Source organism: Indicator indicator, chromosome 22 (genome assembly GCF_027791375.1).
Source record: "Indicator indicator isolate 239-I01 chromosome 22, UM_Iind_1.1, whole genome shotgun sequence".
NCBI classification, from domain to species: Eukaryota; Metazoa; Chordata; class Aves; order Piciformes; family Indicatoridae; genus Indicator; species Indicator indicator.
Window position 1 is genome coordinate 78,768 of NC_072031.1, and position 62,262 is coordinate 141,029.

The 62,262-nt window shown below is 57.4% G+C and overlaps 1 protein-coding gene across 1 annotated transcript; it reads left to right on the forward strand.

Annotated features, from left to right (window-relative positions):
• Positions 1-31,614: 31,614 nt before the first annotated feature.
• On the forward strand, positions 31,615-59,338 carry NTN3 (netrin 3). The gene is made up of 6 exons (XM_054391074.1): positions 31,615-32,584; positions 45,150-45,338; positions 52,806-52,955; positions 54,319-54,372; positions 58,376-58,450; positions 59,010-59,338. The coding sequence occupies exons 1-6, from the start codon at positions 31,618-31,620 to the stop codon at positions 59,336-59,338; spliced, it is 1,764 nt and encodes a 587-aa protein (XP_054247049.1). The 5' UTR covers positions 31,615-31,617.
• Positions 59,339-62,262: the final 2,924 nt, after the last annotated feature.

Consider the following 62,262-nt stretch of genomic DNA (forward strand, 5'->3'; position numbering starts at 1 on the left):
CAAAAGAAACTGACCTCCAGCAGGGTAAAACCTCAAACTGGGCAAAGCAGATGAGAAAATACAAGATGGGTCATTGAATCATTGTCACTATCACAGTCTCACAGTACAGTAGAGGTTGGAAGGGGCCTCCAGAGATCATCAAGTCCAAATCCCTGCCAGAGCAGGATCACTTAAGGGTAGTCTGCACAGGAATGCATCCAGGTGGGTTTTGAAAGTCTCCAGAGAAGGAGACTCCACAACCTCTCTGGGCAGCCTGCTCCAGGGCTCCATCACTCTCACTGGAAAGAAGTTTCTCCTCATGTTGAGTTGAAACCTTCTGTGTTCAAGCTTGTCCCTGTTCTTCCTTGTCTTATTGCTGTGCACCACCCAAAAGAGCCTGGCCCCCTCCACTTGACACCCACCCCTCAGATATTTATACACATTGATGAGATCCCCTCTCAGTCTTCTCCAAACTAATCAGCCCCAGGGCTCTCAGTCTCTCTTCATAGATCAGATGCTCAAGACCCTACTCATCCTCCTGGCTCTCTGTTGGACTCTCTCCAGCAGGTCTCTGTCTATCTTGAACTGGGGAGACTAAAACTGGACACAGGATTGCAGGGGTGGTCTCAGCAGGACAGAGTAAAGGGGGAGCAGAACCTCCCTAGCCCTGCTGGCCACCCTTTTCTAGATCCAGGATCCCATTGGCTCTCTTGGCCACCAGGGCACATTGCTGTCCCATGCAGAACTTGCTCTCCACCAGCACTCCAAGGTCTTTCTCCATGGAGCTGCTTTCCAGCAGAGCACCCTCTAACCTGTCCTGGTGCTGTTGTTGCTCCTCCCCAGATGCAGGAGCCAGGTGACAGTAAGCCAGAGCCATGCTGTTAAATGCACCTTGTCTGGAGGTGGGGAGGCATGGAAGATGGGTGCAGAGCTCTGTGCCAGAAAGGAAGTGCCCCAGGCCCTGGATTTGCTGTTGGCAGGAAGCCTTTTCAGGCCAGACTTAGCTCAAACCCATCCCAACCATTTCATTTGCCTGTCGGTGCGATACCTCATCCAAAACCCAGCCATGAGGGAGCGTTCCAGAGGTTGCCTTCAGACAGCATCAGAGCTTTTTGATCCAGTTTGAACCCCCTCCCCCCCCAGACTCTGTGCATCCAGATGTTGGCACTGGTGTGGTTGCAGTGTCCCCAGGCACTAAGAACCACGAGGTTCTTCCAGGCTGACTGGTAGATGTGACCCAGCCAGCTCCAGGAGAATGTTTTGTCCCTCAGCAGCTCGCCTGGGTCACTGTTTTAGTTTTTTTTTCCCTCCACCAAAGAAAATCCTTTAAAATGAAGCCTTTTCTGTGCAGCATTTGAGGGCACATGATGAAAAGGATGTTCCTGCCTGGAAGCAGTGTGCTGTTAGACATCTCCAGCTATAGCTCTCCAGCCCAGAACAAAAGCCTGACCTTTTTCTTTCCACCATCTTTGAAGCTGGGAGGGTCCAGATTTCAGCCTCAGCAACAAAGGGCACATCTAAGTCTTTGATTTAAAAGGTCTGAAATGACTCTCATCATCTGCTCTGGCTGCTTGTCTCATCCAGCCAGTCTCACCTCATCCTGCCTCACCTGCAGTCAGGCACAGGCAGCTGGATCTCATCCGCACCGCCAGCCCAGCCAGCCCGCAGCCGACATCCTGGGGGCCAGATGTCCTGAGGTGGGGGCTCAAGGGGCACTATTCCCTCTTAGTGCCCTTTTCAGAGCACAGCCTTGCAGCTGCGTGGGCCTCCCTGGCTTCACCCACTCTGATTGTCCATCCCAGCCATGCAGGGGCCAGAAGAAGCCTCAAGACTGGCTTTATCCTGAAGCTGAGACAACCCCATAACGAGAGAGGAAGGCCAGCAGATGCCCTTCTTCCTCTCCCTCCATCAGCAAGATGTTGTGCAGCCAAAGACCTGAGACCAGTCCTGGCCCACTTTCTGTGGTCCCCATGTGTCACCAGTGATGCCTGGTGCCAACCCTGCTTGGCTACATGACACTGGAATAGGTCACTCAGGGAGGTGGTGGAGTCCCCATCCCTGGAGGTGTTACAGAACTGTGTGGCCTTGGCACTTGGGGACATGCTGTGATGGCCATGGTTGTTTTGGGTTGATGTTGGACTGAAGGATCTTGGAGGCCTTTTCCAACCAAAACAACTCTATGATGATTCTAAACTGGGCATGATTCTATGAATTAAAGCCATGGTGCTACCCACTGGGGCACCTGGATTGCTCTTCACCTTGATCCCAGCACCACACTGCCTGACAGCAGCTCTGGGTGGCAAACAGAGCTGGAGCTCTACCTGGCAGAGATTATTTTGGCACTTCTCACCCTGGGCTTGCAGGAGCAGGAGCAGCAGTGATGAGCTGAGGATTCTGTGGTTCCCTTTTCACCCAGGGATTGCAGGAGTAGGAGCAGCAGTCATGGACTGAGGATTCTGTGGTTCCCTTCTCACCCAGGGACTGCAGGAGTAGGAGCAGCAGTCATGGACTGAGGATTCTGTGGTTCCCTTCTCACCCAGGGCTTGCAGGAGCAGGAGCAGCAGTGATGGGCTGAGGATTCTGTGGTTCCCTTCTCACCCAGGGCTTGCAGGAGCAGGAGCAGAAGCGATGGGCTGAGGATTCTCTGGTTCCTTGACAGGGGATGCCGAGCAGCTGGCGTCCTGCTGTGTCTGTCTCACACAGTGCTTGGCACGCAGGCAGCAAAGGGCTGAGATGTGTCATGGCTAGTCTGGGGTGGGGTTACCTTGCTGTTGCCTTTCCAAGCACTTCAGCTAAGAAAAGGTGCTAAGCCACCAGCTGACAGGCAGCTGTGTCTGCCAAAGAGCAGTAGCTGGCAGTGCCTGTGGTCTCTCCTCGTATGGGGGCTGTGGAGAGCCAAACAGATGCTGCCAGCACCTCTGAGACACCGGGTGAAATACAAGCAGGCTGGTGGTATCTGTCCTCTCAAGATCTGCCCTGTGCAGGTAAGCATGGCTGGGCAGAGGTGAGGGATGTCAGTGACACCAGCAAACAGCTTGGCTGCTGCTCAGTGTGCTCTGGAATCACACTTCAGCATCACAGCCTTCAGTCAGCCAACTAAGAGCTGCAGCCAGGACTGTGCAGGCACCTTCCCAGGACTCCCTGGGCTCCTCATAAGGCTGTCCCTAGGGTGGGTCTTTGCCCATGACTTTGTTTAGTGTCCCCAGTCCTTTCCTATGGGAGGAACTCCTGGAAGTGTGTATTCCCATGCCTCAGGACTGCTCCCTGGAGCATGTGCATGCCAAGAACCAGTGGAGAAAAGCAGAAGGTCTCATCTCTTGCTGTAGGGGTAAAAGCTGCTTCCTTCTCATGGCAGTGTCCAGCTGTGGGACCTGCAGCTCTCCCACACCTCCTGGTTAGGGGTAGAGTTGTGGGGCCATGAGGACCTCTTTGCTTTCAGATGCACACACAAGGGGAGATGTCTCAGAATCATAGAATGTTAGGGGTTGGAAGGGACCTCGAAAGCTCATCCTGTCCAACCCCCCTGCCAGAGCAGGAGCACCTATACCAGGTCACACAGGAACACATCCAGGTGGGTTTTGAATATCTCCAGAGAGGGAGACTCCACAACCCCCCCTGGCCAGCCTTTTCCAGGGTTCTGTCACCCTCACAGTGAAAAATTTTCTCCTCCTGTTTCCGTGGAACCTCCTATGCCTCAGCTTTCACCACTGTCCCTTGTGCTGGCATTGGGCATCACCACAGCAGAGCCTGGCTCCAGCCTCTTGGCACTCACCCTGCACATCTTTATCAAGAGGAATGAGGTCACCCCTGAGTCTCCTTTTCTCCAAGCTACAGAGCCCTCAGCTCCCTCAGCCTCCCCTCACAAGGGAGATGTTCCACTCCCCTTGCTCCTGTCTGTGCTGGTTCTGCTTTCGGTCACCCCTAAGAGGAGACCATCAGCTGAGCCCGTTGGGGGAGTTTGAATCCAAAGCTTGATCCCAGGCTACGACTCTCCCAGGTCTGAGCTGCTTTGGAGACATCTGCCTCCCAGGGCTGAGCAGAGGTTCCCAGGCCTGCTCAGAAAGCAGCAAAGCGTGGCTGCCTGCTTGGCACCACGGCTTGGACGGGAATCCTCTTGTTTTTCACCAGCAGGCTGCTCGAGCGGTCAGCACATACCACGAGCAACAGTCAGAGCAGCAATAAATAGCCTGCCCAGAGCAGAAGGAGACAACCTGTTCAGACTGGACCACTTCTGCCTGGCAGGGTGACTCCTGCTCTGCACCCAGGTGTCGTGCGTGCCGGGCGAGGAAGCCTCTGCGCCGGCCCAGACCGCACTGAGGGAGTCCTCCAAGAGCAGCCATGGGGGCTGCTGCTGGCTGCACGTCAGGAGGACCTGGTAGGCAGCCATGGGGGTTGCCTTAGTTCCACTTGGGGATGTTTTGCTCCTGTTTCCAAAGCTGTGCCAGATGCCATCGCTGCGGACTGGCTGGGGACTGCGCCTCCAGGGCTGCATTCCATTTGGGAATCACATCCAAACGGACTCCTGTGTCCCAATGGAAGTCCCAGCCTTGCTCATTCTCCAGAGGCTTTCTTGGTGCCCCCAGCACAAGAAGAACATGGAACTGCTGGAAAGGAGCCAGAGGAGGCCATGAAGATGATCAGATGGGTGAAGAACCTCCCCTGTGGGGACAGGCTGAGAGAGTTGGGGCTGTTCAGCCTGGAGAAGACAAGACTCCAGGAAGACCTCAGAGCAGCCTTCCAGTACCTGAAAAAGCTCCAGGAGAGCTAGGGAGGGACTTTGGACAAGGGCTGGCACTTCCAGGATGAGGGACAATGGCTTTGAGCTGGGAGAGGGGAGAGTGAGAGTGGAGATGAGGAAGGTGGGGAGACACTGGCACAGGTTGCCCAGGGAGGCTGTGGCTGTGCCCTCCCTGGAGGTGTTGAAGGCCAGGCTGGATGAGGCCCTGAGCAAGCTGTGCTAGTGGGAGGTGTCCCTGCCCACGGCAGGGGGTTGGAGCTGGGTGAGCTTTGAAGTCCCTTCTAACCCAACCCCAATCTTTCTATAGTTCTATGAAAAGAAGCACTTTGAGAGAGCTAAGGTTGTGCAGTTTGGCCCAGGAAAGCCTGGTTCTCCCAGCTGATGTTTCTTTGTGGTCTGACAGCATCCAGGAGACTGTGGGGAGCTGCGGAGGTCCCAGAGAGTCAGAGCAAGCCCACGGCTCAGCGTTTCCCTTCCTCCCCTGGGAGTTCTGCGACAGAAGCAAGCGTGCAGGGTGTTCCTCCAGCTAGAAGCCGACGTTTCCTCCTAGCCACCTCGTGCCAAGCATCCAGCATGGAATAGCTGGGGGTCACAAAAGTGCTCTGAACCTGAAAAGTGCTAACTGAGAAGAATCAAGCGGCAGAGGAGAGCCATTAATGAATGCCAGCCGCGGTTATGTAACCCCTGATGGCGAGCCGCGTCTTTCGGCCCCCATTGTTCCATTGTCAGGCCCCATTATCTGGGAAGCCTTCCTCATCGACCACAAGAAATAGCCTGGGCTCTGTGGGTTTGCAAACTTTGTTGTTGGGAAGCTTTTCATGCGATTGTTTCTGCCCCAGCGCCGCTGCCTGCCTCATTGTGCAGCTGTGGGTGTGGATGGCAGCCCACACCCTTCATTCTCTCGCCCCAGGACAGCTCTGAAAATGAGCTGAGCCATCTCAGCCAGTGTTTTGCCTAAGAATTCTCTTTAGAAACAACAACATTCAAACCAAAAACCACCACCACCCACCCCCCCACATCCCCCCCTCCTCCCCACCCATCCCCTCCCCCACTCCCACCCCCGTTTTCCTGAAGTGAAGTTTGTGCCGGGGAAGGATGCTGGCCTGCAACCCCAGCGGGATGAAGACTGAGCTTTAGCCTCAGAAGAAAGTCCCCACAGGGACCAGCAGTGCCTGAGCCCAGGCCTGAAGGAAGAACGGAGCATGGGGCAGCTGGATCTGGCTGCTAGAGTTGGGGCTGCTCATCCTGGAGAAGGACTTGTGGCTGTGGCCAGTTCTGGCCAGCATAAGAGGGAACTGGGACTACTGGAGAGGGCCCAGAGGAGGCCATGAAGATGATCAGAGGCTGGAGAACCTCCCTGATGGGGACAGGCTGGGAGAGTTGGGGCTGTGCAGCCTGGAGAAGAGAAGGCTACAGGGAGACCTTAGAGCAACCTTCCAGTACCTGAAGGGGTCCAGGAGAGCTGGGGAGGGACTTGGGACAAGGGCTGGGAGTGGCAGGATGAGGGACAATGGCTTTGAGCTGGGAGAGGGGAGAGTGAGAGCGGAGAGGAGGAAGAAGTTCTTTGGAGTGAGGGTGGGGAGACACTGGCACAGGTTGCCCAGGGAGGCTGTGGCTGTGCCCTCCCTGGAGGTGTTGAAGGCCAGGGGGGTGAGGCCCTGAGCATCCTGGGCTGGTGGGAGGTGTCCCTGCCCATGGCTCGGGGGGTGGAGCTGGATGATCTTTAAGGTCTCTTCCAACCCAAAGCATTCTGTGAATCTGTGATCTCTGGGACTCATTTGGAGTAGGGCATCTCAGTAGTTGCAGGTCTGGACTATCAGTCCTCCCCTGTAGGCTTCCAAGCTTTCAACTACCCTACATCAGTGCTTCTTATACCACAGCCCACCTCAAGGTGGGCTTCTGCATGGTGTTTCTACCTGGGAGTCAACATGAAACTCATCTGGCACTTGTGCAAGCTTGTGAGTGAGTCTCAGCTCTCCTGATGAGCTGATACACATCAGTAAAAGTTTTCCTGCCCCCATGAGGAATGTGTGGATGTTCATGGCACCTTCACACTGGTCACTGTAAGATACACCACTGGGGCAAGGTCTACAGGCTGGGTCGTAACTGTCCAGGTTGGTTGGGTCATGGCTGTCTGTGTTGGTTGGGTCATAACTTTCCAGGTTGGTTTGGTCATAACTTTCCAGGTTGGCTGGGTCATGGCTGTCCATGTTGGCTGGGTCATGGCTGTCCAGGTTGGCTGGGTCATGGCTGTCCATGTTGGCTGGGTCATGGCTGTCCAGGTTGGCTGGGTCATGGCTGTCCAGGTTGGCTGGGTCATAACTTTCCAGGCTGGCTGGGTCATGGCTGTCCAGGTTGGCTGGGTCATGGCTGTCCAGGTTGGTTTGGTCATAACTTTCCAGGTTGGCTGGGTCAGGGTTGTCCAAGTTGGCTGGGTCATGGCTGTCCAGGTTGGTTTGGTCATAACTTTCCAGGCTGGCTGGGTCAGGGCTGTCCAGGTTGGCTGGGTCAGGGTTGTCCAGGTTGGTTTGGTCATAACTTTCCAGGTTGGTTGGGTCATGGCTGTCCAGGTTGGCTGGGTCTTGGCTGTCCAGGTTGGTTGGGTCATATCTGTCCAGGTTGGTTGGGTCATGACTGTCCAGGTTGGCTGGGTCATATCTGTCCAGGTTGATTGGGTCATAACTTTCCAGGTTGGCTGGGTCATATCTGTCCAGGTTGATTGGGTCATATCTGTCCAGGTTGGCTGGGTCATATCTGTCCAGGTTGATTGGGTCATAACTTTCCAGGTTGGTTTGGTCATAATCTTTCAGGTTGATTGGGTCATAATTTTCCAGGTTGGCTGGGTCATGGCTGCCCAGGTTCACAATACCACAGTCTCACAGTACATTAGAGGTTGGAAGGGACCTCTAGTGATCATCAGGTCCAACCCCCTGCCAGAGCAGCATCACTCAAGAGTAGTCTGCACAAGAATGCATCCAGGTGGAGTTTGAAAGTCTTTAGAGCAGGAGACTTCACAACCTCTCTGGGCAGCCTGCTCCAGGGCTCTGTCACCCTCACTGTACAGAAGTTTCTCCTCGTGTTGAGCTGAAACCTTCTATGTTCAAGTTGTCTCCAGTGTTCCTTGTCTGATTGCTGTGCACCACCCAAAAGAGCCTGGCCCCCTCCCCTTGCCCCCCACCCCTCAGCTATTGATAGATGTTGATCAGATCCCTCTCAGCCTTCTCCTCTCCAGACTAAACAGCCCCAGGGCTCTCAGTCTCTCTTCATAGGGCAGATGCTCAAGTCCCCAAATCATTGTCGTGGCTCTCCCTTGGATTCTCTCCAGCAGGTTTCTCTTGAACTGGGGAGCCCAGAACTGGACACAGGATTCCAGCTGTGGTCTCAGCACGGCAGAGTAGAGGAGGAGAAGAACCTCCCTAGCCCTGCTGGCCACCCTTTTTACACTTCCCTTTCACTGGAAACCCTGCAGTGACCCAGGAAGCTAAACCTGGCAACAACAATGGTTTTCATTCACCCTCAGTGCAGACTTCAGTGCTGGCTTGGGCACCACTGCTGCACCTTTTCCCCATGAGGGTGGGGAGGCTCTGGGATAGGTTGCCCAGGGAGGCTGTGGCTGCCTCCTCCCTGGAGGTGTTCAAGGCCAGGCTGGATGAGGCCCTGAGCAACCTGGGCAGGTGGGAGGTGTCCCTGCCTCTCTTTCTCTTTCTCTTTCTCTTTCTCTTTCTCTTCCTCTTCTAATTTTTCTTTCTGTTTCTCTTTCTCTTTCTCTTTCCCTTTTTCTTTCTCTTTCTCTCTTTCTTTCTCTTTCTCTTTCTCTTTCTCTTTCTCTTTTTCCCTTTCTCTTTCTCTTTCTCTTTCTCTTTCTCTTTCTCTTTCTCTTTCTCTTTCTCTTTCTCCTTCTCTTTCTCTTTCTCTCTCTCTTTCTCTCTCTCTTTCTATTTCTCTATTTCTCTGTCCGTTTCTCTTTGTCTTTCTCTTTTTTTCTCTTTCTCTTTCTCTTTCTCTTCTCTTTCTCTTTCTCTTTCTCTTTCTCTTTCTCTTTCTCTTTCTCTTTCTCTTTCTCTTTCTCTTTTCTCTTTCTCTTTCTCTTTCTTTTTCTCTTTCTATTTTTCTTTCTCTTTCTCTTTCTCTTTCTCTTTCTTTTTCTCTTTCTCTTTCTCTTTCTCTTTCTCTTTCTCTTTCTCTTTCTCTCTCTTCTCTTTTTCTTTCTTTCTTTCTCTTCTCTTTCTTTCCCTTTCCCTTTCCCTTTCCCTTTCCCTTTCCCTTTCCCTTTCCCTTTCCCTTTCCCTTTCCCTTTCCCTTTCCCTTTCCCTTTCCCTTTCCCTTTCCCTTTCCTTTCCCCTTTTTCATCCCCTTCCTCTTTCTCTTCCTATTATTCTTTTGACCAGAGTTGTGAATATGTCCAAGCAAAGACATTGCTGGCTCTAGGAGAGCCACCAATCCATTCCTGCATGGCTTTCCCTTCAGGCAGCAGCAAACAGCAAGGGTGGTGATGCTTTTGGGGTGGCAGTGGAGGTGAGGAACACACAGCAGTGCTGCAGTGACCATGGCACGGTCCTCAAGCCTGGGGCTGCAGTCCTCGCTCACCTTCAGGAGTGGTGAGCTCTGGGATGCTTTTCTCACCAGATCATCCTGGGTGGATGCATCTCATCCCCAGAAGAGTCTGGGCACTCCCAGCTGGCCATCTTCTGTCCCACCCTGTGTTTGCAGTGAAGGACAGGTGCAGAACATGCTTGGCCCCCACTGGGCATCTCCCCTCCTTGCGCCCAGTCAGGCCCAGTGCCTTCCCTTTAGGAGGGAGCCAGCCACAAGGCACAGAGGTTGTGTGTGCTGTGCAGGGAGCTGGGGCAGCCCAGGAGACCACTCTCCTGGGACCTCTGCAGGGCACAGAGCTGTCTACCTAACAACTGAGGGCATATTTTCCACCCAGCCACCCAAAGAATCTATCTCGTGGTCCCCTCTTCGTTTGTGACAGAAGGGAAAATGTGAAGCAGCCAAGATGTGTGAATCACTGTCCCAAACAACATATAATGAACTCATAAAATCAAAGGCAGGGTTTGTTTCAACCCATGCTGCCAGGGCTCCTTGGACATTGTCTGGAATGAATTTAAGTTGTTACAAAACTCTCTCTGTGTCTCTCTTCCCCCCAACCCTTCTCTCTCCTCTTCCTCTTCACACTCTGCTTTCCTATGAGCTTCATCCTCCTCCTAGTTCTGAGCTTCGTCCCCCTCCTAGTTCCCTCCCATTTTTCCTCTCCTTCTCTTACTTCCTTTTCTCCCTCTTTGTCCTGGTCCCTCCTTTGCCCCAACTCTTCCTCTCAGATGCTGGCTCCCCCCAGCCCTCCCTTTGGCTGGGGGCCAGGTACCTCCACCACTTACTTCCCAGAGAGACTCATTTCCAGGACAGCTTCAGACAAAGACCTTTAGTCAGTTCAGCAGGGACTGTACTGCCTGTCCTGTCTGACAGGCACACCAAGTGACCCCCCTCCCCGAGGCTTCCCCTGGTGGGAGCTCAGCCCCAAGAGCTCAGCAGTGGGGGCTGGGTGGAGAGGTCACTTTCCCAAGCAGTGGCTGGGGCTGGATGAGTTCAGCATCCACCACAACCTGAGCATCCTTTCCAGCTCTGGCCACAGTGAGTGCCACACTGAAGGGCTGAGGCTGGGGACAGGCTGGCCCTGTGGGGGCTGCTGCAGTGAGGGAGGGGCTTTGGAAGGTGGCCAAAGCTTGGGAAACCCCTGCACATCCCACTTGCACAGCTGGCTTCAAGGGAACATCCTGCTGCACCCCTCCACTGGCAGCAGGGATGTCCTCTGTGGTCCCTGCTGGGTGTGATGGTGCTGGCAGTGACATGTACCAGGTGCTGCTGGCACATCCATCTCACCAGCTGCTCCTCCAGGAGCTGCTTTCATCCCTCAGGGCCTGCCCATGTGCCAGCACTCCCCAGGAGGGCAGGGCAGCAGGCACTCACCACCAGGCATTTCCTTACACCACAGGAGGGGCTGCTGCTCAAAGGTTGTGGAGTTGCAGGGCCCCCAGGGCACTGCCTGAGGCAGCATTTGAGCAGTGACAGTTTTTTGAACACCTCCAGGGATGGGGACTCCACCAGCTCCCTGGCCAGCCTCTTCCAGTGCCTGGGAACCCTTGCTGGGAATTGCTTCTGAATGTCCAACCTGAACCTCCCCTGGCACATCCTGAGGCTGCTTTCTTTTGTCCTGTCACTTGTTGCATGTCAGAAGAGGCTGACCCCCACCTGCCTCCCTTTTGGGAGCTGTAGAAGGTGATGAGGTTCCCCTCAGCCTCCTCCCCTGACAGTTCCATGATTCTGTGTCAGGCCTTGCTGCTCAGGGACCTGGGCTTGGCACCTCTGTGCTGTGCCTCTGGGTCCAGAGCAAGGGCTGTGGGAACAGACCAAGGGCTCCCCACACTGAGCCTGAGTGAGCAGCAGAGGCACAGCTGGAGCTGCTGCAGCTTCTGGAATCCCAACCCAAGAGCACCCAAGCACTAAGGGCTGAATTGCTTTGGAGCAAACAAGAACTAAGCCAAACCTCAAGCCCAACTGTTCCAGAGCCAGCCTGGTGATCTGCTCCTGGCTCACAGAACAGCCTCCATCTGCCAGGCAGGTGTGTGGACCTCTCACAGAATCACACAGTGGTAGGGGTTGGAAGGGAGCTCTGGAGGTCATCCAGCCCAACCCTCCTGCCAGAGCAGGGGCACCCAGGGCAGGTCACACAGGAAGACATCCAGGTGGGGCTTGAAAGTGTCCAGAGATGGGGACTCCACAACCTCTCTGAGCAGCCTGCTCCAGGGCTCTGCCACCCTCACAGCACAGAAGTTCCTCCTCATGTTTAGATGGAACTTCCTAGGGTCAGGTTCGTGCTCATTGCCTCCTGTCCTGTCCCTGGGGAGCACTGAGAAGAGTCTGGCCCCAGCCTGCTGACACCCCTGAGATATTTGTAAGCATTGATCAGACCCTCCTCAGCCTCCTCTTCTCCAGGCTGCCCAGCCCCAGCTCCCTCAGCCTCTCCCTAGAGCTGTTGCAGTGCCCTCAGCATCTCAATGGCCCTGTGCTGGACTCTCCCCAGTAGTTCTTTGTCCTTCTTGAGCTTGGGAGCCCAGAACTGGAGCCAGTACTCCAGGTGAGGCCTCACCAGGGCAGAGTAGAGGGGGAGGAGACCCACCCTTGACCTGCTGGCCACACTCTTCCTCATGCACCCAGGATGCCACAGGAGCAGACTGCTGGCTCATGGCCATCATGTTGCCTACCAGGACACCCAAGACCTTTTCTTGGAGCTGCTGTGCAGCAGGTCAGCCCCCAACCTGTACTGATCCATGGGGTTGTTCTTCCCCAGATGCAGTACTTAGTGAATTTCCCTGGGAGCATCCCTGTGGCACCAGGAGCATTCTGAGCTCCAGTTGCAACATCAGCAGCCACCTTTGTTGGTGCTCCTGCTCAGTGTGGCCAAGGTGTTACCCATCAGTTGGCACAGCTCAGATTCCTCCAGTGCACAAGGACTTCTTCCAGCTCCTCCAGATCCATGGAGTGAGATCCAGGTTGGAGCTGGGAAGTGAGAGCAGACAGGAGTAGAGTCACCTGAAGATGCTGAGGTACCTGCTGAGCTTTATTGGCTTAGCAAACACCAGAACAAGGAGGTGGTTGAATCCCCATCCCTGGAGGTGTTTAAAAGCTGCAGTGATGTGGTGCTGAGGGACATGGTCTGGCACCAGCCTTGGCAGAGTTAGAGAAGGGTTGGACTGAAGGATCTGGCACAGGTTGCCCAGGGAGGTCATGGATGTCCCCTCCCTGGAGGTGTTGCAGGCCAGGCTGGATGAGGCCTTAAGCAACCTGGGCTGGTGTGAGGTGTCCCTGCCCATGGCAGAAAGGTTGGAACTGGGTGATCTTGAAGGTCCCTTCCACCCCAACCCCGTTGATGGTTCTGTGATCTCAAGGATCTCTCCCAGCCAAAAGAGTTCTGTGGCTCCATGAACAGTGCTAAGCCTGAGCTGCTGACTTCAGCCCTGGGGGCAGCGTTTGGGCTGCTCCAAAGCAGCTCTCAAAGGCCAGAGATGTTCTGCAGCAGAAACCTTTGCTCTGCTCCCTCCCTCCCCACCCCGCTCAGCAGAGGTGCTGCTGGAGGGTAGCTGAGTCCCCCGGGAGCCACGCGTGGGGCGTGCGGAGGCTCCCGCAGCAGGCAGCATTTTCCCGCTGCTCGCTCTCCCGTGGACGGGGACCCCACGGTACCGAGCCAGCCGCTGCCGGGCTGCCGGAGCCTGCCCCCCGACCCAGCCCCGCGGCGCCGGGGCCGCTGCGGCGCCGCAGAGGTAGGGGAACGGCACCACCTCGCGGCCGCCGAACCGACACCGGCACGGCGGTGTCCCTGTGCCTGCCCTGGGGAGGGGACACAGTCCCACAGCCGGCTGCTGTCACTGCAGAGCAGGAGGTGGCCGCGGGCTGGGGTGGGTCATGGTGGGGTGCAGACATGGGGGCACTGCACCTTGAGTCCTGCGGTCAGGTTTGGGCTCCTCACTGCAAGAAGGACATTGAGGGCTGGAGCAGGGCCAGAGAAGGGCAAGAGAGCTGGGGAAGGGTCTGGAGAAGAGGGCTGGGGAGGAGCAGCTGAGGGAGCTGGGGGTGTTGAGCCTGGAGAAGAGGAGGCTGAGGGAGACCTCATTGCTCTCTGCAGCTCCCTGAGAGGAGGCTGGAGCCAGCTGGGGCTTGGGCTCTGCTCCCTAGGCTCAGGGGATAGAAGGAGAGGCAATGGCCTGAAAGTGTGCCAGGGGAGGGTTAGGTTGGAGAGGAGACAAAAATGTCTTTGCTGCAAGAGTGGTCAGGGACTGGAAGAGGCTGCCCAGGGAGGTGGTGGAGTCCCCATCCCTGGAGACATTCAAGAAAAAATTAAATGGGGCACCTGGGGGCATGGTCTAGTGGCCATGGTGGTGTTGGATTGGTGATTGGACTCGATGGTCTTGGAGGGCTTTTCCAACACAAACAATTCTGTGATTCTGTGATTCTATGAACCATGGCATGGCTGGAGAGGCCCAGGCTCAGGGCTTGCAGCTAAGAATGCTGCCAAGGGAGGGAAAGAATCACAAGCTCCATCCCTGACTCCCACTGACAGCTGCCTACTAGGTCTGGGGACCTGCAGGTAAGAGGAACCTGCTCAGTGCCCAGGGCATGTCTTCACCATGGCCATCAGCAGGGAGGTGCCAGACAGAGGTTCACAGAACTGTTTTGAAGAGACCTTTAAGATCACTGAGTCCACCATGAACCCAGCACTGCCAGCTTACCACTAAACCATGGCCCTCAGCACCATACCTACAGGGCTTTGAAACCCCTCCAGGCATGAGGACAACTCATTTGGCTTTGAAACCCCTCTAGGATTGGGGACAACTCATTTGGCTTTGAAAGCCCTTCAGGCATGGGGACAACTCATTTGGCTTTGAAATCCTTCTAGGACTGGGGACAACTCGTTTGGCTTTGAAACCCCTCCAGGCATGGGGACAACTCAATTGGCTTTGAAACCCCTCCAGGAATGGGGACAACTCATTCATCATGGGGCAAGGCAGCCACAGGGGAATGACATGGAGACAGCTGGAAGAGCAGGATCTGAGGTGCCTGCAGAGATGCAGCTTGCTGGGGGCACAGGGGATGTTTAGGAAGGTTTTGTATATCTTTCCCAACCTCTGCACCCTCGTCCTCCAGCATCCCACCAGCCCAAGGCTGGGAAGGGCAATGGCACCAGCACATGGCCTTGGCACAGACTGCTGCAGGCTCAGCATCCCTCCAACCTCCCTCAACTCCATCTTGCTGAGGAAGCTGCAGGGCAGGGTGCCCCTTGCTCTGCCCCTGCTTGGTCTTGTGCTCCAGCTCCAGCTCCACACCTGTCCCATGCCAGTGCACAGCATCCTCTGGGTGGGGGGGAGCAGGGTGGGCAGGGACACCTCTGAGTACCATCCCTGCAGGGGTGCTGTGTGCTGGCCCTTGCTGTGACCTTGCACCTTGTTCCTTTTTCCCAGGCCAGTTGTTCACTGCACACCTTTCAGCCACCAACCCCTGTGCCCACCAGGCTCTGGTTCTCATGCCTGCTTGTGCCTGGAAATGGTGTTTGTGTCATGACCTGATCCCCAGGTGCTTGGCTTTCCCCCAGGAGCCGACAGAGGTGTCTGTCTGTCTGTCTGTCTGTGGTTCTGTCCTGCTGATTCTGCACAACCAGGGGCAACCAGGGCTGAAAAGCTCACTGTGAGCTACCCCCATCAACCCTTCCAGGTGGCAGAGAAGAGCTGTCATGGCACACAGCAGTGCTCCTGGTGCCCAGGAGAGGCCCATTTGGACTGCCCCTATACATAACCCTCATGGTGCTCAAACCCCAGGCACTGCCTGCAGCTGCACCCCAGGGTGTGCAGGCAGCCTGGAAGGTCTCTGTTCTCCAGCCATGCAGAGCAAGAAGAAGGACCCAAATGCACCTATTGGACCTTCAGGAAGGCTCTTGGTGAGCAGGAGACTCAGGGCTGGAGGGACAGACCCCTAGGGCCTCACCACAGGAGAGTCCCAAGGTGGTGACATGATGCTGGTGACATGATGCTGGTGACATGATGGAGCAGTGACAAGATGCCTGGAGTGAAGAACACCCCATGAAATAGGGTGTCCATAGCTACTGCAACTCCTGGGAAGAGCACCTGTCAGCTCCTGGGGACAGCTGGGGTGAGCAGCACTGCAGCAGAGACCAGGAGTGGGGACAGGCTCTGAACAGAGTGCAGGAAGGGTGAGCTGCCTGCCAGAGGCTGGCAGCCTGGCAAAGGTAGGTGAGGCACAGAACATCCCTTGGCACAGAAAGAAGGGAATTGTGAGAATTATGGAATGGTCCCAAAGATGATCCAGTGGCTAAAATGGGATCCTCTTCTCTCACAGCACTGGGGCAGGGGCTACTGGGACCAGCCAATGGAAGAGTCCTCCCTTCTGCAGCAAACTTCTGCCTTCTCCAGTGAAGAGATTAAAGAAGGGCTTAGGGAAGGTGGCAGATGGGGTCTCTTGCCTTCCTACCCAACAAGGTGAGTGGAACCTGCCTGGGAACATGAACCTGCTCTCTGAGCCTTTCCTGCAGACTGGGATGTGGGGGCAGTGAGGGGGCTGCTGCCTGGTGCCAACCCATTCTGCTTCCTCTGGCAGGGCTGGGCCCATCCTGCAGCAGGACTAGCACACAGTGCAGCCTTCAGGCTCCTGGCCCTTGCAGCCCCCTGTTTTTCTGCTCCCTCTTGTCCTGCCCCACCTTCAACCAGGCAGGAAGGGGAGGGGGTGACCTGATAACATGCATCTTGCTTGCCCAAGGGACTGGGCACAGAATTAGAGCCTGGCTCATCCCCTGCAGCAAGTTGGGGTTTGCTGTGCATGGTTCCCCACTGCACAGACACATCTCTGTATGCTTCCCTTTGACAGCATCAGGTCCCAGCCTTAGGGCTGGGATTCCAGAAGCTGCAGCAGCTCCAGCTGTGCCTCTGCTGCTCACTCAGGCTCAGTGTGGGGAGCCCTTGGTCTGTTCCCACAGCCCTTGCTCTGGACCCAGAGGCACAGCACAGAGGTGCCAAGCCCAGGTCCCTGAGCAGCAAGGCCTGACACAGAATCATGGAACTGTCAGGGGAGGAGGCTGAGGGGAACCTCATCACCTTCTACAGCTCCCAAAAGGGAGGCAGGTGGGGGTCAGCCTCTTCTGACATGCAGCAAGTGACAGGACAAAAGAAAGCAGCCTCAGGATGTGCCAGGGGAGATTCAGGTTGGACATTGGGAAGCAATTCCCAGCAAGGGGTCCCAGATACTGGAAGAGGCTGGCCAGGGAGCTGGTGGAGTCCCCATCCCTGGAGGTGTTTAAAAGAGGCATGGATGTGGTGCTGAGGGAAGTGGTGCAGTGGCTCAGCAGCAGTGTTGAGGTTGTGAGCTCTGGGTGAGTGGTTGGACTTGATGTTAAAGGTCTTTTCCAACCTGAAGAGGTCTATGGTTGTGTGATTCTCTGATGCCTAGGCACGGGAAGCCCAGCAGAGGGCAAGCGACAGCCGTGCATCATCCCCTGCCACCGCGCAACGTGCCCCGGCCAAGAAGGCTCCGGAGAGACCTTCTGGTGGCCTCTCAGGACTTACATGGCCTATAAGAAAGCTTTTTAGCAAGGCCTGTTATGACAGGACAAGGAGTGATGGGTTTTAAAGGAAAGAGAGAGATTCAGACTGGCCATAAGGAAGAAATTCCTCATTGTGAGGATGGTGAGACACTGGAACACATTGCCCATAGAAGTTGTGGATGTCCCATCACTAGAGGTGTTCAGGGTCAGGTTGGGCAGGACCTGGCCTATTTAAAGATGTCTCTGCAGAAGGGCTGGATCAGATGGTCTTTAAAGGTCCCTTCCAAACCAAACCATTCTGTGATGCTGCATCACAGCTATCTCCCTGCCAGAGCCACAGCTTCTGCTCCAGCAGCTCACAAACATCTGTGTATTTGGTTAAATGAGAACCTGGGCTGGCAGCAGACATGGAGCCTTCACATGGCAGGAGGAGCAGGAAGGGCTGTGCACACATAACAGGACCTTGCAGGGGGCAGAGCCTCCTGCAGACCCCAGGATGACAGAAACAACACAGAGCATTCAATCTCTTCTCCACCCAGCCCTCACAAACCTACCCCGGGGTGCAGTGATCCTTGGATACCTGGGACATGGTGATGCTGTTGTGCTGAGGGACACCCAGCAGGGTCTCAGCAGTCTGACTCCTACTACAGTGGCTCTTCCATTCCTGCTGCTGTCCTCGGCATCCCCATTTGCCAAACCCAGATCCACACTTTTCTCATCCACTTTCCATCCTGCAAACAGGGAATGTGCAGGGAACAGTGGGGATGGGGAACCAGGAAACACCTCCTACCCATCTCAGCTGGGCTTTCAGTGGTGTGAGGCCTGTGGACAGCAGTCCCAGGACTTCCCTGTAGCATGGCCAGTGCCTCTAAGCTCCCATTCAGGGCCCAGGGCTGAGGGTTAAGTCTCATCCTCTCAGTGTGAAAGAGAACAGCAGCACCAAGGCTGCTCTGAGGCTGCAGGTGGTGGCACAGCCCTGCAACTCGGCACTGCCCTGGAGCAGCAAGGCAAGCTGGCTCAGAATCATGGCTCAGTCCTTGTGCTTTCTGGTGAGGAAAATGTCTTCAGGTCCATCCCTGGGACAACTGCTCCTTTAGACCACCTCAGGATCATGCACCTGAATCCCTTTTGCCCCATGGCCTTGGTCAGCCCAGCCTGTAGCTAGCTCCACAACAAAGTGCCTGATGCTCACTGGCCTCACTCCCATCTGGCCCCACGCAAAGCCAACACTGGCCCTGCACTTGCCTCCCCTCTGGGCACCGGGGGCTTTGTGGCTTGGCCTCCTCCAAATGCACAAATGTCCCCAAGAGAGGCAGGGGGGATGCAGTACCCCTGTGGCATCAGACTTAGAGAGCTTTGAGGTTCCCCTGTGCATGGCCCAGGCCTTCTCTGCCCTGTCACCTGGTGGCTTTGCCTTTGTTTATCCCCATTCCTGCTGCTGGAGTAGAGGGGAAATGTTTTGTGCAACAAAGCTGAGAGCAGCAAACAGCCTTTCCCCTGGGACTGGTGGCCAGCTGGGGTCTCCTCCTCCTCCAGCATCTGCTGGCCGGCTGGGCCAGCACTTCTCCTGCAACCTGCTGCCCTGAATCAACAGGATGTGGGGACCCAGGGCTCCTCCGGCAGCAGGCAGCAGGACAATGCTGGGCAGGGGCTTTGATCACGATGGGTAAGCACCACACTGGCACCATGCCCTTTTCTTCCCTCTGGTACCCTTCTAGGGGCATCTGGGGAAAGGATGTCCCCAGGCCAAGCTGGAAAGTGTGGGGCTGCAGTGCTGTGAAATGGACCACAGGAGGGCTTGGGGGAGGGGTCTAGGGCCAGATTTTCTGCTCCCCTCCATCTCACATAGATGCTGATGACATGAGTTTCACCTTTATCCTGCCCCACTCGCAGGTGGCCTGGGGATGATGGGTGGGGAGGACACACAGATACTCTTTGGGGAGCCTGGAGGCAGCTGTGCTGGGCAGCCTCCTGCAGTGGAAGTGCCCCCATTTCTCCTCCTCCCCACCCCCTGCAGGGGAAGAGCCCCCATTTCTCCCCCTCCCCACTCCCTCCCCACCCTCTGCAGAGGAACTGCCCCAGTTTCTCTCCCTCCCCACCTCCCCGGCCGAAACCCAGAGGCCGAGGCTGGCCCCACGTGAGAAGCCCCCGCACCACGGGATGGAGCAGCCTCCATCGTCCTCCCCGCCTGGTAAATCCCTCATTTCTCGTGCTTTAAGAAGCAGGGGAAGGATTATCCTCCGTGCCTTCCTTGCGGCACCGGCTGAGTCCTTGGCGACCCGTCCCTGCCTCTCCGCAGCCAGCCGGGGCGGATGGACTCGCTGCGGGCAAAACCCGTTCCCGGGGGCGCGGTGGCCGGGCGGCAGGTGGGAGCTGGAGGCCACCGGGGCAGCTCCGCGGCCGTGGCCCCTCCGGGCTCCACCGTCGAACGGTGGTGCGTGGGACGGCTACTGCTCCCTGCTCCCCTCCCGTGCCGCTGGGCTCCGGCCCCTTCCCGCTCCGCTCCGGTGCCGGCGGGGCGGCGGCGGGCGGCGGGAGGCGGAGGCAGGGCTGGCAGCGGCGCGGCGGGCGGTGCACACACGCACACACCTCCCTGCATGTGATTAAATGGCTCGAAATCTGCTTCTGATTTCCTCGGGGAGGTGACTTTTCCCTTCTTTTCAAGCCGGGATTTATTGGAGCCTTTTTACTCCGCTTTCAGCCAGTGCTCGCGGCTCAGTTTCTCCACTTCTTGCCTTTTTTCCCCCCTTCTTCTTCTTCTTCTTCTTCTTCTTCTTCTTTTTTACCTTATTTGTTTTGTTTTGTTTGTTTTTCTCTTTCCTTTCCCTTTCTCCCCTCCCTGCCGCCTCCCTCCCTCTCTCCCGCAGTCGGAGCAGCCGCGGGCGGTGCGGCGGAGCGGGAGCGGGCGGGAGCGCGGCCGGCGGCGGGCACGGCGCTGGGACCCGCCTGCACCACCGGCAGTAGCGCTCCCGCTTTGCGCCGCTTCGCCTTCTTTTCCTTTCTCTTTTTCCTCGCCTTCCCTGGAAATTTGTTATTACTCTTCTTTTTTTCTTTTTCTTTTTTTCTTCCTTTTTTTCCACTATTCTTTTATTGCCTTGAGATCAGCTCAGGGCAGGGGAAGCTGCCCCCCGCCCCGCTGCTGCCGCTGCTGCGCGGCCCCGGCGGCTGTCGCCGCCTCGCCCCGGACCTGCCGCCCGGACTGGCTCCGCTACCTGCCTTGCCCGGTAAGCTGCCGCCGCTCCAACTTCCCAGCGCTGCCGGCCCCGGCTCCCCACTCCCCTCCCCGCCGCTGCCTCCCTCCTGGCCTTTTATTCTCCACTTCCTCCCCTCCCCGCTCCTTTATTTCCATCCTTTCACCGCCGAAAACGGGACCTCCCCGCCGCGGGGCCGGGGGTGCCGCCCGCCGCCGGGCACGGCCGAGCCCCGTTGCTGGCCTTGGTGCAGCTCCGGCCGCTGCTGCTTTAGCCCTGCCCGGCAGAGCCTGGGGGGAACGCGGGGTGTTCGGCGCTGTACCGAAGTCTGGCTCTGTCGCAGATCTCCCCTTGCCTGGGGGGACCGGAGCCACCCAAGGAGCTGAGCCCCGGCCCCACGGTGGGTGCGGGTGCAGCAGCGGGAGCTGTGCCAGGCTGCTGCCCACCCTGCCAGCTCTGGCTGAGCAGGCACGGGGCACACACGTGCTCTCCCTGCCCACATCTCCTGCTGAGGCCTTGATCTGCTCAGAAGGTCTCCCCAACCACAAAGCCACCGGGCACCTTGGCAAGGTGGCTTTGCCCATGCCACCAGCCTGGGATCAGGGCCCCAGCACAGCTGTCTCAGAGAGATCCTTTCGCAGGGTGGCTGGCAGGGTGCACTCCCTCTGAGTGTATCCTGCAGGACACACTCAGCTGCACTGCAATCCTGAGGCCATGCCGAGTGGGACCTGTCGGCACCCACCAGCCACTGCCCAGCCCACAGCTGGGGTGGGGGTTGGTGCTCCTGGGCAGGAAACGTGCAAGTGAGTGGTGGCACAGGGAGAGGCAGTCTGGGCTGCTTTTGGTGGGTCTGCTTTTGCTTTTCGAGAAGAGTGGGTGGATGGAAATACCTTCCCCTGGATAAGGCGTGATGAGGACGTGGTGCTCTGAAGTCTGCTGCCTGCCTTGGCTCTCACCAAGTGGGGTGGGTGCTGAGGGCCCCGTAGGCAGGAGGAGGAGCTGGTCCTGCTGGCTTGGTACTCAGCCAAGCAGTGCTTGTGATGGATGCTTCTCCCCCAGCTGAGAGCACCTCATGAATGTAAGGGGCATAAACTGGGCTGAGCATCCTCAACTCAGTTTGGGTCAGTCGGACTGAGACGATGCTGAGCATAGACCTGGATATGCAAACCCTGGACAGCTGGAAAAAACACAGATCCTTCTTCTCCTGCCAGGTTCTCCAGCAGGTTCCTCTCTGCTCTCAGAGCTAGGAGAGGCCGGAGCTGCCTGTGGGCAGTGCAGCAGGGATGTGGTTTGAGCCATGCTCCCAAAACGCCCTCCAAGGTGTTGGGATGGATGGAGGCAACTTTTTTTTTTCCTTTTCTTTTTTTTTTTTTTCTGCAATATCCCATTTACAAAAAGAGGGAGCTGCTGTGCTTTGCTGACCACCTGGTTGTAGTCAGCCGGTGGGACTACAGGAGGTCCAGCAGTCCAAGTGCAGGGTGGGCTGGCAGGGTCCTAACATCCCTTCCTCCTCCACCTGCACGTGGAAGGAGGAAGAGGAGTTGGGTCTCTGCAGAGAAGAGGGCTGATGGAAGACCAGGTTGGAAGGAACATAGGTGAGTCTGCAGCCCAGGGGCAAAAGGAAGCCAGGCCTAGGGATGCCGCTGAGCACACTACGGCCTGAAGCAAGGAGCCCACCAGAAATGGAGGCTGCTGGGAGTCCAGGCTGAGGAGCATTGTTGCTCAGAACATGATGTCTTAGAATCATAGGATTGTTAGGGTTGGAAGGGACATCAAGGATCATCCAGTTCCAACCCCCCTGCCATGGGCAGGGACACCTCACACTACAGCAGGTTGCTCACAGCCACATCCAGCCTGGCTGCAAAAACCTCCAGGCATGAGGCTTCCACCACCTCCCTGGGCAACTTGTCTCACCACCTGCATGGGGAAGAATTTCTTCCCTAGCATTCAGCCTGGGCCAGCTGGAGCTGGAGTGCCACCTTGGGTGGCAGCTGGTAGAGGTGTGACTCTGAGGCAGGCTTTCCCAACCCTCCGGGAGCTGAACACCGGCTCAGGCCCTCGGGGCACGCGTTGAGATGCCTTCACCTTCCTGCAGCAGCCGCCGTGCCGAGGGCCTTCCGCGCCACCTCTGCCTCCCGTTTCCCCCACCCTGTTAGTCAGGCCCTGCTCCATAAGGAAGCAATTATTTGGTGCCCCCAGCAGCCCCTCCCTGAGCCTGCACAGGACACTCTTGCTCCGCATGGAAACGCGACAGATTTTCCATGTTCCGCCTTGCCCCGTGATGCCGAGGAACGTACGTGACAGCCTCTTCCCAGCGCTGCAGGCTTGGCTGGCACTCAGCCTCCAACAGGCTCTGCGACACCAACCACCACCGCCGAGGGCATGAAATATTAGGGAAAGGGGAAAAAGGGTGGGGGTGGGGATGGGGGGGTGGGAAATGAGATGTCCAAGTGCAGCCCGTTTCCGGCCCCGCTGTCGTGAGCCATCCTCTGCCCGATGTGAGGGACCTTTCAGAGCCGGCCAAGTGTTGTCATTTCTGAATACCATTTTAAATATTCATCCCGGGCCATTTTTCAACATCTGTGCCCAGCATGTTGTGAAAAGGCAGCAAGGGAGGTTATGGAAACCAGATCGCTTTATTTCCGTGTGGAGTGGGAAAGGGCTTGAAGCAATGAGGACTGCTGGGCCAGGGCTGCCCGAGTCCTGTGCATCCCCTGGGAGTGGTGGGAGGAAAACCCTCTGCACCCTGAGCGATGCTCTCTAGAACACACGATGGAGAGGAGTCGTTGGGGTAGGAATGTATCAAGGGATTGGAGAGCTGGGATGGGGTTAGAGCTGGAGGCACTGGAACAGGTTCTCCAGAGAAGCTGTGGAGGCTCCAACCTTGGAAGCATTCAAAGACAGTTCAGATAGGGCCTGGTCTATTAGGAGGTGTCCCTGCCTGTGGCAGGGGGGTTGGACCTAGAGATTCTTTAAGGTGCATTCCAACCCAAGCCATGTCCCTGCCCATGGCAGGGGGGTTGGAACTGGCTGATCTTTAAGGTGCCTTCCAACCCAAGCCATTCTATGATTCTATGAATGCAACAACTTGAGCAGTAGTAGAGGTTATTTAGTAGGGTAGCATCGAGGCAGCCATGCTTTCCACTCCTGCCAAGGCCAGAGGCTCCAGATGCCTCTTTGAGCTGCAGCTGTGTTGAGAGGACAAGGAAGAGATCTTCACTGCCTGGCAATGCAAGAGAGCATTGCAGCAAGAGATTCAGTTCCAGAGATCGTGGGTGACACTCTCCTTAATTGTCCTCTCCCAGGAGCAGGACCACCTCTGACATGGCTGATCTCACCAGGGCTGCTGGTGAGCAGAGCAGGCAGGGGGGACCCAGCAGGACACCCATGATGGATGTTGGTCCTACCCTCCCATGGTCAGCGTGGCTTATGAGTTAGCAAAAGGGTTGAGCCGGGCTGGATCTGAGCATCCAGGCTTTGACAGCTCCGTGCACATGGCTGAGCAGCCCGGGGACTGTTTGCTTCGTGGTGGATTCCTTTTTGTTCTGTTGTTGTTTTCGATAACCTAGGAAATCTGGGCTGCCTTTCTGCCTTTTGTAACGTCAGGCTGCGACTAATTCAAGCCAGGCCAGATTCTGACCACAGGTATGCCAGTGTAAATTTGAATGGAGTCGCTTACGTCTTGGTTTGGCCCGATCTGAATGGAGCTACTTCTGGCTGATGCCAAGGGGGCTGAGGTCAGAATCTGGCCCATCCTTTCCTGCATGCAGTGTAATTTGTATGTGTCTCTTGGCACCACTGGGATATCGTATGGCTTGTGTAATGCTGGCTCCAGCCTGCCAGAGCTCCTTGCAATATCTACGGCCGGCGGTGCCTGCTGCGGCGAGACACGGCCGTGCCCACATCAGCTGCACCTACTGTGGGGAGCAGGAATGCTGGAGGGGGGGGGCTAGTCAGAGTGGGCCCCAATGCACTCGGAAGCTTCTGATATTGAAAGATCAGACGGCAGGAGGAAGCTCATAAAGAAGAGGGAGGCATCTCCTCCCTGCCATTAGCTGCGTCCCCAGTGGGCACTGCTGGCTCCATTAGCAGCCGGGAGGGTGATTGGTGCTGCCCACCCTGCCGTGGCCCTCCAGCCTCTCCCTGCCACGCTCCCTCCCTCCCTCCTGCCAGAGAGCCCAGCCCGCTCCCAGCCCCTTGGCTGCCTGGGCTTTTTCCTTTCATTTTAAATACTTCTCGGCTGTGTTTTTGTGTCCCAGTGACACATGGAATGATTTATCCATGGCCGGAGCTCACTCTGGTCCTGATGCGTTCTGCTTGTTGGGTGGGGAAATGAAGCATCGCCCTGCTGGCATCGGTGTGGTGGGAGAGGGACCGGTGCCCACAGAGAGGAGAGGTGGGGGGGAATCCCAAGAACTCCCCAAGATGGATCCTGTCCATGAGGCTGGAGCAGATCTGCAGTGGATGGCTCCCATAGCATGTGTGGCAAGGGAGCATAGAATCACAGAACCATAGAATTGTAGAACCATAGAATCATAGAATAGGCCAGGCTGGAAGGCACCCCCAGAGGTCATCTAGTCCAACCTCCCCACAGTCAGCAGAGACATCCTCAACCAGATCAGGCTGCCCAGGGCCTCATCATGTCTTACCTTGAATATCTCCAGGGAAGGGGCCTCAACTACCTCCCTGGGCAACCTGTTCCAGTGTTCCACCACTCTCACGGTGAAGAACTTCTTCCTGATATCCAATCTAAATCTGCCCTCATCTAGTGTGAAGCCATTGCTCCTTGTTCTGTCACCACAGGCCCTTGTAAGCACTCTCTCCCCATCCTTCCTGGAGGTCCCCCTCAGGTAGTGGAAGGCTGCTATCAGGTCTCCCCAGAGCCTCCTCTTCTTCAGGCTGAACAACCCCAGCTCCCTCAGCAGGGATGCCCTCATTAGAAAGGGGAATGTACAAGGTCTGGTAGCAGGAACATTCTGGTTGAGGGGCCTGCTCTGGGCATTTGTGCCCAGGTACAGCTTCTCTGAGCACATCATTCTGCTTTGGGTTTTCTCCTGAACCCCCAATGCCCTCCTGCTTGGAGGACACCTAAGCTACTGAGATTTACCAGGGATGGCACAGCTCTGGGGTGAGCAGTCCTTGTGGATCAGCCCTATGTGGATCTAGGTGCAAGATCTCATGTACTTGGGTTCTTTGGTCCTTACTTGGGGTTCTTCTGCCCACTGCTCCATAGTTGTGCCATGCCATGAGGAGCTTTTTCGTGCCCCATTTGTGTGGATGACTCTGTCCATTCCCCGTGCTGGCACCCAGGGCCTCATCCCTGTCCACAGGGTGATGTAGCACCTTGTGAGGACCAGGGCATCCCCATCTCAACCAGTTCCAAGTCAAGCCATGAGCTTCCCTCTGGTGATACAAGCATCCATGCACCATGCTGCCCTGCCTGGAGGAGAAACCCATCCCACTGCACCATGCCAGTGACGTTGGAGAGGCCCTGGGGGAGCAGTGCAGGTCCCTGGCAGGAGGAGAGCACCATTTCCCTGCTATCCCTTCGGACATCCACTTCTCCTCTCAGGCAGTGCTGGCTGCTCAGCTTTAGCCATGAGCTGCTCTCCACCCCCCACGTGTTTTGGTGGCCGCAGCAGACGACAGAGCGCTGCTGGAAGTGCTCACGCCTTCCCCCCTTCGCTTTAATTAGAGCAGGCTGCTCCCGTGCAGCAGAGGTCCTGGGATCAAATCTGGCTAATAACCTCCTTCCCTCCCCGCTCCGTGTTGTTCCACTTAATCCTGTAATTACCTCTGCAAAGCTGCCGCTGCCCCGGGGCTGCTGGGTGGTGACCCTGGGCCTGCTGCAGGCACCAGCCTCCGTCTTTGGGGAAGTTTGCTCTCTCTTTGCCCTGGCTCACCTGCTGCACCTGCCTCCTGCCTTCAGTTTTGGGGGCATACCGAGCACCCACCCGATGGCTCAGCACCGGCAGACCTGGAGCTCTGGGCACGCAGCTGTGCCTTGGCACCGCAGCACTGCCTCCCAGCAGGGCGATGGGGAGGGGAACCCACAGAGGGCTGGAGCACGGCCCCGGCCAGCCTCCCGCAAGGCGAGGAGAGGCCGCCGGTAGCCCTGGGAAGTGTGTGGCTGTAAGGGTGGAGGGGTGTGGAGGCCTTGGATGCGGTAGCTAATTTTTCTGAAGCACTTCTGAAGTGCTGGGGCAGCGTGACTTCCTTCCAAACCGCACGGCTGTTAGCGTTCCCGGAGCCGAGCAGCGAGGAAATCGCCCACCTCAAAAATGCAGCCGCCGCTGGGGACGAGCCAGAGGGGCGGCTGCTTCCTCAGGAAGGGTGAGCCCCACACCAGCGTGTCCCCCCCTAAACCCCCTGGGTGCTGCTGGGGGCCACCCGAGCGCCTGGCTGGCGACACCTTAGAGGTGCTGGCCCTGGCACACGCACCCCATCGCTGATGCCCCTCCTGGTGCTGGGATGGGTTGGGCGCCGACGGGCTCATCCCACTTCTCCCTGCCCGTCAACAGCGTCTGCCCTTGATCCGAACCGGGAAGAGGGGGGCGGGACGGGGGGGCAGTGAAGATGGGAAGTGCAAAAAGGCGGGGGGCAGATGGGGGCCGAGGAGAGAAATACCCACCGGCAGGCCCCTCTGGCAGCTTGCCCGCAGTCCCGGGGTCACGCTGAATATGCATAGAAAAGAGCAGATTGCAGCTTGCCCTCCTCTCCGCGGCGGAGGTGAGGCCCGCGGAGACCACCGGCCCCGGCTCTCTTTCAGCAGGATGCTGTGGGGAGCGGCGAGCGGAGCGTGCGTGCCTGTGTGTGGTCTGCCCATGAGAAGCATTTCCATTCATGCCCGCCCGCCGCAGCGCCGGCGTGCTGCCGGGACGGCGTGGGCTCCCCGCGACAGCCTGGGCTCCCCGGAACAGCGTGGGCATCTTGTGTCAGCGTGGGCTCCCCATGCCAGCGTGGGCTCCTTATGTCAGCACGGGCTCGCCATGCCAGTGTGGGTTCCCTGCACCAGCGTGGGCTCCCCGTGCCAGTGTGGGCTCCGTGCACCAGCTTGGGCTCCTTGCACTGGCATGGGCTCCTTGCAGCAGCATAGGCTGCTCATGCTAGTGATGGGTTCCCTGTGACAGTATGGGTTCCTTGAGCCAGTGTGGACTCCCTGAAACAGCATGGGCTCCTTGTGCCAGTGTGGGCTCCCCATGCCAGTGTGGGCTTCCCATGACAGCATGGGCTGCCCATGCCAGCATGGACTCCCCACAACAGTGTAGCCTCCTTGTGCCACCACAGGCTTCCCACTAGCATGGGCTCCTTGCACCAATAGTGGGGTCCTTGTGCCAGCATGGGCTCCCCATGCTAGCAGGGGGTCCCCACAACAGTGTGGACTCCTGGCACCAGCATGGGCTCCTTGTGCCAGTGTGGGCTCCCCATGAGAGCATGGGCTGCCCATGCCAGTGTGGGCACCCCGTGACAGCATGGGCTCCTTGCACCAGCATGGGCTCCTTGCACCAGAATGGGCTCCTTGTGCCAGTGTCGGCTTCCCAGCAGCTGCTCCCTGGCAGAAGCAGAGCCCCAAAAAGCTGGGCACCAAATCTCCAGAGGCTGTGCTTCAATATGGCTGGCAGGACAGAGTTTCCCATCAGAGTGGGGAGGTCAGGCAGGAGGTGCTCGTGGCCCCCATGTGCCCTGAAAGCAATGGAAAGAGAGGTGGTGGAGTCTCCCTTTCTAGAGACCTTCAAACCTGCCTGGATGTGTTCCTGTGTGACCTTCTCTAGGTGACCCTGCCTTGTTGGTCCCTTCCAACCCCTAACATTCTGTGATTCTATGAAACCCCAGCGCTGGTGCTGGACCTGCTGCTCCAGCCCTTCTCAGAACACCTCAGAGCACCTCTGGGCTCTCCCCTGGCCACACTGGGTGCTGGTGCTGTCTCCCCTGGGCAGAGGTTTTCCTGTACCTGTGCGTATTGCCAAACAAGGAATTAAAAGGCCTTTGCAGTTGGCATGATTGAGCCTGGCCCTACTCCTGTCCCCTCGCTGCCATGGAGCAGAGAGGGGGTCGAGGAGACCCCTTCTTGAGAGGGCTTGTGTGCTGCCTTGTTTGCTATACCCAGAGTGCCCCTGGAGTCGATGGACACAGCTACTGAGGCATCCCTGGGGTTACTGCTCTCCCCTCCCATCACAAACGTCCTCCTACAGGGTCGTCCCCATGCTAGGTGCTGCCCTAGGGCTGGTGGAATGGGAGGTGTTGGTGGCTGCACCCAGCTGGGTCCCACTCTGTGGGGTGTGTGGTAGGATGAAGAGGGAGCTGGCAAAGGGGCCTTGTTGGTCCCACCAGGATTGTGCTGAGAGGTTTGCTAGGCACTGTCCTCATTCAACAGCTCCTGAGCAGGCAGATGTCGGGCAGCTTGCAGAATTTCTGCCCAGGAGGCAGCTGCCTGCAGTGGGGCTGGGGGTCCCCACAGAGCCCCGTGGGCTGGCTGCAGTGAGGCTGCTCTTAGCCACTGTGCTGATTGCTCTGTTCAAGCTGCTCCTCCTTCTACTCCTGCAGCTCTCACATGCAGAGCTTGCCACAAAACTCGAGCAGGGGGTTCTCTGGGCTCCGGGTACTTCAAGGACCTGCCAGCTACCAAGCCACTGAGCCATGGGCTGCTGTGTCCCCTAAAGGGTCTGCAGCACTACCAGATAAAGGGGGACATGCTGCTGGAGCAAGGCAGAGACCACCAAGGCAGCTGCAGGTTTCTCAGCAGTGAGCATCTCCTTCTCCATCAGCAGTGAGGGAACAGCGTGGAAGTGGTAGGGCCAGGATTTGTTCTGGGGGACGTGTCCAGGGATGGGCTGAGACCCTTGTCCCCGCTCCCCCCTCGGCAGGAACGGACTCGGCAGGCACGGCTGCTGGGCTGAGCATGGCTGGGAAGGGAGGAGCTTCCCCCCATTAGCGGTTTGGCAGCCCGGGGTGAGGCAGCTTTTCTTCCACAGCCACGGCTCCTTTTTATTGTTAAAGGGGAAAAACAACAAAGAAATTCCTGGACCCAGCCTCCTTCTGCTGGAGTGGGTGTCTGGAGAGGCCTGGAGCAGTGCTGGGGAGCAGAACATCTGCTGTGCTGGGTCGTGCTGCTGGCCTAGGGCTTTGCTCCTGCAAGAGAAGCACAAACCCAACTCATCCTGAAGGATTTACTGCCCTGGCTGGGGTATGGGTAGGCAGAGGCGAGAGAACCTGGCTTGGTGGCTGGGGTGGGCAGTGCTCAGCACAAGCTCTCCAGCCAAGCCCATGGGATGGCAGGGCTGATGCCAGCTGCCCAGCTGGGCAGCTCAGGGCTCTGCCACCAGCTGCAACACGCAGGGCTGTTCTCCAGCAAAGGTCTGAGCCCTGCCTGATGCTGAGGATGGGGCATGGCCCATCTGCCTCCTGTGGGATGCTCCTGCTGTGGCCAGAGGCAGCAGGAGGGGACATGACTTCCAGCCTCTCTTCCACCCTTCCAAGCCACAGAGGTGGGAGATGGGCCATGCCCCCTGGGAGCCACCCAGCCCTGTGCTGGGAGAGGAGCTGAGCCAAACCCTGCATTTAGTCCTTGTCTTTCCCTCCATTAACAGACAGCCAGACCCAGAGCTGAGTTTATTGGAGGTGAGGCCAGAACGATCTCCTTTGGCTGGTGGGAATACTTGGGTAGTGTGAAAGGATACCTGAAAGGAGGCTGTGGTGAGGCTGGTGTTGTCCTCTTCTTCCTAGTAACTAACGACAGGACAAGAGGAAGTGGCCTCAAGTTGCACCAGGGGAGGCTTAGGTTGGAGAGTAGGAAGAATTTCTTTACTGAAAGAGCAGTCAGGGACTGGAAGAGGCTGCCCAGGGAGGTGGTGGAGTCCCCATCTCTGGAGGTGTTCAAGAACTGAGTAGATGTGACATGGGCTAGGACATGGTCATGGAGGTGCAGGGTAGAAGGTTAGACCCGATGATCTTAGAGGTCTTTTCCATCCTTAATGATTCTGTGATGGTGAGGTCTGGAGGGAATCCAGCCCTGGGTCAGAGAAGCCTCCATGCCTGTGGCCAGAAGGATGCTGAGGGAGCTGGGGTTGTTCAGCCCAGTGAAGAAGAGGCCCAGGGGTGACCTCATTGCTGTCTACAACTACCTGAAGGGAGGTTGTAGCCAGGTGGAGTTGGTCTCTTCTCCCAGGCAACCAGCAGCAGAACAAGAGGACACAGTCTCAAGTTGTGCCAAGGGAGGTATAGGCTGGATGTTAGGAGGAAGTTCTTCACAGAGAGGGTGATTGCCCATTGGGATGTGCTGCCCAGGGAGGTGGTGGAGTCACTGTCCCTGGAGATGTTCAAGAGAAGCCTGGATGAGGCACTTAGTGCCATGGTCTGGTTGATTGGTTAGGGCTGGGTGATAGGTTGGACTGGATGATCTTGGAGGTCTCTTCCAACCTGGTTGATTCTATGATTCTATGCTGCTGGGACAGTGACATGGCAGGCAAAGCTGGACTCAGGAGCCTCAGAGCTTCACCCTGGTGAGCTCCTGCCTGTTGCAATACGTTCCCATAAGGTCTTGGGGTTTGCAGCGACTGTCACAGCTGAAAGGTCATCCCAGCCCTTCCACGTCACCTGTGCCTTGCAGCTGTGCAGTGACAGGGGGCTGTGAGCTGTGAGTGACAGCTGCCTGCTGCCAGGCATGGACATTCCTGTCATAGAATCACAGAATCAGAGAATTGTCAGGGTTGGAAGGGAGCTCAAGGCTCAGCCAGTTCCAACCCCCCTGCCATGGGCAGGGACACCTCACACTACAGCAGGTTGCTCACAGCCACATCCAGCCTGGCTGCAAAAACCTCCAGGGATGAGGCTTCCACCACCTCCCTGGGCAACCTGTGCCAGTCTCTCACCACCCTCATGGGGAAGAACTTCCTAACATCCAATCTGAATCTACCCACTTCTAGTTTTTTGTCCATTCCCCCCAGTTCTTTCACTACCTGACATCCTAAAAAGTCCCTCCCCAGCTTTCTTGTAGCCCCCTTCAGATATTGGAAGGCCACAGGAAGGTCTCCTCAGAGCCTTCTCCTCTCCAGACTGCACAACCCCAACTCTCTCAGCCTGTCCTCAGAGCAGAGCAGCTCCAGCCCTCTCCTCATCCTCATGGCGCTTCTGTCCTTCCTGTAATAGAGGCTCCAGAACTGGACACAGAGCTCCATGTGGGGCCTCACCAGAGAGGAGTAGAGGGGGAGACCTGAGACAGTTTGTAAGAGGCTGGGGAAAGGCTGAACCCTGATTTCCATTCTGATTTCATCCTCCTCCTTCCAAAGCTCAGTTCCTTCACCATTTCCTGTGTCATTTCACTGCTGCTGCTGAGTGGCAAGGGACTGGTGTGGGTAAGGCAGAACAAGTAATCACTTCCCTGCCAAGTAACCACCTCCCTGCCCTGCTTCCAGGATGCCGTAGTAGATGTGGGATGGGAAGGTGGACACAAGTCAAGGGCCACACGTGGGGGTGTTGCCCATCCCTTACCAGCCTCCCACGTGGGCTGTGCCGTGGCCATGCTGCTCCGGGTGGGGCTGCCACTGCGATTCACTCTCTTTCCTCTCCTGCCAGGGAGGAGCCCGAGCCCCTGCCCCCGCCCCGGGAGGATGGAGGTCCTGCAGCTCCTGCGCCTGCTCCTCACCACCACCATGCTGGGCCTCTCCCAAACGGTGAACCCCTTTGTGGCCCAGCAGACCCCCCCAGACCCTTGCTACGACGAGAACGGGGCCCCCCGCCGCTGCATCCCCGAGTTTGTCAACGCTGCCTTCGGGAAGGAGGTGCAAGCCTCCAGCACCTGCGGGAAGCCCCCGACGCGGCACTGCGACGCCTCGGACCCCCGCCGCGCCCACCCCCCCGCCTACCTGACCGACCTCAACACCGCCTCCAACATGACCTGCTGGCGCTCCGAGACCCTCCACCACTCGCCCTACAACGTCACCCTCACCCTCTCCCTGGGCAAGAAGTTCGAGGTGGTCTACGTCAGCCTCCAGTTCTGCTCGCCCCGGCCGGAGTCCACCGCCATCCTCAAGTCCATGGACTACGGCAAGACCTGGGTGCCTTACCAGTACTACTCCTCCCAGTGCCGCAAGATCTACGGCAAGCCCAGCAAAGCCACCGTCACCAAGCAGAACGAGCAGGAAGCCCTCTGCACCGACGGCCTCACCGACCTCTACCCTCTGACGGGCGGGCTCATCGCCTTCAGCACCCTCGACGGGCGGCCCTCCGCCCAGGACTTCGACAGCAGCCCCGTGCTGCAGGACTGGGTGACGGCCACCGACATCCGCGTGGTCTTCAGCCGGCCGCACCTCTTCCGTGAGCTGGGCGGCCGGGAGGGCGGCGAGGAGGAGGGAGGCACCGGCTCGACGCCCTATTACTACGCGGTGGGGGAGCTGCAGGTGGGCGGGCGCTGCAAGTGCAATGGCCACGCTGCTCGCTGCCTCCGGGACAAGGAGCAGAAGCTGGTCTGCGACTGCAAGCACAACACCGAGGGGCCCGAGTGCGACCGCTGCAAGCCCTTCCACTACGACCGGCCCTGGCAGCGGGCCAGCGCCCGAGAGGCCAACGAATGCCTGGGTAAGGGGGTTGGGAATGTTTTGGGTTGGTTTTGGTTGGCTGGTTGGTTAGTTGGGGTTTTTTGGGGGATGGGGGGTGGGAGGGTATTTGGGGGTTTTGTTGGTTTGTTTCTTTGTTTTGGTTTTTTCTGTGGCTGAAAACCTAAAATGGGTCTTGGAGGGAAGGAGGAAAGGAGGGATGGGGAGAGGCTGAGGGAGCTGGGGGTGTTTAGCATGGAGAAGAGGAAGCTCAGGGGAAACCTTATTGCTCTCTCCATCTACTAGCCAGGTGGGGGTTGGTCTCTTCTCCCAGGCAAGCAGCACCAGAACAAGAGGACACAGTCTCAAGCTGTGCCAGGGGAAGTTTAGGCTTGATCTTAGAAAGAAGTTCTTCCCAGAAAGAGAGATTGGCCATTGGAATGTGCTGCCCAGGGAGGGGGTGGTGTCGACGCCCCTGGAAGTGTCTTAGAAAAGCCTGTATGAGGCACGTAGTGCCATGGTCTGGTTGATTAGTTGGGGTTAGGTGATTGATTGGACTTGATGATCTTGGAGGTCTTTTCCAAGCTGGTTGATTATGTGAAGCACTGGAGCGTGCTGGTCCTGAGGTGCCAAGGAGCATCCCTCCCACTTGGAGGATTGGGAAAGGCTCAGGCTGCTGCCCTGTCTCTGCTGTGGGTGCCCTACCAAAGGGGCAGTGGTTTGACCCTGAGCCAAAGTGCCCAAAGCCTCTGAACATCACTGGTATCTTCCAGCTGGGCAGCAAATTTTGGTGTGAGATCACAGAATCACAGAATGTCAGAGGTTGGAAGGGACCTCCAGAGATCACCAAGTCCATTCCCCCCTGGCAAAGCAGGATCACCCAGGGTAGTTCACACAGGAATACATCCAGGTGGGTTTTGAAAGTCTCCAGAGAAGGAGACTCTACAACCTCTCTGGGCAGCCTGCTCCAGGGCTCTGTCACCCTCACTGGATGCCTGTGCTGCCATCATTTCCCTTAGGCAGCAAACTAGCTCCCTCTGGCACAGGACTGGCAATCGTGGAGGTCTCCTGTGAGATGTGCTTTGGGGCAGGGAGGAGGCAACAGAACCTGGCTAGGATGAAGGCAGCCCTTGAGATACCCCAATTCACCATGGGTCTGGCATGGTGCTTGGCACGGTGGTTTGAGCTTGTTTGGCCTTGCAAAGTTTTCCATCCTTTGAAAATGTTGTCATTGGAACAAAATGTTGCCAAACCATCCAACTGGCATGTCTTGGCTGTCCTGCTTGCAAGTTTCTGGGGGATTCTGGTGGAGGTTTTTGCCTTTTGTCTTGATTTGGGGTGGGATTGGGAGATGCCAAGAGCCCTGTGCAGTTTTAGGAGAAGGAGGAGCAGACTCTTACTCTCCTGGACCAGAGCCCGGGTCCCAGGAGGTGGCAGGAGGATGGAGACAAGGGAAAGCTGTACCCATTAATCATCCCCTGAAAGGCTCAGAGGATGTGCCAGAGGTCAGAGGGACTTGTTGGTATTAGTGATCAATGTCTTGTTGAGATCCCAGCTGCTGGCTTTAACGCCTCGGTGACACCATGGGTTCCTTCTGAGAGTGGCTGGAAAGGCAGCAGACCCAAAGCAAGCACTGCAGCTGATGCCTTCCAGCACCTCACAGCCTGTGGCAAGCTGTCAGCTCTTTGGGCTCAGAAAGATGAGTTTTGGAGCAAAGAGCAGAAAGCTACCCTTCAGCTCTGCACCTTGCCCATGGCTGCTGCCTCCAGCTGCCCCCAAGTCAGGCAAAGGAGAGCTCCAACTGGAGGAGGACCGTACCCAAGGGCTGGCTCCCCTGTGCTCCCCCCACATCTGCCCCTCCAGTGAGCCCTGCAGCACAGCAGTGCTGGCAGCAGGAGTGGCTCTGCCGGCAGAGAAGGAGTTAAACCAGGGGACCATCATTGCGAGGGAGCATCTGCAGATCCCTCCACCTCATCCATGGCAGGGGGAAGGTCCCACTCTGCAGGGCATCCCTGCCCCCAGCTTCACCACCCTGTGGCCAGCTGGGGCTGTGAAGGTGGTGGAGGGGGAGCAGAGGAGGTAGGGGCACAGCGTGCTCCCTTCAAGCCCCCCCCGCGACAAGTCCCTCTCACAAAGCCCCTTCCCCAGCTGCGTGTGAAAGTTCTGCCCGGTGCTTTGCTCCCCTTCTTTTTCGCTTTCCCCTCTCGGGCTTTGTGCCCTCTCTGAAGGGACCTGAAAGAGCTTCTCCATCAGCCGCCTCCAAAGGGCTTAGCGCCTGAAAGCTGGATTAGCTCCCCCAGCCTTCCTCAGGCTGCCTTTCAACAAAGCCACCTCCCCAGCCAGCACCGACAGCCGCACCAATTAGCACCAATTAAAAGGAGAGGCCGCCCGGGAAGTTCCCTTTGCTCAGCCCCGGGGGCTGCGGGCTTGTGGAATCTGTCCTGCGGCTGGCGATCCCTGATGCCGATGGTGGTGCAGTCACCTGTGGCTGGCGAGGGGGGAGGAGGAGGAGGAGGGCGACTTGATTCAGGAGCTGGGCAGCGCAGTACTGGCTGAGGATCAGGGCTGGGGGCTGTTAGACCTGCTGAGGCTTAACGAAGCCAAGGGCTGGGTCCTGCCTTTGGGTCATAACAACCGCAGGAAGGCTCCAGGCTGGGGGCAGAGTGGCTGCAAAGTGCCCAGCAGAAAAGGCCCTGGGGGTGCCAGGTGACAGCAGCTGAAGAGGAGCCAGGGAGTGCCCAGGTGGGCAAGAAGGGCAGCAGCAGCCTGGCCTGGAGCAGGAATGGTGTGGCAGAAGGAGCAGGGCAGGGATTGTGCTCCTGGAATGGGCACTGGTGGAGCACAGCTTGAGTACTGGGTTCAGTTCTGGGCTCCTCACTGCAAGAAGGACATTGAGGAGCTGGAGCAGGTCCAGAGAAGGGCAACAAAGTTGGGGAAGGGTCTGGAGAACAGGGCTGGGGAGGAGCAGCTGAGGGAGCTGGGGGTGTTGAGCCTGGAGAAGAGGAGGCTGAGGGGAGACCTCATTGCTCTCTACAGCTCCCTGAGAGGAGGCTGGAGCCAGGTAGGGGTTGGGCTCTTGTCCCTTTGCTGCAAGAGTGGTCAGGGATTGGAAGAGGCTGCCCAGGGAGGTGGTGGAGTCCCCATCCCTGGAAGTGTCCCAGAACTGTGTGACCATAGCACTTGGGGCCATGGTTTGGTGTCCATGGTGGGGTTGGGTTTCTGGGTGGACTGGATGCTCTGGGAGGGCTTTTCCAACCCAAACAATTCAATGATCTGTGATTCTATTAAATGGATCTGGGTGGAGCCCTGGGGCTGGCACAGTTTCAGGTTGTGCTGGGGTGTCACCTCTTGGCTCTGTGCTGCCCAGTGCCCTGCATGGGAGTTTGCCCCCCTCCAGTGCATGGGAGTCTTTGCCAGCTGTGGGGACACACTGATAGCCTGTCCCATGTCATGCTGCTGGGACATCCATCGAGACAGCCTGAGACAAGCACAAACTTTTCTTCTGTCACAGGAATTCCTGCCTCTGGCTGGTGCAGGGAAATGCTGAGAGGAAGCAGCCCAGTGGTAACTGAGGTCTGAGGTTGGCATGACCCCACCACAGCTGCCATGGGGTGGCCATGACATATTCATGGGGACATTGCTGAGCTGCAGTGCTGCAGGGATCAGTGTGACTTTGCCAAGCAGGGAGGCTTGGGATTGTCACAGCCAGGATGGCAACAGTGGATTTGCCATGCTGCTGGCTTGGTACAAGGGCATGGTGCCAGCACAGTGCTGCAGGGTGCATGGGTCCATGCCAGGTGGTTAGAGAGTGGTGCCATCAGTCCATGGGCACAGGAGGCTCTCCCAGTATCCCAAAAAAGGCTGTGTCCCCTGTCAGGAATTTGCCCTGCCAACACTGGAATGCTCTGTGTGCCCTCTGACGTGCCCTGCTCCAAAGGAGGGAAAGAGAAGGACAGGGGAGAGAGAGAGACTGTCCCCATTCGGGTGTCCCCAGGGCAGGCTCAGTGAAGGGCAATGCCAGCAGAGTGCTTGGCAGGAGCAGGATGGCCAAATTCCTACACCCGTGCACCCCCCAGGTGATACATCAGGGTGTCACCTAGAATCATAGGGTTGGAAGGGACCTCAAGGATCATTTAGTTCCAACCCCCCTGTTCTCCTCCTTCCTACCACCACTGGTCCACTGGGCTGGTCCCTGCCTGCCCAGGCGGGGCGGCGTGGGGCAGCTCGGTCACCCCTCGGCAAACTGTCCCCACAGCCCCGGCCCCGGGGGAAGCGGATTAGCAGAGGGCAGCCACTGGAAGTAATGGATGCAGTGGCAGGGAATGCGGGAGCTCTTGTTCCCATTGTGGCCGCCGCGGCGGGAGCGCTCCCCAGAGCACCGGCAGAATGCGCAGGGAGCGCTTTGATCCGGGGGCGCTCGGCGGGGAAGGGGCTGCGCGCTCCCGGGAAAGACCTCGCTGGCTGCTGCGCGCTCGGCTCGGTGCTGGGGGGCTCTGGTGACGCAGTTGGGATGCCAAAGCCTGGGAACACTGATCCCTGGAGTGTAATGGGATGTGAGGGGCGTGATCCCATCTGCTTCCCTTGTGTCCTCTGCTGCACCTCGAATCCTGGGGTCAGTCTTGGGCTCCTCACTCCAAGAAGGACATTGAGGAGCTGGAGCAGGTCCAGAGAAGGGCAACAAAGCTAGGGATGGGTCTGGAGAACAAGGCTGGGGAAGAGCAGCCTGGGGACCTGGGGGTGTTCAGTCTGGAGGAGAGGAGATTGAGGGGAGACCTCTGCTGTCTACAGCTCCCTGAGAGGAGGCTGGAGCCAGGTGGGGGTTGTGCTCTTCTCCCTAGTCTCAGGTGCTAGAAGGAAAGGCCATTGCCTGAAGTTGTGCCAGGGCAGGGTTAGGTTGGAGAGGAGACAAAATGTCTTTGCTGCAAGAGTGGTCAGGGACTGGAAGAGGCTGCCCAGGGAGGTGGTGGAGTCACCACCCCTGGAGGTGTCCCAGAACCCTGTGGCCATGGCACTTGGGGCTGTGGTTTGGTGTCCATGGTGGGGTTGGGTTGCTGGTTAGACTGGATGCTCTGGGAGGGCTTTTCCAACCCAAACAGTTCTATCATTCTATAACTCCTGTTCATGTTTCTTTCTTTTTCTATCTCATTACTTCCAATGGAAAAATTATCTCAGGAATTTCCCAGTGAGCTGCCCCAGGCTATTTTACTCCAGAGAGCAAGATGGATCCCTGCTGCTGGTGGTCTTTGGCAGTAGCATCTGCAGCCCTACCCCTTCCTTTACTGCAGCTCCCATAGCAGGGTACCCCTCACCATCTCCCCCAAGAATGTGTTGGAAACCAGCAGGTTGCCAGCATCACTGGCCACAGCCCTTCCCCATGGAGAGCAGGGCTGGGTTCAGGGTGGGTGATGTCTTTTGCAGGTGGACAAGTGGGCAGCATCCCCCTGCCTGGACATCTTCTCCCCATGGGGTGCATTATCCCAGTGCATCTGGGCTGTAGGGGGGAGGCAGTCACAGTGGGGGAGGAGATGAACACTGATTGAGCATCCTGAGTCCTGCTGCCCCTGGGATGAGGCTGGAGTGGCTCAGCTTTGCCCCTCACAGCCCTGTTCTCAGCTCACAGCACCTCATGGAGGACTCTCTGCTTCTGCTGCTTCTCCTGTTGTTTAGAGGCAGAGGTACAAGCCCCTGCCTCTGTCTAGGGGACACCTTCCCATGATGGAGGGTTGATGTGGACAAGAGTGAAGCTAAGATGAAGGCCACTGAGGTGCTGAGGGGACTGGAACATCTCTCACATGAGAAGAGGCTGAGAGCTGGGGCTGGTTAGCCTGGAGAAGAGAAGGCTGAGGGGGGTTCTAAGGGGTTGGTGTCAGAAGGCTGGGGCCAGACTCTTCTCAGCAGTCCCCAGTGACAGGACAGGAGGCAATGAGCACAAACCTGACCACAGGAAGTTCCATCTAAACATGAGGAGGAACTTCTGTACTGTGAGGGTGGCAGAGCCTTGGAGCAGGCTGCCCAGAGAGGTGGTGGAGTCTCCATCTCTATAGATTTTCAAGGCCCACCTGGATGTGTTCCTGTGTGACCTGCCCTGGGTGCTCCTGCTTTGGCCAGGGGGCTTGGATTGGATGATCTCCAGAGGTCCCTTCCACCCCCTAGCATTCTGTGATTCTGTGAAGGGGCTTTTCTGGCTTCAGTTCCCTTTCTTGGGGTGGAGGTGCAGCCCCATCCTGCCCCACCATCCTGCCTGAGCTCTCCTCCAGCCAAGGCAGGGGCGTAGCTCCAGTCTGATGTGGGTTGGCAGCAGCAGCAGCTCTAGGGTTTCACTGAGCCAGCTGCCTCCCCTCCCCTTCCCTTCCCTAATTATTCCCAGGGAAGTTTTAGGGGTGGGGAGCCCCCACTCCTGCCCCCCTCCAGCTCCATCTCCTGCCACATGTGTGCCCCAGTGCATGGTGCTGCCCATCCTGTGCCAGGTCCCTGCCCCAAGCCCCCTTCGTGCCATCTCTCCAGGCTCCTCCATCTACAGCATCCCAGAGGAGAAGCGGTTGTGGGGTTGGCCAAGGCCTGGGCAGGGGTTCAAACCCCATCAAGAAAAAGGGCCAGAAGGTTGCTCCATTGCAAGGTGTGGGTGTTTAATTAGTCTATTATTGGAAATGATTAGATCTTGTGATTGTTTAATTGATCATATGATTGTTTAATGGGGCAGGCTGCAGAGGAGCGGAAGCGAGCCCCCACCTAATTAGCCCCAAACTGTGCAATTAAATGCTTATTAATACCCCCCAAACAGCAGGGAACATTCAAGCCTTTAATTAGTGATTAACGGGAGACAGACAGAGCCTGCAAGCCAGGAACACTGCAAGCATTGAGCTGGGCCGGGGGGGGCCTGTCTGCCCCCATTAGTGCTGGGTGGCTGCGCCGGGAGGGCACGGGGACGATCATGCCTGCTGCTGTGACCCCAGCCAGGAGCAGGGGACAGCCACCTGCCCCAGCGTGCTCATGCCCAGCCAGGTCCCCCCTGCGTTGCCTGAGCAGGATTGCTCCACAGTCCCAGCTTGGCTCCTGCTGAGATAGCAGCAATTTGTTGAGCAACAACTGACAGTGGGCACCGTGGCTGCCTGTGGGCAGAGAGGACGATCAGAGAGTCATAGAATGGTCCAGGCTGGAAAGGACCTCCAAAGGTCATCCAGTCTGACATCCTCCACCAGATCAGGTTGCCCAGAGCCCTGTCCAGCCTCACCTTGAATATCTCCAGGGATGGAGCCTCAACCACCTCCCTGGGCAACCTGTCATAGTGTTCCACAACTCTCATGGTGCAGAACTTGTTCCTCACATCCAATCTCAATCTGCTCTGCTCTAGCTTGAAGCCATTGCCCCTGGGCCTGTCCCTGCAGGCCTTTGCACACAGTCTCTCTGCAGCCTTCTTGTAGCCCCTTCAGGTACTGGAAGGTTGCTATTATGGAACAAAGCTGGAAGTGGGGAGATTCAGGCTCGACATAAGGAAGAAGTTCTTCCCCATGAGAGTGGTGAGAGCCTGGAATGGGTTGCCCAGGGAAGTGGTGGAAGCCTCATCCCTGGAGGTGTTTAAGGCCAGGCTGGATGAGGCTCTAGACAACCTGATCTAGTGTGGTGTCCCTGCCCATGGCAGAGGGGTTGGAACTGGATGATCCTTGTGATCCCTTCCAACCCTGACTGATTCTGTGATTAGGTCTCCCCAGAGCCTTCTGTTCTCTAGGCTGAACACCCCCAGGTCCCTCAGCTGTCCTGTAGCAAAGGTGCTCCAACTCCCTGATCATTTTTGTGGCCCTCCTCTGGACCTATTCCATCATATCCATGTCTTTCTTGTATTGAGAGCTCCAGACCTGGATGCAGTACTCCAGGTGATGTCTGACCAGAGTGGAGCAAAGTGGCAGAATCACCTCTCTGGATCCGCTTGGTGCTGGGAAACAAGAGCAAGGTTTTTTCCCCAAAAGGTGGCCTCTGGAAGGATTTGTGGCAGGTTCCCAGGGACAGGAGGCCCCATGATGAGGACATGGCAGCCAGGAGGTCCCCAGCCCACAGCAGGGCTGGTGATGCTGTGCCCTGGCCAGTTACTCTTTCACCAATTAAACTGGAGGCAGAGAGGGACGTGCCAAGAGCAGCGAATCATTCACCTGACCTTTCTCCTCCGTTGCCCACCCACCTCCCCTCTGGGCTGCCATCCCCTCTCCTTGCCCACAGGATGCCAGGGACTCATGGGGGGCAGCCCCAAGCACTCTCAGTGGGACAGCAAAGCTGCCTTTTGGGGTCACCCCACTGGCATTTGCTGATACCAGGGAATACTGAGGCCACTCAACTGCTCTCCTTTGCTCAGTTACACACAATTGCCTGAGCTCAGTGACATGAACCACCCTGGCTGGTCCCTGTCCCATTATCTGGTGAGTGAAAGAGCAGCCTGGATCTCAGGGTTCCTCACTGCCTATGTCCTGGCTCCAGCAAAGCCTGGCTGAGCTTTGGCATGCCTGCCACACCAGTGTCCCTTTCACAGCAGTACCCTGGGCTGCCAGGGACCATGGGCAGTATTTCACAGAATCCCAGCAGGGTAGGGGTTGGAAGGGACCTCTGGAGCTCCCCCAGCCCAAGCCCTGCTCCAGCAGGGCACCCACAGCACAATGCCCAGGAGCTCAATGCCCAGGGGGGGTTGGAAGCTCTCCACACAAGGACACTCCACAACCTCTCTGGCCAGCCTGCTCCAGCCCTCCAGCACCCTCACACCAAACAACTTTCTCCTCCTGCTCACATCCAACCTCCTGCCTGCCACTTTGTGCCCCTTGCCCCTTGTGCTGGCCCTGGGCACCACTGAGCAGAGTCTGGCCCCAGCCTCTTGCCCCCTACCCACAGCTCCTTTAGCTCTTGCTGAGCATTGCTCAGCTGCCCTCTGGGGCTGCTCTTCTGCAGGCTCTCAGCCCCAGGGCTCTCAGCCTTTGCTCCTCACAGAGCTGCTCCAGTCTGCATTTGCTGTTCTCCCTGCAAGGTGCCACATCCCAGTTCTGAGCTCTGTGTCACAATTTACTTCCACAGTCCCTGTTTTTCACCAGCAGTAGGGGAAAAAAAATGACCAAAACAGTCATTCAAAGGGCAGAAGTCCCCAGAAGCAGCTCCCACCACCCTGGGGGTTGTTTTGATGCCTGCCTTGTGATTTTTTACATTAGGCTCATACACAGGGGAGCTTGGGAGGGGGATGGAAGGGGGGAGTGGAGAAATGTTTGAGCACGTGGTGCCAGCACCAACCTTTCACTCACCTGCTTCACAGTCACAGATTGCATGGGGTGGGAAGAGACCCTCAAAGCTCATCTTGTCCAACCCCCCCCTGCACTCAGCAGGGACACCTCCAACTAGAGCAGGTTGCCCATGGCCACGTGGAGTCTGATCTTGAATGTCTCCATGGATGGGGCCTGAACCACTTCTCCGGGCAGCCTGTTCCAGTGTCTCCCTACCCTCATTGTGCAGAGCTTCCTCCTGATGTCCAACCTAAATCTGCCCTGCTCCAGTTTCAAACCATTGCCTCTCGTCTTAGCACTCCAACCCCTTCTAAACAGTCCCTCCCCAGCACCCTTCAGGCACTGGAAGGTTGCTCTAAGGTCTCCCTGGAGCCTTCTCTTCTCCAGGCTGAACAGCCCCAACTCTCTCAGCCTACTCCAAGGCTCCACAAGGGCTCCTTTGGGGGGCTGGGGTCTGCCCTGGCTTTCTTCCCTCCACATCCCCAAGGCCCCAGCGGTGGGGTGGGCGAGGGCAGGTTTGATCTGCGTGGGCTGAGGCTGCTGCCAAGGGGAGGCAACTTCACCAGCTGCCAAGCCAGGCCCCCAGCACTTACATCTGGGCTGACACCTTAATGAATTTCACAGCACGCCTGGAAAAACTCTCACCCAGGCTCAGTGCAAGGGCTGGGGAGGGGGCCGGGCTGGGGAGCCAGAGGAAATCTTGTTCCCATTATCCCTGTGCCAGAGCCCTCAGCAGCAGCAGCCTTGGCTCTGCCTTTTCATCTCCCACACGTGGAGTCTGGTGGGGGCTGCCTGGGTCCCAGGGCTGGTGAGAGAACTGGGTGTGCCCTGGGCTCATGGGGGCACATAGGGCTGTGTGGGCACCAGAGGGGTGGGGTGAGGGGGAGGCAGGCTGTGTGTGCACACCCCTGAGTGGTTGTGAACCTGCAGGCTCCCAGGTGTGACCATGGAGTCATGGTCACAGACTGGATTGGGTTGGGAGGGACCTTAAAGACCATCCAGTTCCAAGCCCCTGCTATGGGCAGGGACACCTCACACTAGCCCAAGTTGCCCAGGGCCTCATCCAAGCTGGCCTTGAACACCTCCAGGGAGGGGACAGCCACAACCTCCCTGGGCAACCTGTTCCAGTGTCTCCCCACCCTCATTGTGGAGAACATCCTCCTCATGTCCAACTACCTTGCTCTAGTTTCAACCCATTGCCCCTCATCCTATCCCCAGAGGCCCACCAGAGGCACATCTGTGTGCACCTCATGGTGAGTGCATGGATGTTTGCTGTGCACATAGAACCACACAACTGTGGAGGTTGGAAGAGACCTCAAGCCCAAGCACTCCCCCAGAGCTCACAACCCCCCCGCTGCTGCTGAGCCACTGCCACTGCACCACGTCCCTCAGCACCACCTCCAGGGCTGGGGACCCCACCACCCTCCCTGGGCAGCCTGTTGCACACACCTGTGTGCAGCTGGCATGGTGTGTGGATGTTGAGGTGCCCCTCTGTGTGTGATCATGCTCAGCTGCACACATGAGCTCCTGAGTGTGCCCAAGCACCTTTGTGCCCTCTCACAGCAGGGTGTGTGTGTACCCCTCTCCTCTCTGGGCATCTTTGTGGGTGTGCATGGGGTAGAATCTTAGATAGAAGGAGTCTGGGGGCTGTGTGGTTGAGGCTGAGGCTACCAGCCTGCAGGGCCAACGCTGTCACATCCCTGGCACAGGGCAGGAGGTCCTGCTGCAAAGCCAGCTGCTGGGGAAGGGACAGGGGTGCCAACAGGGCTGCAGGTGCCCAGCTGATGTTGCCAACCCCCTGCCTCCCCCCTCTGTCCCACACTTGTCTGCCTTCAGCTGAGCAGTGCCCTGTCTCTACATGTGCCCTTTCTCCTCTGCCCCAATCTCCTGGCACCAGCACCTTGGGCCAGTGGATGCTGCACATCTGGATGGCACACTGGGGCCAGCCATGGCCTGGTGAGGCCACATCTGGAATATTGTGTCCAGTTCTGGTCCCCTCAGGTCAAGAAGAACCTCAGGGAACTACTTGAGAGGGTCCAGCACAGAGCCATGAAAATGATAAAGGGAGTGGAAGATCTTCCTTATGAGGAGAGCCTGAAGGAGCTGAGGGCTCTGTAGCTTGGAGGAGTCTGAGAGGTGACCTCATTCCTCTTGATAAAGATGTGCAGGGTCAGTGCCAGGAGGCTGGAGCCAGGCTCTGCTGGGTGATGCCCAATGCCAGCACAAGGAGCAGTGGTGGAAATTGAGGCATAGGAAGTTCCATGGAAACAGAAGGGAACATTTCGCCACTGTGAGGGTGACAGAACCCTGGACAGGCTGCCCAGGGGGGTTGTGGAATGTCCCTCTCTGGAGATATTCAAAATGTGCCTGGATGTGTTCCTGTGTGACCTGCCCTGGGTGATCCTGCTCTGACAGGGGGTTGGACTGGATGATCTCTGGAGGTCCCTTCTGACCCCTAACATTCTGTGATTCTCTGATTCTCTGATTCCAAGATTCTGATTCTCTAATCCTGAGATCCTCTGATTCTGAGATTCTGTGATTCTGAGATTCTCTGATTCTGTGATTCTCTGATTCTGAGATTATCTGATTCTGAGATTCTGGGGTCCTCTGATTCTCTAATTCTCTGATTTTGTGATTCTCTGATTCTCTGATTCTGAGATTCTGATTCTGTAATTCTGAGATTCTCTGATTCTGAGATTCTCTGATTCTGTGATTCTGAGATTCTGATATTCTGATTCTCTGATTCTGAGATTCACTGATTCTATGGTTCTGAGATCTGATTCTCTAATTCTGAGATTCTGTGATTCTGAGATTCTGTGATTCTCTAATTCTCTGATTGTGAGATTCTGATTCTGTAATTCTGAGATTCTCTGATTCTGAGATTCTCTGATTCTCTGATTCTGAGATTCTCTGATTCTATGATTCTGAGATTCTGATTCTCTAATTCTGAGATTCTATGATTCTGAGATTCTGATTCTCTAATTCTGAGATTCTGTGATTCTGAGATTCTGTGATTCTCTAATTCTCTGATTGTGAGATTCTGATTCTGTAATTCTGAGATTCTCTGATTCTGAGATTCTCTGATTCTCTGATTCTGAGATTCTCTGATTCTATGATTCTGAGATTCTGATTCTCTAATTCTGAGATTCTGTGATTCTGAGATTCTGTGATTCTCTAATTCTCTGATTCTGAGATTCTGATTCTCTAATTCTGAGATTCTGTGATTCTGAGGTTCTCTGATTCTTTACCTCTCTGCTTGTCTGATTCCGTGACGCCCTGCATTGCAGCAGCGGAGGGCAGTGGGGCAGCTGCAGCCCCCCCCAGCTCCTCACCTCCGTGCCTCATCTTCCCTTGCAGCCTGCAACTGCAACCTGCACGCGCGGCGGTGCCGCTTCAACATGGAGCTGTACAAGCTGTCGGGGCGCCGGAGCGGCGGCGTCTGCCTCAACTGCCGCCACAACACCGCCGGCAGGCACTGCCACTACTGCAAGGAGGGCTTCTACCGCGACCTCAGCAAGGCCATCACCGACCGCAAGGCCTGCAAAGGTGAGCTGCAGCCTCCCCCCCTGCCCAGCACTGCAGCCTCCCCCCCTGCCCAGCACTGCAGCCTCCCCCCCTGCCCAGCCCTGCAGCCTCTCCCCCTGCCCAGCACTGCAGCCTCTCCCCCTGCCCAGCACTGCAGCCTCTCCCCCTGCCCAGCACTGCAGCCTCCCCCCCTGCCCAGCACTGCAGCCTCTCCCCCTGCCCAGCACTGCAGCATCCCCCCTGCCCAGCACTGCAGCCTCTCCCCCTGCCCAGCCCTGCAGCCTCTCCCCCTGCCCAGCACTGCAGCCTCTCCCCCTGCCCAGCCCTGCAGCCTCTCCCCCTGCCCAGCACTGCAGGCTCTCCATTGCTCAGCACTGCAGCTTCTCCATTACCCAGCACTGCAGGCTCTCCATTACCCAGCACCTGTGGCAGAGACTCTCTGCACCTCCTCAGTCTCCCCTCCCATCCCTGGGGATGTCCCTCCATGCTTCTTGGAGCCCAGCTGCTCCCTCTGGCAGCTCTAGGTCACCTCCAGCCTCCATCAACTACCACCCTAAGGGCATCAGGCAGAGATGTGGCTTTGAGCTCAGCATCTCTTTTAGGCATGGGGAAGAGAGTGGGCAGAGGAATCAGAGAATGGTCTGGGTTGGAAGGGACCTCCAAAGCTCATCCAGTCCAACCCCCTCTGCACTTAGCAGGGACATCCTCTACTGGAGCAGCCCCAGCCAGGAGCAGGGGACAGCCACCTGCCCCAGCGTGCTCAAGCCCAGCCAGGTCCCTCCTGCGTTGCCTGAGCAGGATTGCTCCACAGTCCCAGCTTGACTCCTGCTGAGATAGCAGCAATTTGTTGAGCAACAACTGACAGAGGGCACTGTCACTGCCTGCAGGCAGAGGACAATCAGAGAGTCATAGAATGGTCCAGGCTGAAAACGGACCTCCAAAGATCATCCAGTCCAACCCCCTCTACTAGGGACATCTTCCACCAGATCAGGTTGCCCAGAGCCCTGTCCAGCCTCACCTTGAATATCTCCAGGGATGGAGCCTCAACCACCTCCCTGGGCAACCTGTTGCAGTGTTCCACCACCCTCAAAGTGAAGAATTTGTTCCTCACATCCAATCTCAATCTGCTCTGCTCTAGTTTGAAGCCATTGCCCCTGGTTCTGTCTCTGCAGGCCTTTGCAAACAGGCTCTCTCCATCCTTCTTGTAGCCCCTTCACACACTGGCAGGCTGCTATTAGCTCTTCCCAGAGCCTCCTCTTTTCCAGGATGAACAACCCCAGCTCCCTCAGCCTGACAGGGACAGAGCTCAGGCTGCTGCCTGGGAGCAAGGCAGTACCCAGGCAGTGGGGGAGAGGCAGTTGTTGCTCCCCTCTGGGAGGCTGAGGGCTGTCAGTGCCTGATCCTGGGATGTCTATCTGTCCCAGGAGGATCCTGCTGTGGCTGCAGTTCTGGTCTCCACAGTTGGTGTTTGGAGAGATGCTGGGCAGGTGCTGGAGAAGGCACAGGACTAAACATGCTAGAAAGCTGTCACTGGTGTTGGCTGGGCCATAGACATACTTGGAAGAGTTCAACCTGCTTCACCCAATGGCCCGTGGTGGTTTCCCTGCCCTCCCTCCAGATGCTGCTGGGGTTTTCCATCTCCCTGCTGTGGAAGAGGACCCCATGGTGTATGTTTTAGCTATGGGGTGGCTCTGGGGACCTGTTTTGGGGACCTGTGGCTCCCAGTGCCTGCAGACTGGGTTGCTTGTCTCTGAGCTGGCCAGGAGCCATGCTGGCTCCAAGCCATCAAGCTGCAGCTTGACCTTGGAACGTCCCCAGCCTGTGCTAGGTGTCATGGGACCTGCACCTCTCTCCCTCCTCTAGCTCCTGGCTAAGCCTGTCTGGTTTCTCATCTCTCTGCCTGCTCAGCCTCCTGTGTAGAGCCTCAAACCAGCACTTTCACCAAAGAAGCTGAGATAAGAAAACACTTTGCCCATCCTCAAGGACTGGCAGGATTCAGGCTGAAACGCTGGAGCAGGCAGGAGGTTGCCCACAGCTCCTCTGAGGCTGGGAATTCATGGAAGGGATCACAGCATCCTGGTGCCTGTGGTGTATTGCTCAGCCCCATGGGCACTGAGCACTGCTGCTGCCAGGATGTGATGCTAGCAGGTTTATGTAGGGCCTACAGGAACTGCTGCAGCTGGTTTTGGACCATTTCAACAAGGACAGAGCCCTGCACCTGGGGAGGAACAACCCCATGCCCCAGTACAGAGGAGGGATTGACCTACTGGAAAGCAGCTCCATGGAGAAGGACCTTGAAATCCTGGTGGACAAGAAGCTCCCCTTGAGCCAGCAATGTGCCCTCATGGCCAAGAAAGCCAATGGCAACCTCAGAAGAGTGTGGCCAGCAGGGCAAGGGAGGTTCTCCTCTCCCTGTACTGTACCCTGGTGAGACCACATCTGGAGTATTTTGTCCAGTTCTGGGCTCCCCAGTTCAAGAGGGACAGGGAACTACTGGAGGGGGTGCAATGGAGGCTATGAGGATGCTGAAGGGATTGGAACAGCTGTGTGAGGAGGAAAGGCTGAGAGCCCTGGGGCTGGTTAGCCTGGAGAGGAGAAGGCTGGGAGGGGATCTGATCAATGTCTATAAATATCTGAGGGGTGGGCAGCAAGAAGAAGGTGCTAGAAGAAGGTCCTCTGATAGAACAAGAGGCAATGGACACAAAGGGGAACCCAGGAGGGTTTGGTGTGAGGGTGCTGGTGTGAGGGTGTGAGGGTGCTGGAGGCCTGGAGCAGGCTGTGTAGATGTGGTGCTGAGGGCCATGGGTTAGGGATGGACTTGGTAGTGTTGGGTTAATGGTTGGACTCAAAGATCTTGTAAGTCTTTTCTAGCCTAAACAGTTCTATGATTAAGGTGATGGAAAGCATCTCAGATTCAAGGTAGCTCCTCTGGAAGGGCTGGGGTGGGCAGGGCAGAGCATCCTGGGGTACCCAGGAGGTGGTGGGACAGGATGAGGGCTGATGCTGGAGGAACCCCAGCAAGCCATGCCCAGGCTGTGGCAGGCCAGAGGAGCAGGGTGCTGCAGCAGGTCCTCCCTGGCAGACAAACAGCCCTCCCCTGCCTGTCCCTGTGCCAAGCCCTGGGCAGGTCTCTGCCAGCCTGGCCCAGGGGTGCTGCTTCTGGAGGGCTGCCAGGGTTTGCCCATGGCTTGGAGATGCTGCAGAGGCTGATCCCCACCAGATGAACATAGGCACCAGGGTTGTACCCCACTGTGGGGCATATGTTGAGAAGGATCTGGCAGTGAAGGAGCTGCCCAGGATCTTGGGAGCCAGCTCCTGGCACTGCCCCAGGGACCAGAGTTATTAATGAAATCCCTTCTGCTTCTCTGGCTGCCCCTCCCCCAGGGAAGCAGGGAGTGTTTCCATCCCTTTCTTGTGAATCCAGAGGTGGATCCATTGGGATTGAGAGCTTCTTAGAGCAGGACCAGCACTACGAGCCTGCCTGCCTGGTGCCATGAATAGGAGCTGTTGCTGTCAGAGAGATCCAAGAATACATGGAGGTGTAGCATGGAAATCCCCAAATCCATGGAGATGTGACTTGGAAATCCATGAATCCATGGAGATGTGGCATGGAAATCCATGAATCCATGGAGATGTGGCATGGAAATCTATGAATCCATGGAGATGTGACATGGAAATCCATGAATCCATGGAGATGTGACATGGAAATCTATGAATCCATGGAGATGTGACATGGAAATCCATGAATCCATGGAGATGTGACATGGAAATCCAGGTGTGGGTTGGGCTCTGCTCCCCAGTTTCAGGTGATAGGAGAGGAAATGGCCTGGAATTGTTCCAGGGGAGGGTTAGGTTGGAGATGAGGCAAAATGTCTTTGCTGCAGGAGTGGTCAGGGACTGGAAGAGGCTGCCCAGGGAGGTGGTGGAGTCCCCATCCCTGGAGATGTTCCAGAACCTTGGGGTCATGGCACTTGGGGCTGTGGTTTGGTGTCCAAGGTGGGGTTGGGTTGCTGGCTGGACTGGATGCTCTGGGAAGGCTTTTCCAACCCAAGCAGTTCTATGATTCTATGATCTCCTGCTGGCAGCTGAGCTGAGCCCTTGGCTGGTGAGCAGGGAGGTGAGCTCTGCCCTGCAGCCACACACCCCCCAGCAGCCAGCATGACCATGGGATGGTGTGAGCTGGAAAAGCTGGGAGGGTGGGAAAGGCAGAACCTGCAGGCTTCAGTCAGTGGTGGTGACTGAGAGGTCCCAGCAAGGGTGGCCATGAAGGGCTCCCTGCAGTTTCAGCAGAGCTGGAAGCCCTGAGGTGTCTGCAGTGAAAAGTGGTGAAGCAGCAGCAGCTGAGCCTTAAGATGCACAAAGCCCTCACCACGAGGTGCCAGACACTTCCTGGCAAGCATCACTCCAGGAGCTAAGCTCCAAGCTCCTGACCTCATCCACCATGCAAGCCCTGCAGGCCAGGTTCTGGCAGCTGCTGGGTTGTGAGTGGCAGGGCTCAGGGCATGGCAGCAAGCACAGAGCGGTGCTGTGCCCCCAGCACTGGCATGGAGCCCCCCAGCCAGACCCCCTCTGAGGGTCACCTCAGGATGCTGCAGCTGGGGTCACTGCTCTGAAGCAGCTGCAAAGTCCCAGAAGGTGGTGGTTGAGGGGGGGAGGGTGGTCAGCCAGGCAGAGCTGCAGTGCTGTGCTTGGGGATCATCCAGAGCTGGCCAAATACAGGACCAGGGCTGCCAGCTCTCATCCTTGGCTTCAAGCCTAGAAAATGGACTCAAGGTGTGCCAGGGGAACCTTAGGTTGGACATGAGGAACTCTTTCTTCCCCAAGAGAACTGGACCAGGCTGCCCTGAGCAGTGGTTGGAGTCCCCATCCCTGGAGGGGTTTAAAAGCTGCCAGGGCTGGACCATGCCTTGACCTCAGGACATTTGGGGACCTGTAGGGCTGGACCATGCCATCACCTCAGGACATTTGGGGATCTGCCAGGCTGGACCATGCCTTGACCTCAGGACATTTGGGGACCTGTAGGGCTGGACCATGCCTTGATCTCAGGCCCTTTGGGTATCTGCTAGGGCTGGAGTATGCCATGACCTCAGGACCTTTGGAGATCTGCTAGGGCTAGACCATGCCATCACCTCAGGACCTTTGGGGATCTGCTAGGGCTGGACCATGCCATCACCTCAGGACCTTTGGGGATCTGCTAGGGCTGGACCATGCCATCACCTCAGGACCTTTGGGGATCTGCTAGGGCTAGACCATGCCATCACCTCAGGACCTTTGGGGATCTGCTAGGGCTGGACCATGCCATCACCTCAGGACCTTTGGGGATCTGCTAGGGCTAGACCATGCCATCACCTCAGGACCTTTGGGGATCTGCTAGGGCTGGACCATGCCATCACCTCAGGACCTTTGGGGATCTGCTAGGGCTAGACCATGCCATCACCTCAGGACCTTTGGGGATCTGCTAGGGCTGGACCATGCCGTCACCTCAGGACCTTTGGGGATCTGCTAGGGCTAGACCATGCCATCACCTCAGGACCTTTGGGGATCTGCTAGGGCTGGACCATGCCATCACCTCAGGACCTTTGGGGATCTGCGAGGGCTGGACCACGCCATGACCTCAGGTTTGGGGGTCTGTGCTGACCTGAGGCCAGGTGTTTGCAGGAGAGCCAGGCCTTGCTGGCTGCCCTGGCAGGCAACAAGGCTGCTACGGCTGAAGAAAGCCTTCATGTTCCTGCCAGCCCTACGTCATGCCAAGGCTCCCTTTGCTGGCTGCCATTTGTTATCACAGCTGAGCCCCCAAAAGACCCTTGTCAGAAAGATGTCCACTTGCAGGCCCAGGCAGGATCTGATAAGGATGCAGCATCTGGTCCCCATTAGGGGCTGGCTGCTCGGGTTGCCGGCGGCGCAGGAGGGGCTGGGGGAGCAGTGCTGCAGTGCTGCCACCACAGCCAGCTGGGGAGGATTAGGGAAAGGATAACATCAGGGGGCTGCAGGGGCACGTGGGGCTAGGGGGGTGTTTGTGTTTTGCCTTGGAATCACGTTTGGCTCTCACGCTGATGGAGGCCAAGATAACCTCCTCCAGCTCATGGCCAGGCTGGCCCCAGGCAGGCAGATGGGGAAGGTCCTCTCCTGAGGGAGCATCTCCTTCCCACAGCCCTCCTTCTCACATGCAATCTGTCCATCATCCATGGAGAGTTTTGAGGGGTCTGTCTTGAGGATGGAGACCCAACTGATTCACCCCAGCTAAGGCTTTCCCTGTGGGGGTGCTGTGGTGGAAAGCCATCCTTTGACTGCAGGAGGCAGGATGAGGCTCCTGAGCTTGGGAAGTACCAGGAAGATCCACTTCATGCCATCCTGAAACCAAACCAAGGCTGAAGTTTGGTAAAGGTTCAGTGTTGATTCAGCTCTGTGGATTGGAGAGCTCAGAGGTGGGGAGCAAGTGGAGAGAATGCCTTTTGCTGCTCACAGAATCACAGAAAGTCAGGGGCTGGAAGGGCCCTCGAGAGCTCATCCAGTCCAACCCCCCTGCCAGAGCAGGAGCACCCAGAGCAGGTCACACAGGAACACATCCAGGCAGGTCTTGAGTATCTCCAGAGAGGGAGACTCCACACCCTCCCTGGGCAGCCTGTTGCAGCCTTCTGTCACCTTCACAGTGTTTCCATGGAACTTCCTATGCCTCGAATTCCACCCTTGCCCCTTGTGCTGGCATTGGGCATCACCCAGCAGAGCCTGGCTCCAGCCTCTGGGCACTCACCCTGCACATCTTTATCAACATGAATGAGGTCACCTCTCAGGCTCCTCTTCTCCAAACTGAAGAGCCTCAGCTCCCTCAGGCTCTCCTCATAAGGAAGATGTTCCACTTCCCTTCATTTTCATGGCTCTGGACTCTTTCAAGCAGTTCTATGAGGTCCTTCTTGACCTGAGGGGCCCAGAACTGGACACAGTTCAGGTCAGGGAAGAGCAGACCTGGACAAGTATCCATCTGCATTGTGTCCCTGCAGTGCCCTCAGTCCCACCCTGGCCATGAAGAACAGTTTCCATGCTCCCATATGAGCCCCACTCCCTTTCCTTGTGCAGGACAAGGCTGGCAGTAGGCAGGGGGCTGCCAGTGGAAATGCTCTCCCTGCCTGCCCACGTGCCACGTGTCCCCAGAGCCAGCTGCCTGCCAAGCAGGCAGGAAGAAACTGTTCCACTGCTGGCCAGACCCTCAGTGCCAGCTGGCAGCTGGTGCCTGTGTGAGCTGTGAAGTCTCCAGGGGCTCATCTTGAGCATCCCCATGCCCTGGCCAAGCCCTTTGTCCGCTCACCCTCCTGCCTGTGCCGCTCCTGGGGCCATCCTCTGCCCCCATGGCTCGTGGCGGTGCCAGCCCCAGCAGCTGCTGAGAAGAACCCAGCTCCTCCTCACCCCTCCAGGGGGGGCAATGGGGTCCAGGTTGGGATTTGTGCTGGGCACCACCTCAGGTAACCTTTTTCCCCTCTCTCTCTCACACAGCCTGTGACTGCCACCCTGTTGGGGCAGCTGGCAAGACCTGCAACCAGACGACAGGGCAGTGCCCGTGCAAGGACGGCGTCACCGGCCTCACCTGCAACCGCTGTGCCAAGGGCTACCAGCAGAGCCGCTCCCCAGTGGCCCCCTGCATCAGTGAGTGCCCTGCCCCATGCCCACCCATCCCCTTTGGCACCAGGGGATGATCTCCTTGGGCTGCCTTCTGCTGGGAGGGAGCCTGAGCCAAGAGGTGCCCATCCACGTGGCTGTGCTCGGGGCAGCAGTCGAGGCTGCTGGGGTGGTTGGGTGACCTTTCGGGGGGGGCACCCATGCTTTGCCCCATACAGCCCAGGAGGCTCTGGAAGAGCCCTGGGTTGGTGTTTCCAGCTGGCTGGAACAGCTCTGCTGGCTGCTGCTGCATCAAGGTGCCCTCCTCACCCAGCAGAGCCCTGAGCCTGGCCAGCTCTGGGGCAAGGCCAGCCCCTGTGGTTAGCACAGAACCAGGGTGGTTGTGGCAGGGAGTTCAAGCCAGGCAGCAAAGGGGCAGCTTGCTGCCCTGCAGGACTTACTGTTGCTACTGGGGTGGTGGCAGTGGGAGTGAACTGGTGACTCCTCTCCCTCTGTTGTTCCCCAGGTTTGGGGTTAAGATGGAATTTCCCCCAGGGTTTTGTTGCCAGAAGTTCCAGGAGAGTGCTGCTCTTGCTGACCCTTCTCCCTGTGCAGCCCGGAGTGTGCATGCATGAAGCATCCTTCATCTGCCCACCCCTGGGGCACCTGTGCCCTGCAGCACTGGATGAGGGCTCTCAGGGGTGGCAGCATCCCAGCCTGCCTCAATTTGCTGAGCACAGTTTGGGCACAGAATCCCAGAATGGTTTGGGCTGGAAGGGACCTTCAAGATCATCCAGTTGCAACCCCCTGCTATGGGCAGGGACACCTCCCACCTGCCCAGGTTGCTCAAGGCCTCATCCAGCCTGGCCTTGAACACCTCCAGGGAGGGGGACATCCACAGCCTGCCTGGGCAACCTGTGCCAGTGTCTCCCCACCCTCACTGCAAAGAATTTCTTCCTAGTCTCTGGGTCTCTTTAATGTCCTGTGATGTCCAGGTCAGACCCATCTCATTCATCCGTCTTTGCAAGCTGCTGGAGGGGAGCAGCAGGGCAAGGGGTAACAGGCACAAACCTGACCCATCAGAAGTTCCATCTAAACATGAGAAGGAACTTCTTTAATTGAAGGGTCCCAGAGCCCTGGAACAGGCTGCCTAGAGAGGTGATGGAGTCTCCATCTCTGGAGACATTCCAGACCCACCTGGACAGGTTGCTGTGTGACCTTCTTTAGGTAAACCTTCCTTGGCAGGGGAGTTGGGCTGGATGATCTCCAGAGGTTCTTTCCAACCCATAATGTTCTGTGACCCACAACATCCCCTGGGCACCTGGCTTCCAGAGGGCTTTAATTCAAGTGTGTCCCCCCCCCCGAGCTGGGAACCCCTTTCCTTAAGAGCTCTTCTCCCTCTCTCTTCCAGAGATCCCTGCCATCAACCCCACCTCCCTCATCACCAGCACCGAGGCACCTGCAGGTAAGTGCTTGGTGTCCTGGCCCAAGCCCACAGCCCCAGTCCTGCCCCCAGAGGTCCCATCCCACCTCCCACAGCCCCAGCAGCCTGGGGGGAAGGGCTGAGCCCTGCCACACCCTGGGGCAAGATGATTCATGGCAAAAAAATAAGTTTTGGCAGAGAGCTTCGGTGAACTGAGAGTTGGCACCCTGGGTGCTCCTGGAAAGGGACTGATGAAGCCTGAGGAGGCTTTCTGAGGGAAGGGCTTTCTCCAGCCCCTCTGAGGGATGCAGCCTGCCAGGGGCTCACCAGGGTGGTGGGGCACAGTACCTATGGCTGGGTGGGTACTTGGGGGCAAGATCTTTTTCATCTCCTTTTATTGCTGCCAGCACAAGAGGTTTCTTCTCAGTGCCTTTTACCTCCAAGTAGAAGTGCCAGGGTGGTGGGGTCCTGCCAGGTGCCAGCTGCAGGCAGCCCCTGTACCAGCCTACCCATGGGACATGGGTGACAAGGGCTCACTCCATGCATGTCCAGAGGAGTGTCTGAGTCTGAGCCTCTTGGCCCAGCAGCTGCAGGCTGATAGGACCATGAGGTGATGGCACCATGGGAAGGTCAATGCTACTGCTGCTGTCACCCAGCTGGAGAGTGGGGCAGCTCTAATGCCAGGCTGCAGGCTTTGCATGGGCCAGGGAGGTGTTCCTGCTGCTGTCCTGGGAGCTCCCTGAGCCACCTCAGCTTCTCCAGGCTTCAGAGGGTTGTGTCTCCTCAGGTGCAGCAGGTTTGGCCACGCTCCTGCAGGAGCTCAGCTGGGGCTGGGCACTGATGGCTGCAGGGGTAGAGTCCCTCTTCCAGCCTGACCATGGCTGTCAGGACCCCACCGAGGTGCCCACAGCTCTCAGCCTGGCACCACACATGCTGATAGAAGCCTCACAGTGCTGTGCTGGCCCCTGGACCCTGTGCCACTGTGCTCAGCCCTCCACAGTGCTGCTCAACCCTCCACAGTGCCCTCCCAGCAGATGCCAGGGCAGATAGGACACTTTGCATCTCCTCCCCAACCACCCCTCTTCCATCAGCCACCCTCTGCCATCTCATCTACCTGCCTGGCATCTCTGTGTCCTGCATGGTGGCCACCAGAGGTGGGAGCAGATGGTGCTGCTGCTGGGCCAGCTCCTCAGAAGCATGCAGGGCTGGAGGGGGCTGGAGCAGAGCTGTTCTCTCCCCGCTCTCCTTCCACAGCCCCAGCAGCACTGTAGGGAACCTGTTCCTGGCCATCCCACTCTGTTCCTCTGTAGGACCCTGGCTTGGGTCACAACAACCCCAGGAAGGCTCCAGGCTGGGGGCAGAGTGGCTGGAAAGTGCCCAGCAAAAAAGGCCCTGGGGGTGCTGGGTGCCAGCAGCTGAAGAGGAGCCAGGGTTAGGGTTAGGGTTAGGGTTAGGTGCTGCCTGCACCCTCCTCTGCTGCTTGCACTCTGCCTGTACCCTGCCTGTACCCCTCCTCACTGGCTGCACCCTGCCTGCTGCTTGCACCCCTCTCCTCTGGGAACTCTCCAGGTTCTCCCACACTCTCAGATGGGTCTCAGCACCCCAGTGCCTCCCAGCCCAGGAAGCCTCCCAGCCTGTTCTTCTCCCCCCCCCCCCCCATTTGCCCACCTCCCTCCCTGCTCTGGCAGCAGGTGCTGGGCTGCGGGAACAGGGGGACATTGTTTGGGGCAGCTGTGCTCAGGTGCTGGCCTTCCCCCACCCCTCCCCATCCTCCTCCTCCCTGCTGGAGTCCTGTCTCCAGGTGCAGCCAGGCTTTTTGCTGGTGCTGCCATCACTCTGCCCAGCTTTCTGCTGCCTCTCTGACCCTCCCCAGACTTTGAGGTCCAGCTTTGATCTTTCTGCTCCAACAGCCTGCTCCGAGCCAACTGGCTTGGCAGGGAAACGTCCCGGGCCCACTTCTCATCATTTTTATTATGTTTATTATCTTCCAATATTTTCCACTCAGTAAGAAAGTGGAGCCTGAGCTGGCTGGCAGCCCTAGCACCCACCTGGCCCCTTCCTCAGCACCCACCCCCACCCAGCAGTGGAGGTCACAAATTCAGAGGCTCAAAGGAAGGGAAGTGCTTTGAGGTACTACCCAAGTTTCTGACATGAATTGAGCAGAAATTGATTTTACATCTGAAGAATGTCCCTCAGCTCCAAGTCAAGGTTAGAAAGATCCCAAAACTGCTCCCAAACTGTTAATTCCCAGTCTTATTTTCTGGCTGGTTTTATTCACACAGCAGGATGAAGCAGTGCCTGGAATGGAGCTGTAGCATGTCCCAGGGGTGCAGCAGTGCCTGGGATGGGGCTGTAACATGTCCCAGGGGTGCAGCAGTGCCTGGGATGGGGCTGTAGCATGTCCCAGAGGTCCAGTGGGGGGAAGCAGTGGGTGGGGAGCACCTTCAGCCCCGTGGCCATGCACTTTCAGTGCACCCAACACCAGCCACCCCTCGCAGGGGACCCCATGCCCCTCAGCAGCCACCACGGCAGTGCAAGGGGACAGGGCAGGGACAGGGCAGCTGTGCCAGCCCCAGCAGAGGGGCAGCATGGTGGGGGCTGAGCTGGGAGTCAGGGCGCACCCCCCTGTGCCAGGAATTAGCTGCGTGCTGCGATGATAAATGTGGAACATGTGGCGCCGAGCGCCTGACACAAAGGAGCTGGGGCAAAAGGGACAACGGCAGAGCCCAGGGCGAGCTTCTGCTCCTGGGCTTCTTCCTTCCCTCCTTTCTCCTCCTCCCCTTGGCACAGGGCGCTGTTATCCCCCCTGCCTGGGGTTCCCCACCCCCGGTGGCTGTTTTGGGCAAGCCACAAACAAAGACAAGTTGAGGGGCTGCTGGCTCGGGGCCGGGACGCGGGGCCAAGGCGGAGAGAACCTGCGAGAGGCAGAGAAAAGAAGAAAGATGGGCTTAGGAAGAAAAAAAAAAAAACCAACAAAACATGCCATTGGAAAGAGACAAATTGAGATGTTCAAAGGAGGATGGCAGGGGGGAAGAAAAGAGGAGAAGGAGGCTGCTTCGGGCGATTGTTGGGATCAAAGTCTTCGGGGAGAAGGAAGGAGGCATTCCCTGCCCTCCCTCTGCTTGAGATGCAAATCTAGGGGCTTTAGAAATGCACAGAATAAAGCCTCCGTGAGGACAGGAGATGTGCCTGGAGCTGGGGGACGGCAGGGAGGGATGCTGCTGGGCTGCAGGACAGCCTGGTGGCCTCCCCAGCCGTTCTGGAGCAGCCTGTGCAGGGAGCGTTCAGGCAGCAGGAGTGGTCCGGTGGTGCAGAGCCTCTCCCCTCACCCACTGCTTCCCCTGGCCTGAGACCCCTTCCCCACTTTTGGGACATGGGTGAGGTGCAGGTCTCTGGAGGGGCTGCCCCATGAGGATACAGCCCAGCAGCCTGGCCCCTGAGGCCTAAGTTGTTGCCCCTGAGGCTCCTGACCCCCTTGGTCTAGGTTCAGGCTTTGGGTCTCCTTCCAGTGGGACTGCTGGTGGGGTTGGTGGGGGTTGTCTCTTTCCCAGGTCACCAGGTTTGCAGGGCCACAGCTCTTCTGGTCATGTTCCTTGGCCATGGCCCCTGCTTGTTCTCCACGGTGGCCACCATCATCTCACCTCTTTCTCCTGTCTACTCCCAGAGGAGAATCCCTTGGCTCCCTCTCCTGCCTCAGTATTGATTTCTCCATCACCATCAGCACAGGAGGTGCTACTCCATGTCTGCTTGATGGGCCCAAAGCCACTTAGTTTCTCTTCCTAGCTGGTGTGGTGTCAGTGTTCAGGGTGGGATTTGAGCCCTCAGCCCCTGTGAGCTTTCAGAGGGGGTGCTGGACCCCAGCAGTAGCCCAGGCCCTGGCTCAGGACCCTTCTGGAGGGTGCTGGGATGTGGAGTACCCACCACCCTCTGCCAGGCTGGGTCTTGCTGCTGTCACCTCCATCCTGTTCCCTCCTCCCTCGTGGTGGGATGGGACCTTGTGTGCTTCAAGGCCCTCAGTGCTCAACCCTCTGTTCTTCCTCTGCAGACTGTGACTCCTACTGCAAGCCAGCTAAGGGCAACTACAAGATTAACATGAAGAAGTACTGCAAGAAGGACTATGGTAAGGACCTCATCCTCCCTGGGCTGCACTGGGCTTTGCTAGCTGCAGGCTGGCCATGGGTGGGGGGAGAGGCTGCTGCTGGTCTCTTCTCACAGGTAATTAGTGATAGAACAAGAGAGAATGGCCTCAAGCTGCCACTGGGTAGGTTTAGACTGGACAGGAGGAAAAATGTTTTCAGAGCAAGAGTTGTCAGGCACTGGAATGTGCTGCCCAGGGAGGTGGTAGAGTCACCAAGCTGGATGTGTTTAAAGGTGGTTTGGATGTGGTACTTGGGGATATGGTCTAGGGGGGACCCTTGTAGAATAGGGTTCTGGGTTGGACTTGGTGACCCTGAGGGTCTTTTCCAACCTGAATGTTTCTGTGATTCTGGGATGCAGATGTCCCAGGGAATGAGGAGCACCCAGCATGGAAGAGGGGTCCCCATACCAGCCCTCCCAAAGCAGCAATGTGAAAGGCAGGTGGGGCTGCAGGGGACAGGCAGTTCCTGTTGTCAAAGCTTCCTCTGGAGAGCAAGGCAGACCCCACCACCATGCCTCCCCTCTTTTTTTCCCCCCCTCAGTGGTCCAGGTGAACATCTTGGAGATGGAGACAGTGGCCAACTGGGCCAAGTTCACCATCAACGTCCTCTCCGTCTACAAGTGCCGCGATGAGCGGGTCAAGCGTGGAGACAACTTCCTGTGGATCCACCTGAAGGACCTGTCCTGCAAGTGCCCCAAGATCCAGATCAGCAAGAAGTACCTGGTGATGGGGATGAGTGAGAACTCCACGGACCGGCCGGGACTGATGGCCGACAAGAACAGCCTGGTGATCCAGTGGAGGGACGCCTGGACACGCCGCCTGCGGAAACTGCAGCGGCGCGAGAAGAAGGGCAAGTGCCTGAAGCCCTGAGGGCTCGGCTGCTCGCCCTCTCCCACCCCCTGCCCGGCCCCAGCCCGGCTGTGGGCTGCCCAGAGACTCTGTACATACCCAGAGTGGGAAGGACCCTCTGCCTAGAGTGTATATTTTGGGATGGTTTCCCGTCACGGCGTCCCCCCCGCCGGCGGCTCTCCTTCCCCAGGTGTGCCCCGAGCGCACCACGGCGATGACAAAACCTTTCATGAGGAGCAAAGTGAAGGGAGAGCTGCTGGCTGCCTGGCTCCTGAAGGAGTTTAGAGGGGATTGTCCTGCTCTGGCCTTCCAGGCTTTTCCCTTCTTGCCTGGGGTGGACATCTGAGCTTCTTTGGTGTCCAGAACCTGCTTCTTCCTCGCTCTCTGGAAACGTGCTGCTGTCAGACTTCACCCAGCGACAGCAGGGCAGCGTCTTCTGGCCTTCACCCTGCACAGGCAGGCTGACTGGAAGCCATCCAGTGCTGCAGAAGGACCAGGAGCTCCACCAGGAAGAGAGCAAATGGACTTTTTGCAAGGCCTGACTCCCTGAGGACCTCAGGTTTACGTGGACCAGGGCTGCTGCTGGGGGCAGGACCCACGTTGGTGCTGCAGTGCTGTGGGGAGCAGTCAGGCCCTGGTGGCAGTGGCTTGGTGGACGTTTCCAGGAGACCTGTGTCCACCAGGAAGGAAGGCACAGGCTTCACAACCCCCTGGATGTTAACTGTCCTGGTGCATAGTCCAGATGACCCAGCAGGAAAGACCTGGAGACACCAATTTTCCCCTCCCACATCCACCAAGGCTGTAGCCTGCTCTGCCAGCCAGGCCTGGGCTGGGGTGGACAGGCTGAGCAGAGCCATCAGGTAGCATCCTCCTATGGGTCTATGCCCCTATACTCCCAGCTGGCACCAGCTGCCATCATTCCCCCTGTTTCTGCTGAGCTGCCACCAAGTACCCTCCTGTCCTGCCTTGGTGTGCAGCCCTCAGAGCTGGCCTGGGAAGCAGTGGTGTGGCCAAGGCTGTCCGAGGAGATGCACGAGGCAGAGGTGGCAGGAAGAGAGAAGAGCTTTCGCTGCCCCACCTCTAGTCTTTACTTTCTTCTTGGTCTCCAAGTCCCAACAGACATCAGTATCTTCCCAAGCTGAGGTTGTGATGGTCTTGGCATAATAAATATGAATAGAAACCCTTGGTGAGCTGACAGGAGGTGTTCCTTTCCCTGCAACCCCTGCCTTGCTCATTGAATGGCTCTGTGGGCAACTGGAGCCTACATCACAGCCTTCCAGTGCTCTGGGCTGATGCTTGGCCCTTCAGAGCCCAGGGCAGCTTGCATGGTTTCCCCATCCCACACATGGCCTGGTGCTTTGGGGCTCCTGTAGCCCAGTGTAGTGCTGGAGTCTGCAGCTGAAGAGGCTGATGCAGCACTGATGGGGTTCAGGACAGGGGAGTTTGGGGAGTGAGGATGTAGGTGCTGGGGGATGTCTGTGTGGACATGGGGGTGCCCTGGCTGGGGAGCTCAGTGCACTGATGAAGGTGCTGGAGGTGCTGGAAGTGGCTTTTCAGAGATGTAGCTCTCAGGTCCCATGGGTGCTTGGGTGCCTACACAGGGCACAGGCAGACAGGGCTAAGGGAAGGCCAGAAGCTAAGGGGCCAAGGGTATTCCACTTGGGCTTGGGTGAGCTGGTCCTACACCACCTGCCTGGCATACACCCTTCCCCCTGAGCTGAGGGGACCCTCCTGTCCCTGGTATCTCTTGTTCTGGATGTCAAAGGCTATCAGCCCTTGCCATGAGATGACCCTTGAATCACATGGGCCACCTGCCCTCCTCTTCCTCCCATGTCTGCTTGCACTCAGGTGCCCAAGAAGCAGAACTGCTGCCCTTCCCTTGTTCTCCAGAGGTCCTCTCCAGCCCCCACCATGCTGGGATTCTGGCATTCTCAGCAGCTGCAGGACTGCACCACAGCTGCATGGGCATGGATGCTCCTGAGGGAGGGCTGCAGAAGGGGTAAGCTTTCTCCAAGCAAGTGTGGCTCTCAGGAGAGGTGCAATGTGTCTGTGCTCCCCCAAAAGCACTCTGCCCAGCATGCTGGGGCAGGAGGCTGCAGGGGCTCCTTTGGCACCTGATTTCTCCTCCCTTGAAGTGGTGAACCTAAGCCTTTGTGAGGACTTTCACAGGGACACCTCCCACCAGCCCAGGTTCCTCAAGGCCTCATCCAGCCTGGCCTTCAACACCTCCAGGGAGAGGGCAGCCATAGCCTCCCTGGGCAACCTCTTCCAGTGTCTCCCTACCCTCACTCCAAAGAATTTCTTCCTCCTCTCCAGTCTCAATCTCCCCTCTCCCGGCTCAAAGCCATTGTCCCTGGTCCTGGCACTGCCAGCCCCTTGTAAAAAGCCACAGAGGTTAAATAGCTTCAAAGACCTCCTCCACCATCCCATCCTGACTGTCCAAGAGCTGTAACTCAACAAACCAGAACCATCCATGATGTTAGCTGTGTTTATTTAATTTAGGTGTTGGTTTTATGCTCCCATGGATGGCTTTTTGTCATTATTGCATTGCTCTTCACAACTCAAATGTTTAACCAAAGCCACAGTTAAAAGAAAGAGCAACCAAGGCACATTTCCAGTAGGTTTCACTGCTCTCAGAGCTCATCTAAGGGGGTGAAAAAGGGGACAATAAGCAGGCAAGTAAGGAGCTGCCTTCCCATCTCCATTGAGGCAATGAGAGGTTGATTGGTGTAAGCCCTGGCAGGCTGGAGCTGTGCTGCTAGGACACTTCCATGTCTGCCCACATCCACCGAGCCCCAGCTCTGCCAGAGCCCATGCGTGATGCAGGGAGACTTGGAGAAGAGAAGGCTCCAGGGAGAGCTTAGAGCAGCCTTCCAGCAGCTGAAGGGGCTCCAGGAGAGCTGGGGAGGGACTTTGGACAAGGAATGGGAGTGCCAGGATGAGGG

Bases quoted from the DNA above. Each gene is read 5' to 3' on its own strand.
- NTN3 (XM_054391074.1), top strand. From the start codon at position 31,618: ATGGAGGTCCTGCAGCTCCTGCGCCTGCTCCTCACCACCACCATGCTG. The intron at 32,585-45,149 runs GTAAGGGGGTTG...CTTCCCTTGCAG, and splicing joins AGAGGCCAACGAATGCCTGG to CCTGCAACTGCAACCTGCAC. The intron at 54,373-58,375 runs GTAAGTGCTTGG...CTTCCTCTGCAG, and splicing joins CAGCACCGAGGCACCTGCAG to ACTGTGACTCCTACTGCAAG.